Source organism: Bos indicus, chromosome X (assembly GCF_029378745.1).
Source record: "Bos indicus isolate NIAB-ARS_2022 breed Sahiwal x Tharparkar chromosome X, NIAB-ARS_B.indTharparkar_mat_pri_1.0, whole genome shotgun sequence".
Taxonomy (NCBI): Eukaryota; Metazoa; Chordata; class Mammalia; order Artiodactyla; family Bovidae; genus Bos; species Bos indicus.
The window spans coordinates 136,555,326-136,627,414 of record NC_091789.1 but is presented as its reverse complement, the minus strand read 5'-3'; the positions used below and the strand labels follow the sequence as shown (position 1 = coordinate 136,627,414).

The following is a 72,089-nucleotide window of genomic DNA, read 5'->3' as shown; positions in this document are numbered from 1 at the left end:
CCCATTTTTCATTGAGTTGTTTGTTTGTTTTGTTGTTGAGGTATATGAACTATTTGTATATTTTGAAAATTAAGCCCTTGTCTGTCATATCATTTGCAAATATTTTCTCCCATTCTGTAGGTTGTATTTTCATTTTTAAATGGTTTCTTTTGCTGTGAAAAAGGTTGTAAGTTTGATTAGGTTCCATTTGTTTACTTTTGTTTTTATTTCTATTGCCTTAGGAGGTTGACCTAAGAAAACATTGGTCTGATTTATATTAGAGAATGCTTTACCTATGATCTATTCTAGGAGTTTTATGGTATCTTATGTTTAAGTCTTTAACTTAACCATTTGCATTTCTTTTTGTGTATAGTGAGAGGGTGTGTCCTAATTTATTCAATTTATTGGGTTAGCCAAAAAGTTCATTTGAGTTTTTTCATAAAACTTGAACAATTTTTTTTGGCTAACCCAATATATGCAACTGTAATAGAAACTTAATAATACAACATTGGGTACAAAAGTGGACAATTCTTTGGAATGAGAAAAGAAATTATAGCAAAGTAAGATTGTTAAAAAGCTCACAAATGCCAGAAGTTTCACAAAATCTGAAAAAATTGCATAATATGATCGAAAGAACTTCCCACAGATTTGCTTCTGGCTTTATACATTTTAAACCTCATTTCTTGTCCACACCCCACATGCTTCTGATGCCAGGTGCCCTAAGACATGATCATATTGCCATATGCCTTCTGACAGCAGACCATCAGTGTGTTCCTGGGAGCCATTCATATTTAGGGTGGCTATAAATGACCCAACCATTCAAGGAAGTGATTGTAAACCATTGTGAGTATAATTCTCTGAATCCTAGTGAAATATGTACCCAACTCAATTTTCCTTCAGCTGGCCCCCACTGGAGTTCCTTTGACCACTCCAGTGTCACTGAGCCCCATAGGAGGTGTAATAGTCAGGGGTCATCAAAGAAGCAGAACTGCCATGAGTGACATAGAGTGAGGGACTCATAATAGGGTCTGATTATCGTGTGGACTGCTGTCCCTGTGTCTGCTGTTGAGCCCAAAGTTGCTGTAGGTCAGTGGGACTGGCTATGTGGAAGAAGGTTTAGTGGCAGAGTGTTACCTAGTGCCATCTAAGTGGAGATCCGATCAGTGACTTGAGTGCAAGCTGTTACAGTGCCTGGCACCCTGAACTCACCTTTGAAGCTTCAAAAATCTGATCTGGTTCACATCTGCCTCCCACAAAATGTCTCTATGCCTAACCTGGAAGCATGTGGAAAAGAGAATGTGGTTCCAGCTTAGCTAAGCTGATGAAGGAAAAAGCCACTACAGAAAGTGTGAGAGTGGGGGTGCCAGAGTGGAGAGAGATGCTATTTTGAACTAACTGAAGTTTAAGCATTTTACTTTTACAAATTTCAGCATATGGCTGTGTAAATATGTTAGGACGTTTCCTTAAGCTTTATTAGCTTCACGATAAACCCATCCTATTAGAGGCAAGAGCATCAGTTCCAACTTACCTCTCAACATTATCTGTGGACCTTTCCCTTTCTCTCTGTTTCTCTGTTCCTATCTCTGACACACACACACAGACACACTCACACATATTTGGTGAGCTCTTATGTACTAGGCATGTTCTAGACACTGGGGATCCAGAAGTGAGCAAAACTCACAAAAATGCCTATCCTGCCTAAACTCTCTATTCCAGCAGGGGTGAAATAGATAAAACAAAGAAACATGTTTGTAAGTATGTGGTCCTAAGTGCTCTGAAGAAATGTGAAGCAGAGGAGGGAGGCAGGGAGTAGGGGTGAGTGGGCAGTAACTTTGATGGTTCTCAGAGAAGGCCTCACTGACCAGGTTGAGCAGAAATCTGCAGGAGGCATATGGAGATCTGGAACATAATGTGCTGTGCTAGGAAACTAGCATGAAGTCCCTGAGGCCAGATGACTTTGTTCTAGCAGAGCTGCTGAGCTGTAGCGGGAGGTGGGAGATGAGGTCAGAGAGATGAGTGGGGGCAGCTCCTACCCAGCCTGCTAAGCAATTGACCTTTCACTCCCAGAGCAGAGGATTCACATGATGGCCCTTGGAATTTTGAAGGCACAACAGGTATTTCTGTTAGGATGGACTCAAGGGTCCAGCCTGGGGACAGGCGCAGTAAATGGGATCCTTACGCTCTGCTCCTCACACCAGTGGTTTTTCTCAACATCCTGTTTCCCACTTGCTTTGTTTTTGCTGTTTTAACCCCTATCCACCTGGATTCCTTTTCTTATTGAGACTAAATTTGATGCCAGAATTTTATTTCAGTTTTATTTTTCAAATTTGATATCATAACATTAAGTTTGCGGAGTTGTCACCTGAACCCCCCAAGAGATGGCAGAGGAATTGCTTATGTAACAAGGTAGTTTTAAAAGGGACAGTCAGGAAATTCCCTGTCAATCTAGTGCTTAGGACTCCTTGCTTTCACTGCAGAAAAGGGATAATAGATCTTCCTATCAGGGGCTAGACCTGCACTTGCACTCCCTCTTGAGAGTGAGTTTCTCAACATTTTGCGCCCTAAGTGCCTTGCTCACCTCATCTTAATATCTGCCCTGCAGGTCTCTCAAAATGACATTGCAAGGGGAAAATTAGTAATTTGACAGTGGACGAAACTGGCAGACACCAAGTGATCAAAGTTAACCTCACCAGTGATGAAATAAGCCAACTTCATGATGCTCTTACTGTGGTACCTTGACAGTGAGACAGGAGCTCTTATTTGGTATCCTCCTCTAAAACCGTGGAACTCAGGGAGTTTTCTGATGATCTGGTGGTTAGGATTCTGGGCTTTCACTGCATGACCTGAATTCAACCCCTGGTCCAGGAACTGAGATCCCACAAGCCAAACACCATGGCCGACAAACAAGCAAACAAACAAAAGCACAAGACTCAATCTAATCCTGAGAAAACTGGACACAAACCCAGACTGAGGGACCTTCCATAATACAAGTGGCCTGTACTCTTCACAACTGTCAATGGCAAGAAAAGCAAAGAAGGCCATGGAACTATTTCAGATGAAAGGATATGGGAGATACATGAAACTAAAAGTCATGCATAATACTCTTGAATTGGGTCCTGGATCAGAAAAGAGTGCTAGAAAGGACATTATTGTCCCTTTGTTTACAGAACTTACACAGGACTGGGGAAACAGACTCTTGGAAGGCACAAACAAAACCCTGTGCACACCAGGACCCGGGAGAAAGGAGCAGGGACCTGAAAAGAGACTGACCCAGACTTGCCTGTGAGTGTCCAGGAGTCTCCGGTGGAGGCGTGGGTTGGCGGTGTATTGCTGCAGGGTTGAGGCACTGAGTGCGGCAGTGCATGCATGCAAAGGATCTTTTGAAGGAGGTCACCACTATCTTCATTACCTGCACCATAGTTTGGTCTCACGTCAGACAAAAAGGAGGGAACACAGCCCCGCCCATCAACAGAAAATTGGATTAAAGATTTACTGAGCAAGGCCCTTCTATTTCTTTGCATTGATCACTCAGGAAGGCTTTCTTATCTCTCCTTGCTATTCTTTGGAACTCTGCATTCAAATGGGTGTATCTTTCTTTTTCTCCTTTGCTTTTCACGTCTTTTCTTTTTTCAGCTATTTGTAAGGCCTCCTCAGACAACCATTTTGCCTTTTTGCATTTCTTTTTCTTGGGGATGGTCTTGATCACTCCCTCCTGTAAAATGTCATGAACCTCCATCCATAGTTCTTCAGGCACTCTTTCTATCAGATCTAATCCCTTGAATCTATTTGTCACTTCCACTGTATAATCATAAGGGATTTGATTTAGGTCATTCCTGAATGGTCTAGTGGTTTTCCCTATTTTTTTCAATTTAAGTCCGAATTTGGCAATAAGGAGTTCATGATCTGTGCCACAGTCAGCTCCTGGTCTTGTTTTTGCTGACTGTATAGAGCTTCTCCATCTGTGGTAGGAAAGAATATAATCAATATAATTTTGGTATTGACTATCTGGTGATGTCCAAATGTAGAGGGGTCTCTTGTGTTGTTGGAAGAGGGTGTTAGCTATGACCAGTGCGTTCTCTTGACAAAACTCTGTTAGCCTTTGACCTGCTTCATTTTGTACTCCAAGCCAAATTTGCCTGGTACTCCAGGTATCTCTTGACTTCCTAGTTTTGCATTCCAGTCCCCTGTGATGCAAAGGACATCTGTTTTGGGTATTAGTTCTAGAAGGTCTTGTAGGTCTTCATAGAACCATTCAACTTCAGCTTCTTCAGCATTACTGGTTAGGGCATAGACTTGGATTACTGTGATACTGAATGGTTTGCCTTGGAAATGCACAGATATCATTCTGTCATTTTTGAGATTGCACCCAAGTACTGCATTTCAGACTCTTTTGTTGACTATGATGGCTACTCCCATTTCTTCTAAGGGATCTTGCCCATAGTAGTAGATAAAATGGTCATCTGAGTTAAATTCACCCATTCCAGTCCATTTTAAATCACTGATTCCTAAAATGTCAATGTTCACTCTTGCTATCTCCTGTTTGACCACTTCCAATTTGCCTGAATTCACAGACCTAACATTCCAGGTTCCTAAGCAATATTGCTCTTTACAGCATCGGACTTTACTTTCACTACCAGTCACATCCACAACTGGGTATTGTTTTTGCTTTGGCTCCATCTCTTCATTCTTTCTGGAGTTATTTCTCCACTGATCTCCAGTAGCATATTGGGCACCTACTGACCTGGGGAGTTCATCTTTCAGTGTCCTATCTTTTTGCCTTTTCATACAGTTCATGGGGTTCTCAAGGCAAGAATACTGAAGTGGTTTGCCATTCCCTTCTCCAGTGGACCACATTTTGTCAGAACTCTCCACCATGACCTTGGGTGGCCCTACATGGCATGGCTCATAGTTTCATTGAGTTAGAAAAGGCTGCAGTCCATGGGATCAGATGGGTTAATTTTCTGTGATTGTGGTTTTCATTCTGTCTGCCTTCTGATTGAGAAGGATAAGATAAGATAGCAAGGAAAGATAAGAAAGCCTTCCTCAATGATCAATGCAAAGAAATAGAGGAAGACAATAGAATCAGAAAGACTAGAGATCTCTTCAAGAAAATTAGAGATACCAAGGGAACATTTCATGCAAAGATGGGCTCAATAAAGGACAGAAATGGTATGGACCTAACAGAAGCAGAAGCTATTAAGAAGAGGTGGCAAGAATACACAGAAGAACTATACAAAAAAGATCTTAATGACTCAGATAACCATGATGGTGTGATCACTCACCTAGAGACAGATATCCTGGAATGCAAAGTCAAGTGGGCCTTAGGAAGCATCATTATGAATACAGCTAGTGGAGGTGATGGAATTCCAGTTGAGTTATTTAAAATCCTAAAAGATGATGTTGTGAAAGGCTGCACTCAATATGCCAGCAAATTTGGAAAACTCATCAGTGGCCACAGGACTGGAAAAGGTCAGTTTTCATTCCAATCCCAAAGAAAGGCAATGCCAAAGAATGCTCAAACTACCACGCAGCTGCTCTCACTGTCACGCTAGCAAAGTAGTGCTCAAAATTCTCCAAGCCAGGCTTCAACAGTACATAAACCATGAACTTCCAGATGTCCAAGCTGGATTTAGAAAAGGCAGAGGAACCAGAGATCAAATTGCCAACATCTGTTGGATAATCTAAAAAGCAAGAGAGTTCCAGAAAAACATCTACTTCTGCTTTATTGACTATGCCAAAGCCTTTGACTGTGTGGATCACAACAAATTGTGGAAAATTCTTCAAGAGATGGGAATACCAGACCACCTGACCTACATCCTGAGAAATCTGTATGCAGGTCAAGAAGCAACAGTTTGAACTTGACATGGAACAACAGACTGATTCCAAATCGGGAAAGGAGTATGTCAAGGCTGTATATTGTCACTCTGCTTATTTAACTTGAATGCAGAGTACATCATGCGAAATGCCAGGCTGGGTGAAGCACAAGCTGGAATCAAGATTGCCAAGAGAAATATCAAGAACCTCAGATATGCAGATGACACCGTCCTTATGGTAGAAAGCAAAGAACTAAAGAGCGTCTTGATGAAAGTGAAAGAGGAGAGTGGAAAAGTTGGCTTAAAGCTCAACATTCAGAAAACTAAGATCATGGCATCCAGTCCTATCACTTCACAGCAAACAGATGGGGAAACAATGGGAACAGTGAGAACCTTTATTTTGGGGGGCTCCTAAATCACTGAAGATGGTGAGTGCAGCCATGAAATTAAAAGACACTTGCTCCTTGAAAGAAAAGTTATGACCAACTTAACAGCCTATTAAAAAGCAGAGACATTACTTTGCCAACAATGGTCCATCTAGTCAAAGCTATGGTTTTTCCAGTGGTCATGTATGGATGTGAGAGTTGGACCATAAAGAAAGCTGAGCACTGAAGAACTGATGCTTTTGAACTGTGGTGTTGGCAAAGACTCTTGAGAGTCCCTTGGACATCAAGGAGATCAAACCAGTCCATCCTAAAGGAAATCAGTCCTGAATATTCATTGGAAGGACTAATGCTGAAGCTGAAACTCCAATACTTGACCACCTGATGCAAAGAACTGAATCATTGGAGAAGACCCTGATGCTGGGAAAGACTGAAGGCAGGAGGAGAAGATGACAGAGAATGAGATGGTTGGATGGCATCACCAACTTGATGGACATGAGTTTGAGCTAGCTCCAGGAGATGGTGATAGACAGGGAAGCCTGGCATGCTGCAGTCCATAGGGTGGAAATAGTTAGACACAACTGAGCTACTGAACTGAAGGACATGATTGAGACAGTGGGGAAAATTTGATTATAAACTCTAGATTCTCTGATTCTTGTGATTGATTTGTGGTTTGTAAGAGAATGTTTTTATTCTAAGGGTTATTCTAAGGGGAAATACACTCTAAATATTTAGGGGATTAAGGACATGATAATGTTATGATTACTCTTGTAAGCATAAAAACTATCCATCTATATCTCTCTACACATCTAGCTATTATCTATCTATCCATCATATGATAAAGCCAAGGTGGTAGAATGTTAACAATTGATGAAATTGCATGAAGGGCATATATGAGGGGTTTCTTTATACTGTTTTTGCAACTTTTAGGTAAGTTTGAAATTATTTCACAATAAAAAGTTTTAAAGGCAATTGCAGACATAAAAAATAATGAAATATTACCATTTGCAGCACCATGAATGGAACTAAATATTATCAAACTAAGGGAAGTAAGTCTGGCAGAGAAAGACAGACATTACTTGTTACCTCTTATATGTGGAATCTAAAAAAAAAATGATACAAAGGAACTTATTTATAAAACAGAAGACTCAGACATAGAAAACAAACTTATGGTTACCAAAGGGGGAGGGGGAGGGATAAAGTAGGAGTTTGGGATTCACAGATATACATTATATAGAATATATACTCTATATAGAATACTCTATATAGAATAAATAACAAGGACCTACTGTATAGCACAGGAAACCATATTTAATATCCTTTAATAACCTATAATGGAAAATTATCTGAAAAAAATATAACTGGATTACTTTGCTTTACATTTGAAAGTAACACAATATTGTAAGTCAACTATACTTAAATTTTAGAAAAAGGCAGCTACAATTCTAGACTTCTAGATTAAATCTAGAATGGAAATTGGGGTCATTCTTTACAGTAGGCATCTCCTTTGCTTCCAGAATAAACATGAGGGTTATCAAATACTTATCTTTCTGCAACAACAGAAAGGAGGATGGATCATTAACTTTTTCATGACTTTGAACTTGCAGTTCTGATTAGCATCTTAAGTTCACTAGTACTGTTAGAGTGGGCAATTAATAAGGTACAATTAGTTATGAGTTCAAATGGCTAACCCCTTTATCTTTAATTGCTTGAATGGACACAAATGTACAAGGAAAATGACTTGACGTAAGAACAGCATGTTGTAAAAATGTGAAATGCTTCCATATACATACATATATTTAATGGATTTTATGGTACTGTATAAATTTGGCATAGAGTTTTGAATACAGTAGTCATTTGGCAATTTTCAACCTTCACTGCATGTTGGAATTCTCTGGGGAATTTTTTAAAAATGCTGATACTTGAGTCTCTCTTCCCAAATTTGGACATGATTGGTCTGTGGTGCAGCATGAGATCTTTAAAAGTACCCCCAGATGATTCTAATGTGTGGCCAAGAAGACCTGATTTAGAGTCCTTCTTTTTGTTTTTAGATAGTCATAGTAACATATGAAGAGAAGCCACAGAGCAATACCCTAGGAAGGCAAGAGGATCAGTAGAAATCGTCTCTCCCATAGAATTTTCCTTTCATACCACTTAATATTTTTACCTCAAGTTATAGTTATTTATTTGTACTTTCTGCTTGTTAGACTGCAGACTCCTGGAATTCATGGGAAAATTACTGTGTCACGTTAAGATATCTTAACTGTCAAGTTAAGAGAACAGGACCACTACATTGAGCTCTCAGAAGGCCAGAGATTGGCTTTTAGCTCTTTTCCTACTGCTCATTAGCAATGTCAGTGTTCACACTCGTGCTGAAGAAATGCTGAGATATTTGGAATCTAGTACATTTTTATCTGATAAAACTATATGCATAGAAATAAGGCCAGAAGGAAACAAACCAAAATGTCAACAGAGGTTCATACAGTTATGAATGACTTTGACACACACATGCATGCATATACAGGCAAATGATTGGGATGACTTTTTTCTTCTGTATTTTACATGAAGATGTATCAATTTGAAAATATCAAGAATAGAAGCAAAACATATCAAATATTCATCAATCAATAAGCTCATTACAATTACTTGAAAAAAAAAACTGACAAAACTTCATTGGTCATCTTTGGTAAATGTTAGACAATCAAATGATATTTTTTAAGGCTGGTAAATAAAGGGAAAGAACCAATCATTTATCCAGCTTTCTTCAGTGACCTGTACCTCAGAAAACTGCATTTTGTCTCTCCATTCATCAGTTGGTGAACATTTGTTCAATTCAGTTTAGTTGCTCAGTTATGTCCGACTATTTGCCACCCCATGGACTGCAGCATGCCCCGCTTCCCTGTCTATCACCAACTCTTGTAACTTGCTCAAACTCATGTACATCAAGGCAGTGATGCCATACAACCATCTCATCCTCAGTCGTCTCCTTCTCCTCCTGCCTTCAATCTTTCCCAGCATCAGGGTCTTCTCCACTGAGTCAGTTCTTTGCATCAGGTGACCAAGTATTGGAATTTCAGCTTCAGCATCAGTCCTTCCAATGAATATTCAGGACTGATTTCCTTTAGAATGGCTTGGTTTGATCTCCTTGCTGTCCAAGGGACTCTCAAGAGTCTTCTCCAACACTACAGTCCAAAAGCATCAATTCTTCAACGCTCAGCTTCCTTTATGGTCCAACTCTCACATCCCTACATGACTATTGCAAAAACCATAGCTTTAACTAAACCAACATTTGTCGGCAAAGTAATGTTTCTGCTTTTAAATACACTGTCTAGATTGGTCATAGTTTTTCTTCCAAGGAGCAAGCGTCTTTTAATTTCATGGCTGCAGTCACCATCTGCAGTGATTTTGGAGCCCAAGGAAATAAAGTCTCTCACTGTTTCCTTTGTTTCCATATCCATTTGCCAGAAGTGATGAGACCAGATGCCATGATCATAGGTTTTTGAATGTTGAGTTTTAAGCTAGCTTTTTCACTCTCCTCTTTCACCTTCATCAAGAGGCTCTTTAGTTCCTCTTCGGTTTCTGCCATTAGGGCAGTGTCATCTGCATATGTGAGCTTGTTGATATTTCTCCTGGGAATCTTGATCCCAGCTTGTGCTTCATCCAGCCTGGCATTTTGCATGATGTGCTCTGCATTCAAGTTAAATTAGCAGGGTAACAATACTTGACGTACTCCTTTCCCAATTTGGAACTAGTCCATTGTTCCATGTCAAGTTCTAACCGTTGTTTTTTGACCTGCATACAGGTTTCTCAGGAGGCAAGTAAGGTGGTCTGGTAGTCCCATCACTCTAATAATTTTCCAGTTTGTTGTGATTCACACAAAGGCTTTAGCATAGTCAACGAAGCATAAGTAGATGTTTTTCTGAAATTCCCTTGCTTCTTCTGTGATCCAGTGGATGTTGGCAATTTGATCTCTGATTCCTCTGCCTTTTCTAAACTCAGCTTGTACATCTGGAAGTTCTCAGTTCACATACTGTTGAATCCTAGATTGAAGAATTTTGAGCATTACTTTGCTAGCATGTGAAATGAGTGCAATTGTGCAGTAGTTTGAACATTCTTTGGCATTGCCCTTCTTTGGAACTGGAATTAAAACTGAGCTTTTGCATTCCTGTGTCCACTGCTGAGTTTTCCAGATTTGCTGGCATATTGAGTGCAGCACATTAACAGCATCATCCTTCAGGATTTGAAATAGCTCAGCTGGAATTCCATCATCCATTAGCTTTGTTCGTAGTAGTGCTTCCTAAGGCCCACTTGACTTCACACTCTAGGATGTCTGGCTCTAGGTGAGTGATCACACCATTGTGTTTATTTGGATCATTAAGACCTTTTTTTTGTACAGTTGTTCTGTGTATTGTTGCCACCTCTTCTTAATCTCTTCTACTTCTGTCAGGTTCACACTGTTTCTGTCCTTTATTGTGCCCATCTTTGCATGAAATATTTCCTTGGTATCTCTAATCTTCTTGAAGTGATCTCTAGTCCTTCTCATTCTCTTGTTTTCCTCTATTTTTTTTTTTTTTTTTGCATTGTTCACTTAAGAAGGCTTTCTTATATCTCCTTGTTATTCCCTGGTGGCTCAGATGGTGAAGAATCTGCCTGCAATGTGGGAGACCCAGGTTCAACCCCTGGGTTGGGGAGATCCCCTGGAGAAGGAAATGGCAACCCACTCCAGTACTCTTGCCTGGAGAATCCCATGGACAGAGGAACCTAATGTGCTACAGTCCGTAGGGTCGCGAAGAGGCAGACACTGCTAAGCGACTAACGCTTTCTGCATTTAGATGGGTATATCTTTCCTTTTCTCCCTTGCCTTTCACTTTTCTTCCTTTCTCAGCTATTTGTAAGTCCTCCTCAGACAACCATTTTGCCTTTTTGCATTTCTTTTTCTTGGGAATGGTTTTGGTCACTGTCTCCTGTACAATGTAATGAACCTCCGTCCATGGTTCTTCAGGCACTCTGTCTATCAGATCTGATCCCTTTACTGTATTTGTCACTTCCACTATATAATCGTAAGGGATTTAGGTCATACCTGAATGGCCTAGTGGTTTTCCATATGTTCTTCAGTTTCAGTCTGAATTCCCTAATGATGTTGAGCATCTTTTCATGTGCCTGTTGGCCATTCATTTATCTCCTTTGGTGAGGTCTATTCAGATCTTCTGCCCATTTTTAAATTGGGTTATTTGGCTTCTTATTATTGAGCTGTGTTATTTATGTGTTCTAGATACAAATCCCTTATCTGATATCTGATTTGCAAATGTCTTCTTCCAGTCTTGTGGCCTGTTCCTGACTGAGTCTTGCATGTATAGGCTGTGCTCCATCAGAATTTAGTATTAAATGAATGGTTTAGTTATTAGACCTGCTGCTCTTTGTTGATCCATTCTGTGGCTGCAGGCTATGCCTCTAACTGTTTTGTTTCTAAGTTTACTAAAGTCTTATTTAGAATTTAACATCTGTATTCACAAGTGACATTGACTGATAATATTTATCTTTCAGTCCTGTATCAACCGGGGACAGTTAGGAGACAAAAAGCCACTGCTGCTGCTGCTGCTAAGTCACTTCAATCGTGTCCGACTATGTGCGACCCCATAGACGGCAGCCCACCAGGCTCCCCCATCCCTGGGATTCTCCAGGCAAGAACACTGGAGTGGGGTGCCATTGCCTTCTCCACAAAAAGCCACACTAGTTATTAAAACAGAAGACAGATATTTCATGATTTCAATCATGTGGGATGTGGAATAGTAAAAAACATAGAAGGAGAGAGTAAAATGGTGGTTACCAGGGGCAGAGGGAGGGGAAAATGGGAGGTTTTGGTCGAAGGGTACAAAGTTCAGTTATGCAAAATAAATAAGTTCTGGAGGGAAAAGAAAAGTTCACCTGGAAGAGCGTTCTCTCTGTGTATGAAATCCAAATTGAGTTGTATGATATCAATTGAAGAGCTCTCTAGTCTTTCTTCTAGGCAAAGGACAGTTTTTATCCAAAGAATATTCTTGAAAAATTGTAATTATCTCTTTAGCTTTAAGCAGGCCTAGGAAAGTCACTGTTAAAAGGACATCCTGTAACTGTATTCACTGCAAAAATAAAAGGTTATAACAGATTATGAGTTTTTAAAAGAATGTCATATAAAGAATTGTTAACTATTAAAGGATAAAAAGAACTCTGAGGTGTCATGGCTGACCAAAATAAAGAGGTTAAAATTGCTTACACTTAGAAACTGAGAGGAGAGAACTGGGACCCAGACCTCAGGAAAGAGGGGCATTGCCAACTGAGGCTGCTATTCGGGGGTTGAGATGCAGTGATGATGAAACTGGTTCTTCTGCAAATGTTGGAAAAACTGCCAGCTGGGTTCAGATGCTGTAATGTAAAGGAGCTGCTGCTGCCAAGATGTAGAGAACAGATAGCGAGAGGGAGTTTCTTCCTCCTTGTTCATTTACAGTTTCGCTAGCTCCCCCTACTGGTAGAGAAGTGGTTTGCAGAGTTGCAATTCTCTGGCATCATCAGCCAGAATATGTATAGGTCAGGTTTGGAGCTGGGGAAAAATACCCTCTGACATAAGGTCATAGAATAATAAGGTAATCTTCTATCTTTATCATGTTATTATAATTTATACCATAATAAGTCCTACCCTTATTAGCTGTATAGTTTGGATGAGTTAAGTTTTCATTCTTTTGTTTACCCATCTATAAGAGAGCAAAAATCGTGTACCTACATCATAGTGTCATTAGTTGCAAGTTTTAGATAAATAAAATCTCTAAGAAACACAGCCGTTCTGGATACTTTAAGTTTTGCAAAGTTTTATACACATTTCCCTTCGTTATTAATTTGTTGTGTCAGTTTAAGACACATTTGTTTTCATCAAAACCATTTTGGGTTTACCTTATCCAGAGTCAAGAAGACTAAGCCCATCTCCAACTTAACATGTCCAGAACTGAACTTTTAATCCTTTTGTACAACTTTACCTCGTATCTTGTTCAGTTGTCCTTATCTCATTCAAAGCCGATACCAACTTTCCTGGCGGTCCAGTGGTTAAGACTTCGCCTTCCAATATAGGGAGTGTAGGTTCCATCCCTGGTCGGAGAGCTAAGATTCCACATACCCGTGGCAAAAAAAAAAAAAAAAAAATCCCCCCAAAAGCATAAAATGGAATCAATATTGTAAGAAACTCAATAAAGGCTTTAAAAATGGTCTAAAACAAAAACAAAAAAATCTTGAGATGGGTCATGGAGGGAGTATTTACACCAGGGAGATTGATAAACACTACAAATCAGAGCTTGTTCTATTGATGTTCAGACTTTAGAAAATGATGAACAATATGTTAATAAAGCAGATATATTAAAAAAAAACTAAATAAACAGTAAATACCAACCAACTGATTGTTCAACCAGAAACTTTGGCACCATTCTTGATTCTACCTTCTCCATCTACTCCATCAGCAATTTCTTTTTCAAAATGTTTTTAAATGATTAAATAATTTGTGACTCAACAGTCATCCACTTTTAAGTGCCAGAATATAACTTTTTGTTTTTCTATTTCAGGTGAATTAAAACGATGTTTTCCCAAATCTGGTGGCACTTATACATACAAAGGTTCAAATGTTTTTTAAATATCATAATTCATCTAAGTACCTTCAGAAAAACTTAAATCACAAATGGCAACTATAACTTTTCTTTCTAGAAGGTGCATGCTTAGTTGCTCAGTCATGTCCAACTTTGTGACACTTGGAACTGTCACGCGTCAGGCTCCTCTGTCCATGGGGTTTTGCAGGCAAGAATACTGGAGTGGGTTGCCATTTCTTTCTCTAGGGGATCTTCCCGACCCAGGGATCGAACCCACGTCTCCTGTGTCTCCTGCATTGCAGGTGGATACTTTATCTGTCTAGAATACTCTCGCTTTTTTATTTTTGGCTGTGCTGGACTTTGGTTTCTTTGCACAGGCTTTCTCTAGTTGAGCAGAGACTACTTTTCATTGCAGTGCACAGACTTCTCATTGCTGTGACTTCACTTGTTGCGGAGCACAGACTCTAGGCATGTGGGCTTCAGTAGCAGCAGCACACAAGCTCAGTAGTTGTGATTGAGGGCTCTAAAACAAGGGCTCAGTAGTAGTGTTGCGTGGACTTAGTTGCTCTGAGGCATGCGGCATGAGGCATGTCTTCCCTGATCAGGGATCAGACCCATGTCTGCCACACTGGCAGGCAGTTTCTTATCTACTGCACCACCAGGGAAGTCCTAGAATACTCTATTTTTATTTTCAAAAACTTTATTTTATATTGGAGTAGAGCTGGTTAACAATGTTGTGACAGTTTCAGGTGAACAGTGAAGGGACTCAGCCATACATATACATGTACCATTCTCCCCCAAACTCCCCTCCCATTCAGACTGCCACATAACATTGAGCAGAGTTCCATGTGCTATACAGTAGGTCCTTATTGATTATCTTTTTACATATAGCAGTGTGTACACGTCCATCCCAAGGTCCCTGTCTCTTACCCACCCGCAACTGTAAGTTCATTGTCTAAGTCTGAGTCTCTTTCTGTTTTTTTAAAATCCTAGAATACTCTTCGCTGCTGCTGCTGCTAAGTCGCTTCAGTCTTGTCCGACTCTGTGCGACCCCAGAGATGGCAGCCCACCAGGCTCCCCCGCCCCTGGGATTCTCCAGGCAAGAACACTGGAGTGGGTTGCCATTTCCTTCTCCAATGCATGAAAGTGAAAAGGGAAAGTGAAGTCGCTCAGTCGTGTCCGACTCCTAGCGACCCCATGGACTGCAGCCCACCAGGCTCCTCTGTCCATTGGATTTTCCAGGCAAGAGTACTGGAGTGGGTTGCCATTGCCTTCTCCAGAATACTCTTTACTTATATATATATATTGCCATTTGTATCTGAGAATATTTAATTTTTATTAACAAAATAAATGAGTCTATTGCTATTTGAAAAAGGTGGATTTTTTAAAACAGCAATTTTATTTGATTCTTCTTCCACATTATATCTTTAGATCTCTCTAGTTCTTTCCTTCTTCACTGCCACCAGCCCAGTCCCAGCCAGCATTATCTCTCACTTGACCAGAGCCACAGCCTCCTACCTGGTCTTCCACTGTTACCCTTAACCATTCAAATCCATTTCCCACAAACTATTAAGAAATATTTGATTATTTCTCTTCCCTACTTAACTCTTCAGTACCTTCCCATTATATTAATACCTGGAATAAAATCCAGACTCCTTACCATAGTCTGTAAAGTGTGTTAGTCACCCAGCCGTGTCTGGCTCTTTGCAGTCCCATGGACTGCAGCCCACCAGGCTCCTCTGTCCATGGAATTCTCCAGGCAAGAATACTGGAGTGGGTTACTATTCCCTTCTCCAGGGGATCTTCCCAACCCAGGGATCAAACCCACGTCTCTTGCATTGCAGGTGGATTCTTTACAGTCCGAGCCACCTGGGAAGCCACCTCATTGTCTCTAAGGCCTTATCTAATTGGACTCCTGATTCTTTCTCAAGAAATTTCAAGTTCACTGTGCAGCAAGAACATTCTGGTCTTTTTCAGTTTACTGAACTTGCCAGTTGTTTGTTCAGTCTCAGAGCCTTTGAACTTATTAAGTTCTCTTTTTGCCTCTTTACACCCCCAACCTCACCCTCCTTTCGGTCTTAGCTTAAATGTCATTTTCCCAGAGAGACTTTTGCCAACCACCTAATCTAAGTTGGCTCCCTCCCTACTGTTCTCTAATCTAACACCACACGTTCTTCCTAGTGCTTCTCAGGCTGGTGAACTTTCTCTGTATTTATTTATTGACTTGGTTTGTCAGTATCCCAGTATCAAAATACTGGGACCATATGTGTCTGCTTCACTATCCTGTCCCTAGGAAATAGCATGGCACCTCTTCCATAGCAGATACTCAAGATGGGATGAAAACTGAAATGAAGGTTTTTTTCTCCTCCAAGTGGCAGACTGGGAATTGAACAAGGAGAGTGAAGGAGATTATCTAAGGTGGCTGAGACAGTGTCAGGCTACCTTGCCCACCCAGGCATGGGCAAGACCCAGAGTCTACAGGAGGGAAACAGGTCAGCTCAGGTACTTTCAGTTCTTCTTTCCCTTGTGTGCTGGGGGGTGGTGGGGGGGAGGGCAGTGGACCTGGACTAAAGGGTTATGAGAGGAGGCTGACCAAAATTATTTTCTTGTCTACCAAATGAATCAAAGGAGCATGAAGACTGCTAAAATGTTTGGGAGACATGTGGAACATGGACTGTGGAGGAGCTTGGGTGAGGTCGAGGGACTGTGGTCTTTGTGCTGAGTTGCTCTGTAGTTTGGACTAGGGTGGCAGTGGTAGAGATGTGAGAAGTGGTTATATTTGAGACTTACAAGAAAGCTCCTGTAATGACTAATGATGTAGTATCCTTCTTGCTACTTCTTTTGATTTTTGTTCTATGAACTGAGGAATCCCATTCACTGGGCCCTGATATTTCTGTTTTCGGTCTCTGACATTTGTGTATCCATGAGACTCTAGAGCAAGTTGCTTAAAATCTCCAAGGCTCTGAATAATCATCTTTGAATTGGAACAATATTATGTGAATTCCTGTTGATGGTGGTGAAGATCACCACACCAAACTGATGTCAAGCTCCTGAACCTTCTCCTAGGCCCATCTGTGTACTTCCAGTTTTAGCAGAAACCCTGCTTTGTTAATTTAACCTATAGCCTCCGGGCTTCCCTCATGGCTTAGACGGTTAAGAATCTGCCTGCAATGCGGGACACTGGGGTTTGATCCCTGGGTGGGTGGAGAAGATCCCCTAGAGAAGGGAATGGTAACCCACTCCAGTGTTCTTGCCTGGAGAATTCCATGGACAGAGGATCCTGGTGGCTACAGTCCATGGGATCACAAAGAGCTGGACATGACTGACTGACTAACACTTTACTTTCCTCATCCTCCATATCTGGTCCCCTTTGATATCTGACTGGTTCTGCATCCTCTTCTGTCCCTCAGGTAATGTCTGATTACCCAGGCTTGTCTTCAGCAAAGAATCCTGTTAGGTGAGTTTAGCTACAATTTCCCTAACCCCCTTGCTGTTTGTTTTTAGTCATTTTCTATCCACTGGCCCCCAGAATGCTCCTTGGCTATAGATTTCCACTTGCTCATGCTGTATTCAGAATTAACCTCATTCTATACTGAAGTCTCTTTTCTCTATTGTAGTAGCCTTGAATAAAATCTTTTTCCTTTTTATTCTCTTCCTCCTTCTTTTTAATCTCTTTACTGTCCAGCTCTGGTTTTTCCTTGATAACCCTAAGGAGTAGTTTGAGGGATGTTTAGGCCTCCAGCCAGCAATCTTCATGTGAACAATTCTTTGTTGTTGTTTAGTCACTAAGTCCTGTGCACTCTTTGTGACCCCACAGACTGCAGCATGCCAGGCTTCCCTGTCCTTTACTATCTCCCGGAGTTTACTCAAATTTATGTCCATTGAGTCGATGAAGCACAAGCTAGAATCGAGATTGCTGGGAGAAATATCAGTAACCTCAAATATGCAGATGACACCACCCTCATGGCAGAAAGTGAAGAAGAACTAAAGAGCCTCTTGATGAAAGTGAAAGAGGAGAATGAAAAAGTTGGCTTAAAGCTCAACATTCAGAAAACAAAGATCATGGCATCCGGTCCCATCGCTTCATGGCAAATAGATGGGGAAACAGTGGAAACAGTGGCAGACTTTATTTTTTTGGACTCCAAAATCACTGCAGATGGTGACTGCAGCCATGAAATTAAAAGACGCTTACTCCTTGGAAGGAAAGTTATGACCAACCTAGATAGCATATTCAAAAGCAGAGACATTACTTTGCCAACAAAAGTCCATCTAGTCAAGGCTATGGTTTTTCCAGCAGTCATGTATGGATGTGAGAGTTGGACTATAAAGAAAGCTGAGCATCAAAGAATTGATGCTTTTGAACTGTGTTGTAGGAGAAGACTTTTGAGAGTCCCTTAAACTGCAAGGAGATCCAACCAGTCCATTGTAAGGGAAATCAGTCCTGAATGTGCATTGGAGGGACTGATGCTGAAGCTGAAAATCCAATACTTTGGCCACCTGATGCGAAGAGTTGACTCATTGACGAAGACTCTGATGCTGGGAAAGATTGAAGGTGGGAGGAGAAGAGGACGACAGAGGATGAGATGGTTGGATGGCATCATTGACTCAATGGGCATGAGTTTGAGTAAGATCCGGGAGTTGGTGATGGACAGAGGCCTGGCGTGCTGCAGTTCATGGGGTCACAAAGAGTCGGACACGACTGAGCAACTGAACTGAGTCGGTGATGCTATCTAACCATCTCATCCTCTGCTGCCCTATTCTCCTTTTGCCTTCAATCTTTCCCAGAATCGGGGTATTTTCCAATGAGTCAACTCTTTCCATCAGGTGGCCAAAGTACAGGAGCTTCAGTTTCACCATCAGACCGTCCAATGAATATTCAGGGCTGATTTCCTTTAGGGTTGACTGGTTTGATATCCTTGCAGTCCAAGGGACTCTCAAGAGTCTTCAGCATTACAATTCGAAAGCATCAGTTCTTCAATGCTCAGCTTTATGGTCCAACTCTCTCACCCGTACATGACTACTGGAAAAACCATAGCTTTGACTACATACACCTTTGTCAGCAAAGTGATGTCTCTGCTTTTTAATACACTGTCTAGGTTTGTCATAGCTTTCCTTCCAAGGAGCAAGCATATTTTAATTTCATGGCTGCAGTCACTGTCTGCAGTGATTTTGGAGCCCGAGAAAAAAATCTGCCATTGTTTCTACTTTTTCCCCTTCTATTTGCCATGAAATGATGGGATGGATGCCATGATCTTAGTTTTTTGAATGTTGAGTTTTAAGCCAGCTTTTTCACTCTCCTCTTTCACCTTCATCAGAAGGCTCTTTAGTTCCCCTTCACTCTGCCATTAGAGTGATGTCATCTGCATAACTGAGGTTGTTGATATTTCTCCTGGCAATCTTGACCCATTCTTAGATTTGGACAACTGACATCTTAGTATTTGTAAATTGCTGTGCAAACACAGATTCAAACAGATAACTACTTCTAGATACTTCCCTATATAGAATTTGGAAGCAGCCATTGTGTAGATTATATGAAGAAAGTTACTTTAAGAAATCATCTAGCCCTGGGATTTCCCTAGTGGTCCAGTGGCTAGAACTCTGCACTCCCAATGCAAGGGGCCTGGGTTCAACCCCTGTGTAGGAAACTAAGATCCCACAGGCCATGCAGCACAGCTAAAAAAAAAGTTGATAATATGTATTGAGCAAGATATTCTTGCTCTTTGATCCAATTATTTAAAAAGATGGAAAATCAGGAGATAGTGTTGCTGGCCAAAATCTTGGCTTTCTCTGCCCACTTAGCTGAATAAAAAATATGGAGACAGAGTTTGGAGGAAACAGAAAATTGGCTTTAATTCTCAGCCAGTGGAGAGGGGAATGCTGTAGGCTCATGCTTCAAGAACTGTGACCTCCTCCACAAGGAGTCTAGGGGCTTATATAAGATGAAGGCTCACAGTCAGGAGTTGGTGATGAGAAACAAAAGTGTTAGGATCTTGATTTCTTCCTCTTGCATTATTTCAAAGACAGTCATAGGCTGGCATCAGTAACTCAGTAATCTAGTCTGGCAAGTTCAGTGGACTTTTTTTTAACATCTTTCAAGACAACAAAGGTGTACTGTCTTAGAGAAGCCCACCCCACGAATAGAACTGAACAGTCCCTCTTCTGGAACCTGTTTCCCTTTTTGTAGACTCTTAAGATACTCAAATGTGGAGACTATATCTTTCTTTTCTTTTCTTTTTTTTTTTTTGTATTGGGGTATAGTTGATTTATAATGTTGGGTCAGTTTCACGTATATAGCATGGTGATTCAGTTATACATATATATGTGTGTGTGTTTATATATATGTGTATGTTTATATATATGTATATATATATTCTGAATGTGAAGAATCAGAGAAAGAATATATATAATTCTTATAGATTAGTACAAAATATTGAGTACAGTTCCCTGTGCTATACAGTAGCTCTTTGTTGGTTATCTATTTTATAGAGACTGTATCTTTCTTTTTTTAAAAAATTATTTTAATTGGAGGCTAATTACTTTACAATATTGTAGTGGTTTTTGCCATACATTGACATGAATCAGCCATGGGTGTACATGTGTTCCCCATCCTGACCCCCCCCCCACCTCCCTCCCCATCCCATCCCTCAGGGTCATCCCAGTGCACCAGCCCTGAGCACCCTGTCTCATCCATCAAACCTGGGCTGACGCTCTATTTCACATATGATAATATACACGTTTCAGTGCTATTTTCTCAAATCATCCCACCCTCACCTTCTCGCACAGAGTCCAAAAGTCTGTTTTTACCTCTGTGTCTCTTCTGCTGTCTCACATATAGGGTCATCATTACCATCTTTATAAATTCCATATATATGCATTAATATACCATATTGGTGTTTTTCTTTCTGACTTACTTCATTCTGTATAATAGGCTCCAGTTTCATCTACCTCATTAGATCTGATTCAAATGCATTCTTTTTAATAGCTGAGTAATATTCCATTGTGTATATGTACCACAGCTTTCTTATCCATTCATCTGCTGATGGACATCTAGGTTGCTTCCATGTCCTGGCTATTGTAAACAGTGCTGCGATGAACACTGAGGTATGTATGTCTATTTCAATTCTGGTTTCTTTGGTGTGTATGCCCAGCAGTGGGATTGCTGGGTCATATGGCAGTTCTATTTCCAGTTTTTTAAGGAATCTCCACACTGTTCTCCATAGTGGCTGTACTAGTTTGCATTCCCACCAACAGTGTAAGAGGGTTCCTTTCTCTCCACACCCTCTCCAGCATTTATTGTTTGTAGACTTTTGGATAGCAGCCATTCTGACTGGCATGAGATGGTACCTCATTGTGGTTTTGATTTGCATTTCTCTGATAATGAGTGATGTTGAGCATCTTTTCATGTGTTTGTTATCCATCTGTATGTCTTCTTTGGAGAAATGTCTGTTTAGTTCTTTGGCCCATTTTTTGATTGGGTCGCTTATTTTTCTGCAATTGAGCTGCAAGAGTTGCTTGTATATTTTTGAGATTAATTCTTTGTCAGTTGCTTCATTTGCTATTATTTTCTCCCATTCTGAAGGCTGTCTTTTCACCTTGCTTATAGTTTCCTTCGTTGTGCAAAAGCTTTTAAGTTTAATTAGGTCCCATTTGTTTATTTTGACTGTGTCTTTATTTTTATCTCTAGAGTCTCTTAGCTGAGAGTTATTGGATGGTGAAGGTTTAAATTATTTTAATGTACATTTTTAGAAGTCATACAGGTAGATGGAAAGGTGCTCAGCATCATTAATCATCAGGGTAATGCAAACCAAAACCACCATGAGATGTCACCTTGCATCTGTTAGAATGGCTATCAAAAAAAAACAAAAAAACAAGAGAACAAGTGCTGGTGAGGATGTGGAGAAAAGGGAACCCTCATACACTGTTAATGGGAATGTAAATAGGTGCAACCACTATGGAAAACAATATGGCGGTTCCTCATGAAATTTAAAATAGGGGATTCCCAGTGGTTAAGTCTCTGAGCCTCCAATGTATGGGGCCCAGCATCAGTCCCTGATTGAGGAACTAGATCCCACATACCACAACTAAGAGTCCACATACTGCAACTAAAGATCTGTTGGGCCACAACTAAGACCGAACACAGCCAAATAAATAAATGTTAAAAAAAATAAATAAAAAGTAGAACTACCATTTATCCAGCAATCCCAGTCCTGGGTGTATATCCAAAGAAATTGAAAACAGGTCATCAAAGTGATATCTACACTCCCATGTTCATTGCCACATTATTCACAGTAGCCAAGATATGGATACAACCTAAATTTCTGATAATGAGTGAACGAATAAAGAAGATGTGGTATGTATACACAATGGAATAGTATTCAGTCATGAGAAAGAAGAAATTCTGTTATTTGTGACTAAATGGATGAATATTGAGAGCGCTATGCTAATGAAATAAGCAGGACATTGATACACAAATACTGCACAATGTCACATATGTGGATCTAAAAATAAGTCAAACTCATAGAAACAGAGAGTAGACAAGTGGTTGTCAGGGGCTAGAGGGTGGGAGAAATAGAGGTTGGTAAAAAGGTGCAAAAAGAAAAAAAATTAAAATATCTCCTAAAATCAGGCTTTTTTTTTAACATATATATTTACTACTTGCCTATTTTTCTCATGTAATGATTAATTACTAGTAAAATTAAGCATTTTCATGTATATCTATATCTATATATATATCTGCATTTTTCTCATGGGATAGAAGTTTTATTTCAGTGAGTTATTTGAAAATTCTGAAAGTTTTATAGCAAACTTTGTGGGGAAAAATCTGCTATTACTTATATTTAAAGCAGAAATATGCAGCTTTGTAGCCCTAATAAAATTCAGCTTGGTGTGGCATATTAAATGTAAAAATAATTACTTTGGTGGAAAAATTAAAACTTTGTCAATTTCCTTTAGCATGGGTACCCACTAAGAGTCACAACACTTAAATTCAGAAAATCAATCATCTCAAAAGATTTTAACAGCCTGTAATATTTTTCATACTTGTGTCCCTGAAAGAATGGAAATGAGAAGCCCAAGAAACAGGATGATACTATTGCTAGTTATAGTTTTTTATTTTTAATACTCTAAATTGCTTTGTTCTCATTTCTCTTTGCATTTCAGCTTGCAGTTGGCTTTGTAAGGCTAACATTTTCATTGGTGACAGCCATTAAAATAAACTAGAAGATTCAGTAACTAACTTCCCTATCCCAAAGAACATTGAAGAACTTTTTTTAAAAAGTCATTTAAATTGGACTAAGGAGATAAAGTAATGCAATCTTTTGGTAGGAAGTTGTGTTTTGTTATGTTGTTTCTTGGTTTATTTTTAACTTCTAGAACTGCCCTAATGTTTTCCATGATCCCAGACACATGCAGGGTTGTTTTTTTTTTTGGCCACGCAGCTTGCAGGATCCCAGTTACCTAACCAGGGATTGAACCTGGACCACGGGAGTGAAAACACTGAATCCTAATCACTAGACCACCGGGGAACTCCTAAGGTGGACTTTTATAACTGCCTTTTGTAACAGAGAAATTTATTGACACATTAATTAATTAATATTTTATGTTTTATATTGGAGTATAGTTGATTTGAGCCTGACGGGCTACAGTCCATGGGGTTGCAAAGAGTCAGACAAGACTGAGCTTGCACAAAAAGACAGTATAATTGATTTACAATGATGTGTTTGTTTCAGGTGCACAGCTAAGTGGTTCAGTTACACATGTACATATATTTGTTCTTTTTGATAGTCTTTTCCCATATAGTTTGTTACAGAATATTGATGTATTGATACATTATTGTTATTAATATTTTATGTTCTATATTGGAGTATAGTTGATCACTCCTCTACAGCCAGACATCCTGGAATGCGAAGTCAAGTGGGCCTTAGGAAGCATTACTATGAACAAAGCTAGTGGAGGTGATGGAAATCCAGCTGAGCTATTTCAAATCCTAAAAGATGATGCTGTTAAAGTACTGTACTCAATATGCCAGAAAATTTGGAAAACTCAGCAGTGGCCACAGGACTGGAAAAGGTCAGTTTTCATTCCCGTCCCAAAGAAGGGCAATGCCAAAAAATGTTCAAACTAATGTACAATTCCATTCACTTCACATGCTAGCAAAGTAATGATCAAAATCCTTCAAGCTAGACTTCAACAGTATGTGAACTAAGAACTTCCAGATGTACAAGCTGGATTTAGAAAAGGCAGAGGAACCAGAGATCAAGTTGCCAACATCCATTGGATCATAGAAAAAGCTAGAGAATTCCAGAAAAACATCTACTTCTGCTTCATTGACTATGCTAAAGCCTTCACTGTGGAGATCACAACAAACTGGAAAATTCTTCAAGAGACGGGAATACCCGACCACTTTACCTACCTCCTGTGAAACCCATATGCAGGTCAAGGAGTAACATTTAGAACTGGACATGAAACAATGGACCGGTTCCAAATTGGGAAAGGAGTATGTCAAGGCTGTATATTGTCACCCTGCTTATTTAACTTGTATGCAGAGTACATCATGTGAAATGCCAGGCTGGATGAAACACAAGCTGGGATCAAGATTGCCGGGAGAAATATCAACAACCTCAGATATGCAGATGACATCACCCTAATGGCAGAAAGTGAAGGGGAACTAAAAAGCCTCTTGATGAAGGTGAAAGAGGAGAGTGAAAAAGCTAGCTTAAAACTTAACATTAAAAAAACTAAGATCATGGCATCTGGTCCCATCACTTCATGGCAAATAGATGGGGAAACAATGAAAACAGTGACAGATTTTATTTTCTTGGGCTCCAAAATCACTGTGAATGGTGACTGCAGCCTTGAAATTAAAAGACACTTGCTCCTTGGAAGAAAAACTATGACCAACCTAGACAGTGTATTAAAAAGCAGAGACATTTTGTTGCCTACAGAGGTCTGTATAGTCAAAGCAATGGTTTTTCCAGTAGTCATGTATGAATGTGAGAGCTGGACAATAAAAAAGGCTAAGCACCAAAGAATTGATGCTTTCAAACTGTGATGCTGAAGAAGACTCTTGAGAGTCCCTTGGACAGCAGGGACGGAGATCAAATCAGTCAATACTAAAGGAAATCAACCCTGAATATTCATTGGAAGGACAGATGCTGAAGCTGAAGCTCCAGTACTTTGGCTACTTGATGGGAAGAGCTGACTCATTGGAAAAGACCCTAGTGCTGGGAAAGATTGAAGGCAGAAGGAGAAGGGGACAACAGAGGATGAGATGGTTGGATGGCATCACAGACTCAATGAATAGGAGTTTGAGTGGAGTCCGGGAGATGGTGAAGGACCGGGAAGTCTGGTGTGCTACAGTCCATGGGGTTGCAAAGAGTCGGACAGGACTGAGCAACTGAACAGCATAGTACCACATCCTACCATCACATTTATGATTACATTTGGTAATATTAAGTTCCTTACAGCACATTAATCAGTCTTCATTGGTAAATGTTGTTGTTTAGTTGCTAAGTCATGTCCATCTCTTTTGCCACCCCATGGACTGTAGGCCACCAGGTTCCTCCATCCATGGGATTTCCCAGGCAAGAATACTGTAGTGGGTTGCCATTTCCTTCTCCAGGGGATCTTCCTGACCCAGGAGTCAAACCTGCATCTCTTGAGTCAACTGTATTGCATGCAGATTCTTTACCACTGAGCCACCTTGAAGCCCTCATTGGCAAATACAGAATAATTAAACACTCAAACTGATTAGCCCTTAAGATAAATATAATGTTTCTAGTGACATCTAACAGTGACATTAGATGAATTGATGTAAACCTACCTCAGAAATCCAAGTCTTCCATTCTGTTGTTGCAGAAATCATTAATTGAGAAGCCAAGCACCACACTTGGAGAGTTGGAGAACTCAGGTTTATTACACTGGCAGGCCCAGAGGAGTTAACACTGAGCCCTGAACAAAGGGGTTACAGAGTTTTTTATAAAACTACTATAGTGGGCAACACTAGCTGCTGATAGGCTGGTTTAAACTAAGGGTTTTCACGCATGTGGGAACAGCAGTCAAGATGGGGAGGGGGATCTCTGACCTTTACGTGGACAGCACAATTAAGCAGGTTTGCAGGGGCTGGGCAATTGTAAAGAGCAGGACAAAGGCGAGTGAGATAAGCTCCAGTTCCTAGTATTGTAAGTCCCCATTTTCTGAGACTATGTGACCTACATGATCCAGACTTTGCAAGGGGCAAGCTGAGTCACAGAGGCAGAATGAGCAGGAGGTTATGTAAAATTTTAACTTTTCTTATTCACTGTAAGATTTTGATCTTTATTGAAACACTTTATAGTGGGTGAAACTAAAATTTTCTGTTCATCCCTTAATGAAAATCTGTTTATTTCATGCCAACCATTCTAAAGCCTTTTAAAACTCATTGATTTATATATATATAGCCTCAACCTCATTCTGTGGGTATAGAAATCCTTATGATTTGCAGTGTTCCCCTAGCCAGAGTTCATTTAAAAGCAAACAGATAAGTTTTTAAAAACATAATTTATCTATAATAGACCATAGCCTGCAGTTTTCATGCTTGTGGTGAAACTGTTTATTTGGAGTATGTACATAAACCCCAGAGTTGGAAATAAAGTACTAGAGTTGTCATTTGACTTTGGGGAAGTCATACAGGTTTATTATTTGAGCAAGGCTATTTGCTTTTTAACTGTGACATTGCTGCTGCTGCTAAGTCGCTTCAGTCGTGTCCAACTCTGTGCGACCCCATAGATGGCAGCCCACCAGACTCCCCCGTCCCTGGGATTCTCCAGGCAAGAACACTGGAGTGGGCTGCCATTTCCTTCTCCAATGCGTGAAAGTGGAAAGTGAAAGTGAAGTTGCTCAGTCATGTCCGACCCTCATTGACCCCATGGACTGCAGCCTTCCAGGCTCCTCCATCCATGGGATTTTCCAGGCAAGAGTATTGGAGTGGGGTGCCATTGCCTTCTCCGAACTGTGACATTGGACCAGTATAAAAAGCTATATTGGCTAAATCTACTGCTTGAATTGATCTGTTTCATCACAGAACTCTTTCAGGCAGCAAACTGGATAACTGCTTATTATTTAAGGAAAATAAAGCAGGTTGTAAAAATGGCAGGTCAAAGGTATTAAAAACAGACACTTCACAAAAGAAGATGTAGGAAGGTATAACAATCACATGAAAAGGTGCTCAACATCATTAGTCACCACAGAAATGGAATTACGACCCAACTGAGATATCAATAGAGTGTTTAAAATAAAAAAGACTGACTGCATCAACTATTGGGAAGGATGTGGAGCAACTGGAATTTCCTTGAACTGCTGGTGGGAGTGTCCAATGATACGACAACTTTGGAGAACTTTTTGTCAATTCCTTATAAAGTTAAAAATCTATCTACTCAAGAATCCCACTCTAATGTATTTTCTCAAATTTGTACAAAAATGTTCACAGCAAATTTATTTATAGAGCCACAAATTTGAAGCAACTCAAATATCCACCAGCAGTAGAGTAGATTATCAACTAACAGTGTATTTATACAATAGAATACTCTTGAGTAATAAAAAGAAAATAAATTGGACATATGCAACAATATGGATGAATCTCAAAAACATGTTGAATAAGGGGAATTCCCTGGCAGTGCAGTGGTTAGGACTTGGTGCTTTCACTGCCAGCCCAGGATCAATCCCTGGTTAAGGAAATAAGATCCTGAAAGTTGTGCAGCATGGAAAAAAAAAGAAATGTTCAGTAAAATAAATCATTCTGTTGAATTCCACGTAATGAAATTCTAAAACAAGCAAAACTAACCTAGAAGAATAAAAATTAGAAAGTGGTTGGAAGGGATTGGACTGAATGGATGTTGACTAGAAAGAGGCACAAGGAGACTTTCTGGCATGAAGGATATAGTCTATGTCTTGATTTGGGTGGTGGGTGCATGTGTATGTAATTATCAAGACCATTGAACTGTATACTTAAGATTGATATGTTTTATTTTATTTCAGTTATTGTTGTTGTTTAGTTGCTAAGTCATGTTCTGATTCTTTGTGCCCTCATGGACTGCAGCACCCCAGGCTTACCTGTCCTTCTCTATCTCTGAGTTTGCTCAAACTCATGTCCATTGAGTCAGTGATGTTATCCAACCATCTCATTCTCTGTGTCCCCTTCTCCTGCCCTCAATCTTTCCCAGCATCAGAGTCTTTTCCAATGAGTCAGCTTTTCCCATCAGGTGGCCAAAGTATTGGAGCTTCAGCTTCAGCATCAGTCCTTCCAATAAATATTCAGGGTTGATTTCCTTTAGGATTGACTGATTTGATCTCCTTGCTGTCCAAGGGACTCTCAAGAGTCTTCTCCAGCACCATAATTCAAAAATATCAATTTTTTGGTGCTCAGCCTTCTTTATGGTCCAGCTCTCACATCTGTATATGACTACTGGAAAAAGCATAGCTTTGACTATACGCACCTTTGTCAGCAAAGTGATGTCTCTGCTTTTTAATATGCTATCTAGGTTTGTCATAGCTTTTCTTCCAAGGAGCAAGTGTCTTTTAATTTCATGGCTGCAGTCACTGTCCACAGTGATTTTGGAGCCCAAGAAAATAAAATCTGATACTGTTTCCACTTTTCCCCCTTCTGTTTGTCATGAAGTGATCTGTGTGCCATGATCTTAGTTTTTTGAATGTTGTTTTAAGCCAGCCTTTTCACTCTCCTCTGTCACCTTCATCAAGAAGCTCTTTAGTCCTTCTGCTGCTGCTGCTGCTTCGTCGATTCAGTCATGTCCAACTCTGTGCGACCCCATAGACTGCAGCCCACCAGGCTCCCCCGTCCCTGGGATTCTCCAGGCAAGAACACTGGAGTGGGTTGCCATTTCCTTCTCCAATGCATGAAAGTGAAAAGTGAAAGTAAAGTCGCTCAGTCGTGTCTGACTCTAGCGACCCCATGAACTGCAGCCTACCAGGCTCCTCTGTCCATGGGATTTTCTAGGCAAAAGTACTGGAGTGGGGTGCCATTGCCTTCTCCTTAGTCCTTCTATTTCTGCTATTAGGGGTCCCCTGGTATCTCAGATGGTAAAGAGTCCACCTGCAATCAGGAGATGAGGTTTCGATCCCTGGGTCTGGAAGATCCCCTGGAGAAGGAAATGGCTACCCATTCCAGTATTCTTGCCTGGAGAATTCCATAGATAGAGGACTTTGGCAGGTGACAGTCCATGGGGTTGCAAAGAGTTGGACACAACTGAGCGACTAATATCAGCTATACTTCAATTTAAAAAATAAGAGCCACTTTCCCTCCCATATCATCCAAGAAAATGTCTGCTCAAACAACCTACATTGCAAAAGATTCTCCTTCAGGCTAAGTCCTTCTAGGACCACATTGCAGCTGTAACCTGATTCCTCTAAATGGATTGATTACCTATTTGATCCTAATAATCCTGTAGCTTAATTCTAGTCTCACTTTGATATTTCAGTAAAGATTATCCTTCTTGCCTCAACTTTTATTTTTATTTCCTGTCTTAGCTTTTCCTTGATCCTTTGACTACAAGTGCTTGTCGGTAAGGCACAATATATATGAAAAAAAAATTGGTGTCTCTTTTGAGTCTTACTTCTCTAATTTTTTAAAAAATACAGTACAATGGTATGTTTGGCTTTTCTAACTACCAAATTGAAGCAATGTAATTACTTAAATTAGATTACTGTTTAATACTCAAAAATCTCCTGACAAGAGAGCTGGTGAAACAAGCTGAAATCAACCAGTGCTTGTCTTAACTCACCCTTTATGTATTTGGCCTCAGTCACCAAGGCTAAGCTGACAGATGAATGGCTCTTGGGATACATCTAGGTCACAGTTAAGTCTGCATATGGAGCCAAACATGAGTAGCAGCACTTCCAAATCTCTCAACATTACCATATCGCAGGACCAGAGGTAGTGTCCTTAAGAAGTCTCTCTCATTATACAACCCACCTCCAGCTCCAGAGTCCAAAGCCTCTCCAAATGACAGGACTTAAGAAAAAACTTTTAAAATTGAGGTTTAACACATACATGGTTGTGTGATAGCTAGTCTCATGCCCCTTTCTCAGTCAATACCAATCCCAACCCAGAAGTAACCACTCCACTGAGTTCTATAACTATCAGTTAGTTTTGCACATTCTTGAATTTCATTTAAATGGAATTATACTGAAGCAACTTAACACACACACACACACACACACACACACAATGCACTCTCCAGTGTCTGGTATCTTTCACTTATCATATTGTTTGTGAGCTTCATCCATGTGGTTGTGATCTCAGCAAGGCAGCAGTGAATGGTGACATGAAGTGAGATCTTAATTCCCTGCCCAGGAATTGAACCTGGGTAGCCTGGGCTTCCCTGGTGGCTCAGATGGTAAAGAATCTGCCTGCAATGCGGGAGACCTGGATTTGATCCCTGGGTCCTGATGATTACCTGGAGTAGGAAATAGCAACCCACTCTAGTATTCTTGCCTAGAGAATCCCCATGGACAGAGGAGCCTGGTGGAGTACAGTCCATGGGGTTGCAAACAGTTGGATACAACAGAGCGACTTAGCACAGCACAACATAGCCTGGATGAGAACCAGGAATCTTAGCCACCAGAACAGCAAGAGCTAGAGACGAGAAGCTAATTTTCCGTGGATCTTTGCCTTCAGTGAAAAATGCATTTATCACAGAGGCAGAAACTGTAAAGGCAGGTATCAAGTTTGTTATTAAAGACACAGTATAACAACAAGTGGGAGAGCACATAGAGAAATAGTCTGTAGTTAAGCAGGAGCAAGGCAGAGATGCACACCTGGAGAGAAAGGGTGTGGGTGTCCCCGCCTTGTGAGAAGGAGCACAGTAAAGAGGCAGCTAAGTCATTTATATAAGGCAGTTTTTCCAGGTCTTTGTCTTCCTTCAGGTCAATTATCTGGTTTCTTTTTCCACACCTGACCTATCCTGGGACCTTTCCCCTGGGTGCACACACATCCCTCAGTCAAGATGGAAGTGAAGGCTTCCGGAAGGAACAAGACTCATTATGGCCTGGAGTTATCCCTTAACTTTTGACCCACAAGGAGCCTTTCTGTGCGTGTGTAGTGTCTCCCTTGTCCCAAGAGAAGGGGGAGTGGAGATCCCTTAATCCTTTACTCAAACAGGATTTTGCCCCTCTTTGTCCTTGCCGTGAATATTGCCTTGACTATCACCATGACTATTACCTTAAGGTGTTAACAAGAAACAAATACTGACTATTTACCCTGTTTCTGTTGTTTCTTCCATTTTAGAGGTCAAGCAGGAGGCTGACTGTAAATGCCTTAACTGGAGCCCATCTATCTCTTGTCTCAGGAAATGCTAACAGTTGTAAGTATCCAGCCTGAAGCCCACTTCTTTGTGCCCCAAGAAATGCAAATAGGAGGCCAGATGTAAATATCTAACCTAGAGCCTATCTATCTCCTCCATCAGTTGGGGTTAGCAGGAATTTGTTCTTTGTTCTTTTTTTTTTTTGCTGTATAGTTTTCCATTTGTATGAATACACCATACTTTGTTTATCCATTATATTGTTAATGGACATTTGGGTTGTTTCCAATTTTTGGCTATTATGAATAGAGCTGTTTTAAATATCCTTGAATAAGCCTTTCTACAGATGGCTAACAAACACATGAAAAGATGCTCAACATCACTCATTATCAGAGAAATGCAAATCAAAACCATAATGAGGTACCATCTCACGCCCATCAGAATGGCTGCTATCAGAAAGTCTACAAACAATAAATGCTGGAGAGGGTGTGGAGAGAAAGGAACCCTCTTACACTGTTGGTGGGAATGCAAACTAGTACAGCCACTATGGAGAACAGTGTGGAGATTCCTTAAAAAACTGGAGATAGAACTGCCATACGACCCGGCAATCCCACTGCTGGGCATACACACCAAGGAAATCAGAATTGAAATAGTTGCACGTACCCCAGTGTTCATCACAGCACTGTTTACAATAGCCAGGACATGGAAGCAACCTAGATGTCCATCAGCAGATGAATGGATAAGAAAGCTGTGGTACATATACACAATGGAGTATTACTCAGCCATTAAAAAGAATACATTTGAATCAGTTCTAATGAGGTGGAGGAAACTGGAGCCTATTATACAGAGTGAAGTAAGCCAGAAAGAAAAACACCAATACAGTATTTTAACACAATTTAGAAAGATGGTAATGATGACCCTATATGCGAGACAGCAAAAGAGACACAGATGTAAAGAACAGACTTTTAGACTCTGTGGGAGAAGGTGAGGGTGGGATGATTTGAGAGACTAGCATTGAAACATGTATATTATCATATGTGAAATAGATCGCCAGCCCAGGTTTGATGGATGAGACAGGGTGCTCAGGGCTGGTGCACTGGGATGACCCTGAGGGATGGGATGGGGAGGGAAGTGGGGTGGGGGGTTCAGGATGGGGAACACATGTACACCCATGGCTGATTCATGTGAATGTATGGCAAAACCCACTACAATATTGTAAAGTAATTAGCCTCCAATTAACATAAATAAATTAATTTTAAAAATAAATAAAATTTACTAATTTATAAAAAATAAAAAAATAAATATTCTTGTATAAGCCTTTTGGTAGCCCTATGCACCATTTTTCTTGGCTTTATATCTGGCAATGGGATTGTTGAGTCATGGGATGACATATGTTTAACTTTTGTAGATAATGCCAAATAGACTGAATATTATGTGAATAAATTTCTTATTTAGTGTAATGAATGATAAATGGTACATATATCCATCCATCATGTGCTCAGTTGTGTCTGACTCTTTGTGACCTTACAGACTGTAGCCCACCAGTCTCCTCTGTCCATGAGATCTCCGAGGCAAGAATACTGGAGTGGGGTGTCATTTTGTCCTCCAGGGGATCTTCCTGACCCAGGAATCGAATCCATGTCTCCTGTGTCTCCTGCATTGCAGGTGGATTCTTTACCACTTGAGCCATCAGAGAAACCCCCAAATGGTACATCAGGGACATTTAAATAAGAGGCCCCCCTGCTTCCTTGTTTTTCTCCCCGACTTGACTTAAATCTCCATGAGAAGAACATGAATCATGTTTATTGCCTTCATGTAGTATAGTGTCCACTGTAGTAGGAGCATAGTACCTATTTTGGGGGAAAAAAAAAAAAAGAATAAGATGTTACAGTTTAACACTGAGCAACATACCCTTAAGAATGGTTTTTAGGTATTTTGGTGAATCAGTGGAAGAGGAAAAGATTAATTTTTTTTGGAAACTCCCCAAAGAATTCTTTATAATCACTCATCTGTAGCCATGTGGATAGAGATTTCATAAACTTTCTACTAGATTGTCAGTCAAAATGATAAAATTCTTACACTATAGGACTCTTTAATCTGGGGGTTGTGGATGGGTTTTTTGAGGGCCTGAAATTGAATAGAAAAATCTGTGTGCTATTAGATATGTCACTCAGAAGTCTTGGCTACAAGTGAAGCCCAAATAGGACTGACAAATAACAAAGGGGATTTGATGGCAGGGTCTTGGTTTGGCTCATGAAGTTCAAGAAAGACGTGCATAACCATGCTGCAGAAGGGCACAACCAGGGAAGCTCAGAGTCTGGGGCCACAATCCATGCCAGCACAGAGATGCTTCACGTCCTCTGGCTTGAAGGCATCTGACTGGCAGAACCCAAAGCACATCTGAAATTCTAGCTTCAGGTGAATCTAGAAAATGTAGTTTTTAGCTTTCCAGTTTCTACAGACCATTCTAATTCTACAGAATCCTAAAAGAATGTTGTACTAGTTTGTAGGATTTTTTTTTCTTTAAGACCCCAGGCATGGTGTCAAAATCTTTCTCAACCCAGCATTGTGTTCCCAGTGGCACTAACTTAGATCTACAGTTGTCATCCATGTACCATATCATGTTGCTCCCAGACCTCTAATGCAAAGCTCATACTTTTATTAAGGAAAAAAATATGTAAAACTTTGGAATAGGCAAAACAATGGCTGTGTTCCCTTTTAATATATTGAAGCACTGTTTATAGCATGATTTCCTATAATGGATAACATAACTGTGTCCCAGAAAGGCAAACCACAAACTTGCAACAAACCCTGCTTAAACTCAAATTGTTTTAACATCAGCCCATTCAGATCCATGTGTTCCAAGGTTCAGCCACCTGTGTGGTTTACAAATTCTGACGCATGTTCATTCCCTGCCTAAACCAGCCTTAGAACCATCTGAGCCCAGCCCCAAAGCTCTACACTGTATGTTTGTAGCTTCTCTAACTTCCTTCTTTTAAGTCACTACTGAGACTTTGTGAACTTGGGGCACTTGCTTACTCAGCAAGTTTAATAAACCTGCTTTATCTGACCAAGGTGTGGCTCTAGTGGTCTTTGTGGGAGCTTTGACAAATTCTATACACATCATATTGCTGTACAGTGTCAGTGACAAAAATAATAAATTTAGTGACAAGTTTGATGTCCTTTATTTAAGGGAAAATGATCCATGGACTGGGGGAGTACAGCACCTCATAAGCAGTGGAGCACACTTCCCAAGGGATTTAGGCAAGAGCAAATTTTAGATAGCAGTAGAGGCAGCAGTGCAGAAACAGGGGCATTGTTGGCTAGGCACTCAGGGATTTCCTAGTAAGGTTACCACATCCTGTTTTCTAAGGTAAGATGAACTAGCTAAATCTGAGCTGGAGGACTGTGGTTAGTGTATATTAGGTTTCCTAGGCAGTGAAGTGCTTTCCTCAAGTGCAGGCTGACTTAGGTTGAGATTTGTGATGTGAGTTGGGCCATTGGAGCAGCCTCCACTGAGGGAGGAAAGGAACAGGCCAAGCTGACTCCATCTTGAAAAAGAAGGAAATTCCATCTTGCACTTTCAGTGAACTTTGAACTATGTGCCTGGTAGCCATGGGGATAACATACCTACGGCCAAACTGGCCTCCCAGACTGATAAACACCAGATTCCATACCAAGCTTTCCTGTCACCAAAAAGAATGTAATAATCCCCTATGTAGTCAATCACCTTTGTAATCTTTATGGCACCCATGGTGTAGGCTACAGTGTGTAACCGGCTGACCTTCTGATTATGAATCATGGCTGTAACCTGATTGTATCTCCCTTTAACACTTTCCAGGCTAGGTTTAAGGAATCTGGGGATGTGGGCTTGAGCAGTACACTTAAGGTATATAAGGTTTTCACAAAAGTTGTTCGGGGTCCTTGGCTAAGAGGAGACTCTGCCTTGGGCCTGCCAGTGTAATAAACCGTACTCCACTATCTGCATTGTCCTTCTGAGTGAGTTTGTTTCCCGGAACGCATGGCTACAACACCATTACATGGGTCCCAATTCAAATTTCCTTTATCAATAGAAAACGAACAGTGGGAGAAAAAGACAAAACAAGAACATCCCTCAAATACAGCTTGAAGGTTCCAATTAGCATAGACTTTGTAAAAATTAAGCAGAAACCTCAGTTAAATGGAGTCAGGAGGCCAGAAGAGGGAACTCTTATGCACATATCAGTCAATATCAATACAGATCCCAACAGGAAGAGACATATTTAGCATTTCCAGCAAGAAATGACAGTCCTACCAAGTGCAGGGGGAAGAAAGATTTTCTTCTTGCCTGGCAACATCTCAGCCAAAGATAGACTGTAACAGCTCAGCCAATGAAAATCCACTATACTTCAAACTCTCAGTTTCCTTTATTGGACTTTTATTATTATTTTTTAAATAATAGCTCCTCCCAATTTCCCCTTCTCCTTATAAAAGAGTTTTTTCTCCTTTGCTTTACCAGACTTGCCTGTGGTTTACCATATTTATATGTCCCAGACTGCAGTTCTTTCCTGTTCCCAAATAAACCTATCTTGCTAGTAAATAACTGGCTGTTTTATTGTTTTAGGTTAACAACTTCTTGCATTTAGTAATAAATCAACAGGAGTAGCCACCATCCTTAATTTGAGAATAGTCATCTGCTTATATTGGCAGTAGATCCAAATCATGGTTGATTGGTAGAAACTGATACAGAAGGAAAACACTGGGCAAGTATTGAAGGAAGTTCCTCTCCAAACAAACTACCCTGTACCTGCCAGAAAGCATGGGATGATTTTTCTGGTCCTATTTCTCTGCAACGTTTGACAGTATTGATCACGTCCTCCTTAAAATTCCTCTGTAGACTTCCATGACTCTATGCTTTCCTGATCATCTTTCATCCTTTCTGATAATTCTTTCTTAGTTCTAGAGGAACAGGAAGATCAAGCAAGATAAGGACTAAGAAATGGCCACTGAGTAGTAGTTATGATGTCATCCAAAATTTTAAGAAAAGCAGTGGAGTGGAGGAAACAGGACAGATAGCCAAGAGCAAAAGAAACAGAGAGACTCTGGGCCTCCATTTCAAAAAGTGTGGAGGTTTACTGCCTTTGCTTGCTTGCTTGCTTTTTCCTCTTCCTTGTCTACTTTATTAATGCAGTTCTCCAAGCAGTTGGTATACATTTGCCATGCACAGGTGCTATTCCCAGAGCTGCTGAAATGCGGTGATGTCAAGAACTCTCCCAGTCGGCCAGGAGGAGGCATCTAAGATGAGATGCCAAGCACAGCGGGAATCACAGAAACTGTTGAATGCCCCAGGCATCCCCAGGTTACCTGGAGAGATTTGTTTATAAAATTTGAGAGACTTTAACATATTTATGTAGGAAGATAAAAGCTAGAGATATGTACTTTCAAGCTGGTATTTTATAAAATTGAACCTCACCACATTAAGCCAAAGGCATCTATTGTCTAGAAGATCCTAAAGGTTATGACAGCAGGAATGCAAAGACAAACTCTAGCTTCTAATCACCAAAATAGGCTCTGAAACCCAATTCAGAGGTTGTGGTTCAGAATGAAACCCTTATTCCTATACAGTTTACTACCTATATTAACATGCCTTTACTATTTGGATGTCTTTATCAGGATGACTTAACTCTCCCAGGAACTCTTGCCTAGAAAGATAAAAATGTAAATACCTTTATTGTTCTGTTCAGTCAGACTAACCAACATGTCGATAGATAGCATCAAACAGCTCTTTGTTTTCTAAGACTTGATGGAAACACTTCATTGTGTCCTTCTAGCTTAAACTAGGAGAAGGCAATGGCACCCCACTCCAGTACTCTTGCCTGGAAAATCCCATGGGCTGAGGAGCCTGGTGAGCTGCAGTCCATGGGGTCTCAAAGAGTCGGACACGACTGAGCGACTTCACTTTCACTTTTCACTTTCATCCATTGGAGAAGGCAATGGCAACCCACTCCAGTGTTCTTGCCTGGAGAATCCCAGGGACGGGGGAGCCTGGTGGGCTGCTGTCTGTGGGGTCGCACAGAGTCGGACACGACTGAAGTGACTTAGCAGCAGCAGCCTAAACTACACTTATCATATCACACCAAGTTCTGATCCTTAATCCTCATCAAGCCCCCGGAACAAAAGACCAGCCTTAAACCAGAACTGTCAAAACATCTCATAAATATTCCCCAATTTCTCTATGCCCTGTCGACTTAAAAAAATAAAAGAGAGTTGTGAGTTAAGTTTTATTTGAGGCAGCACAGGAGACAGCACCTCAAATTGTTGTTCAGTTGCTCTGTTGTGTCCCAACTCTTTGCAACCCAATAGATTACAGCACATCAGGCTTTCCTGTCCTTTACTGTCTCCTGGAGTTTGCTCAAACCCATGTCCACTCAACTAAAAATATAGTCACAACCTGAAAATAGAGTTATTTTATTTGGTGGGAATGTTTAGGATTCTCAGCCCAGGAGACAGCATCTCAGTAGCTCTGAGAAAACTGCTTTAAGGAGGCAGGAGAGGAAGTTAGGCTATATACAAGTTAGCAACAAAGGGAGCAAACAGTCTGAACATCAAAGATCAGGTATCAAGTTAAGAAATTTAGCATTCTGTGTATGGGAAGATCAAGCCTCTGGGCTCGATGAGTTCATTCCTTTCATAGGCACCTCAGCTATCGGGGCCAATCCTGTCTCTGTTCACCTTGCTTCTTGCACTCCCCCAGCTCCTCAGCAAGCACGATGGGGAATGGCAGCAGCCACTGGATCGCTGTTTAGGGAGCCCTCATTCACATTGGGAGGCCAGAAATTGCTGATGGCTGTGACATTTCTTGTTTGTTAATATGGCAGGAGATATTTTCATTCCACACAATGATGCCATCCAACCATCTCATCCTCTGTTGTCCCCTTCTCCTCATGCCCTCAATCTTTCCTGTCATGGTCTGTGTGCAGGTTGGAAAAGAATTTCCAGACATGAGGCAGCATGAGAGGAGAATAGTTTATTACAGTGGGAGATGCCATTAGAACAGTGGGCTGGCTCAAGAGACAACTGATGTTGAATGGGAATCCTTGCTCCATTTTTATATCCAGGGTACATGGAGCAGGATAGTGGTCTTGTGGGTCATTTGCTGATTGGATGAGGCACGTATACTGGGTGTGGGAAGAGAAAGGCAAATACCTTCTTCCTATGGGGTAAGAGGGGAGACAGGTTATACTGCTCAGGAGGACTTGAAATTCGTTAATAGCTACAACATGGAGGGGGAGTGGGAAGGACAATAAGGGTCTGTTTTTTTCCATTCCTGCATTCCAAGGCCCTCCTTGTTTTTTTTTTTTTTTTTTCCCTGTTCTTTCATCCTTGGGACACCACATTCCTCCCTCTATTTTTAGGGCTGTTGGGAACATCCCCTGGAGAAGGGAAAGGATACCCACTCCAGTATTCTGGCCTGGAGAATTCCATGGACTGTATAGTCCATGGGGTTGCAAAGAGTTAGACACGACTGAGCGACTTTCACTTTTCTTTGGACCCTTTTGATACCCTGCTCATGTCTGACTATCTACCTATTTCCCTTCTCAGGTACTTGGGAACCCAGTCTCAAGGGAAAAGGGGCAATGACCAATCTGGCTTCTTCAGGCTGTACAGGGGCATCGTTGGGCTCGGGGAAACCTTTGTTCCTTTGTCTGCTCTCTGTCAGAGTGCATTTACAGAGGGAGAAAAGAGTCCATGGAATGATAAGGCAGCTTGTTTCAGCATTTTCTGGATGTTGGCCAGAGGATATTCTTGTCATACTACCACTTGGAGATTTGTTGTATTCTAGAAAAAGCAAACTTAACAAGAAACTTAAAGGAATATGGCCCAAAGATTAATAGTAGAAAAGCTGCTGAGGGGCTAGCCAGGAGAATTAGGACCAAACATTGGTTCATGATGTTAGTGTTTCTCTAAGGATGAGAAGATGCAAGAATTTGGACTTATAAAAATCTTTACCTAAAAACATCTGACTATCTGAATGCCTGTTCTTCTGGGTTTTCCCCAGAGCACAGAGTGCCTTATTTCTGATCTCCACCCTTGCACTCCTTTCAGGGGATGTTGAAGATCAGCAGATTGCAATGGTCATTATTTAGTCTTTGTAGAGGCAGCTGACAAATGCCAATTTCCAGTCAGCAGGGCCCCTTCATAGCCACATATTTGACCATACTTTGGGGGCATTTCATGGCCATTGTGACCTGTGGTGCTGGGAAGGCTTATTCCCAGGTCTAGCGAAGATTCCACTGATAGGCCACTCAGTGTGCTGTTACTAGACCAGGCCTTGCGAATAGCAAAAGTCTCTGGACCATACCTATCTTACTAGCCTCTTGCTCCAGGAAAATATTCCCTCTTGTTGCTTCTTCCCATATCTAGAGTTACATTATTACAATCATTGATGTCATATGGAATTGCATATCAGCATTTTATCACAGGCTCAGCTACACATTTGGTAACATAAGAAATAATCTTCTGAAACAAGTGACATAGAAAATAATATAGCTAGCAACTATTAGTAAGATCATAAGTAAGAATTTAGTCAATAAGTATCATTAGGTATAGCCCTCTATACCCCAGATCATCTGACTTAGTTAACCAATTATCATTTCAGTTTAGTTCAGTTGTTCGGTCGAGTCTGATACTTTGCAACCCCATGGACTGCAGCAGGCCAGGCCTCCCTGTCCATCACCAGCTCCTGGAGTCTATACAAACACATGTCTATTGAGTTGGTGATGCCATCCAATCATCTCATCCTCTGTCATCCCCATCTCCTCCCGCCTTCGATCTGTCCCAGCAACAGGGTCTTTTCAAATGAGTCAGTTCTTTTTCAGGTGGTCAAAGTATTGGAGCCTCAGCTTCAGCATCAGTCCTTCCAATGAATATTCAGGACTGATTTCCTTTAGGATGGACTGGTTGGATCTCCTTGCAGTCCAAGGGATTCTCAAGAGTCTTCTCCAACAACAGTTCAAAAGCATCAATTCTTCGGCACTCAGCTTTCATTATAGTCCAACTCTCACATCCATACACGACTATTGGAAAAACTGTAGCTTTGACTAGACGGACCTTTGTTGGCAAAGTAATATCTCTGCCTTTTAATATGTTGTCTAGGTTGGTCATAGATTTTCTTCCAAGGAGCAAGTGTCTTTTAATTTCATGGCTGAAGTCACTGTCCTCAGTGATTTTGGAGCCTGAGAAAGTAAAGTCTGTCACTGTTTCCCCATCTATTTGCCATGAAGTGATGGGACCAAATGCCATGATCTTCGTTTTCTGAATTTTGAGTTTTAAGCCAACTTTTAAAGCTAGTTTTAGAAAAGGCAGAGAAACCAGAGATCAAATTGCCAACATCCATTGGATCATGGAAAAAGCAAGAGAGTTCCAGAAAAACATCTATTTCTGCTTTATTGACTATGCCAAAGCCTTTGACTGTGTGGATCACAATAAACTGTGGAAAATTCTGAAAGAGATGGGAATACCAGACCACCTGACCTGCCTCTTGAGAAACCTATATGCAGGTCAGGAAGCAACAGTTAGAACTGGACATGGAACAACAGACTGGTTCCAAATAGGAAAAGGAGTACGTCAAGGCTGTATATTGTCATCCTGTTTATTTAACTTATATGCAGAGTACATCATGAGAAATGCTGGGCTGGAGAAAGCACAAGCTGGAATCAAGATTGCCAGGAGAAATATCAATAACCTCAGATATGCAGATGACACCACCCTCAAGCAGAAAGTGAAGAAGAACTAAAGAGCCTCTTGATGAAAGTGAAAGAGGAGAGTGAAAAATTTGGCTTAAAGTGCAACATTCAGAAAACAAAGATCATGGCATCCAGTTTATAAAAATTATAGTCTATAGTCCTCTGGGAGATATAGTCAACGAGAATTAGGTGTTTAGGTTTGTAGTTTGGGATGTGCTCCCGCAAAGAAGCCAGACTTCCTCAGCTAGAATCACTTGGGTTGTATTAGATGAAACCACTGACACCATTATCAAGAGACTTCCACTTGTGGGTCTGCAATTGCTGATTACTCAGAGGTGGTATCTGGCAACTTTTGAGGCAATCCTGTGAAAAAATTTTAAGAATATAGAGTTTGCTGTAGGGAAACAAATGTTAAATGTTTTTAAGTAGTTAAAAATCCTAGATATAAGCAGGTCAGAATATGACAGTAGTTGGCTCGTAGTATATGCACTAAAATTCGTATTGACGAATGTTGAATAAACATAAAAAAGGAAAGGTTTCAGAGAAAGTTTAAAACCTGGGGCTTCCACGGTGGCTCAGTGGTAAAGAATCCACCTGCCAATGCAGGAGACAGGTTTGATCCCTGATCCGAGAAGACCCCACATGCTGCGGACCAACTAAGCCCCTGAGCCACAACTACTGAGCCCATGCCCTAGAGCCCATGCTGTGCAACAAGAGGAGCACCACAATGAGGAGTCTGCAACCAGAGAGCTGCACTTCAAGAAAGCCTGCGCAGGGCGCTCTCCGACATAAATCACAGCAAGGTCTTCTATGATCCACCTCCCAGAGTAACGGAAGTAAAAACAAGGTGAACAAATGGGAACTGGCTGAACTTGAAAGCGCTTTGCACAACGAAGGAAACTAAGCAAGTGAGAGAACAGCCCTCAGAATGGGAGGAAACAGTAGCAAACAAAACAACTGACAATCTCCAAAATATACAAGCAGTTCATGCAGCTCAATACCAGAAAAATGAACAACCCAATCAAACAGTGGGCAGAAGACCTAAACAGACATTTCTCCAAGGGAAGACCTACAGATGGCTAATAAACACATGAAGAGATGCTCAACATTGCTCATTATTAGAGAAATGCAACTCAAAGCCAACATGAGGTATCATCTCACATCAGTCAGAATGGCCATCATCAAAAAGTCTACTAACAATGAATGCTGGATAGGGTGTGAAGAAGGGGGAACCCTCTTGCACTGTTGGAGGGAATGCAAACTGATACAACCACTATGGAGAACAGTATGGAGATTCCTTAGAAAACTAGGAATAAAACTACCATACAACCCAGGACCAGATGCCATGATCTTAGTTGTCTGAGTGTTGAGCTTTAAGCCAACTTTTTCACTCTCCTCTTCACTTTCATCAAGAGGCTTTTTAGTTCCTCTTCACTTTCTGCCATAAGGGTGGTGTCGTTTGCATATCTGAGGTTATTGATATTTCTCCCGGCAATCTTGATTCCAGCTTGTGCTTCTGGTCCCATCACTTCATGGCAAATAGATGGGGAAACAGTGGAAATAGTGTCAGACTTTATTTTTTGGGGCTCCAAAATCACTGCAGATGGTGACTGCAGCCATGAAATTAAAAGACGCTTACTCCTTGGAAGGAAAGTTATGACCAACTTGGATAGCATATTAAAAAGCAGAGACATTACTTTGCCAACAAAGGTCCATCTAGTCAAGGCTATGGTTTTCCCAGTAGTCATGTATGGATGTGAGAGTTGGATGGTGAAGAAAGCTGAGCGCCGAAGAATTGATGCTTTTGAACTGTGGTGTTGGAGAAGACTCTTGAGAGTCCCTTGGACTGCAAGGAGATCGAACCAGTCCATCCTAAAGGAGATCAGTCCTGCGTGTTCATTGGAATGACTGATGCTGAAGCTGAAACTTTAATACTTTGGCCACCTCATGCAAAGAGTTGACTCATTGGAAAAGACCCTAATGCTGGGAAGGATTGGGGGCAGGAGGAGAAGGGGACAACAGAGGATGAGATGGTTGGAGGGCATCACCAACTTGATGGACATGAGTTTGGGTAGACTCTGGGAGTTGGTGATGGACAGGGAGGCCTGGTGTGCTGCAATTCATGGGGTTGCAAAGAGTCAGACACGACTGAGTGACTGAACTGAACTGAACAACCCAGGAATCCCACTACTGGGCATATACCCTGAAGAAAACAGAATTGAAAAAGACACATGTACCCCAATGTTCACTGCAGCACTGTTTACAATAGCTAGGACATGGAAGCAACCTACATGTCCATGGGCAGAGGAATGGATAAGGAAGCTGTGGTACATATACACAATGGAATATTACTCATTTATATAAAGGAGCATTTGAGTCAGTTCTAATGAGATGGATGAACTCAGAGCCTATTATACAGAGTGAAGTAGGAAAGAAAGACAAATGCTATATATTAACGTATATATATGGACTCCATGGGAAATAGATGGGGAAACAGAGGAAACAGTGTCAGACTTTATTTTTTGGGGCTCCAAAATCACTGCAGATGGTGATTGCAGCCATGAAATTAAAAGACGCTTACTCCTTCGAAGAAAAGTTATGACCAACCTAGATAGCATATTCAAAAGGAGAGACATTACTTTGCCAACAAAGGTCCATCTAGTCAAGGCTATGGTTTTTCCAGTGGTCATGTATGGATGTGAGAGTTGGACTGTGAAGAAAGCTGAGCACTGAAGAATTGATGCTTTTGAACTGTGGTGTTGGAGAAGACTCTTGAGAGTCCCTTGGACAGCAAGGAGATCCAACCAGTCCATCCTAAAGATCAGTCCTGGGTGTTCACTGGAAGGACTGATGCTAAAGCTGAAACTCCAATACTTTGGCCACCTCATGCGAAGAGTTGACTCATTGGAAAAGACTCTGATGCTGGGGGGGATTGGGGGCAGGAGGAGAAGGGGACGACAGAGGATGAGATGGCTGGATGGCATCACCGACTCGATGGACGTGAGTTTGAGTGAACTCCGGGAGTTGGTGATGGACAGGGAGGCCTGGAGTGCTGCAGTTCATGGGGTTGCAAAGAGTCAGACATGACTGAGCAACTGAACTGAATTGAACTGATGGACTCTAGAAAGATGGTACCTACAATCTGATGTGCAGGGCAGCAAAGGAGCATGCAGGCTAAGTAGCTTCAGTTGTATCCGTCTCTGTGTGACCCTAGGGACAGTAGCCTGCCAGGCTCCTCTGTCCATGGGATTCTCCAGGCAAGAATACTGGAGTGCATTGCCATCCCCTCCTCCAGGGGAGCTTCCTGACCCAGGGATCATACTTGTATCTCCTATGTCTCCTGCCTTGGCAGGCAGATTCTTTACCACTAACACCACCTGGATCCTACATACAGGGCAGCAAACGAGACACAGAAGTAAAGAACAGACTTTTGGACTCAGTGGGAGAAGGAGAGGGTGGAATGATTTGAAAGAACAGCATTGAGACAGATACATTGCCATATGTAAAATAGATAGCCAGTGGGAGTTTGATGTATGAAGAAGGGCATCCAAAGCAGGTGCTCTGGGACAACCTAGGGGGATGGGGGGGAGGGAGGGGTGTTCAGGATTGGGGGGACACATGTATACCTATGGCTCATTCATGTTGATGTATGGCAGAAACCACCACAATATTGTAGAGTAATTATCCTCCAATTAAAACAAATTTTTAAAAACCTGTGCAGCAACAAAGATCCAGTGCAGTCATAAAAAAATAAATAATATCTTAAAAAATTAAAAACCTAAAATGAAAATAGAAATGTTACAGTTGTTGCTATTAGTTTTACATGACAGTCTTAATGCTTAATTGTACGTTACCCTGTTAAAATAAAAGGATAAAATAAGATTTTATATACAGCGTATAAGTACACTAACTGATTGCACCACTGGAGCTCCTATACACAGCATAAAAATACAGTTAGGTTACAGTTTTATGGATCCATCTGTGGGTGAAATGTTCTGCTTTTGTAAATTACACAGGTAACTGAAGTGTTATTCTTTTTTTTTTTTTTTCTTTTTTTGGCTGCACTGTGGGGCTTTCAGGATCTCACTTCCCTGACCAGCGATTGAACTTGGGGCCACAGCAGTGAAAGCCCAGAATCGTAACCACTAGGTCATCAGGGAATTCCCTGAAATATTATTCTTTTAAAGGGCAAAATAATTTTAACCTGTTTGATGGGGAGATTTTCAGTATTTATTACGTGCTTGGGGATCAGCCAACAAGTTATACTGTGCATCAAAATACATGAGCTTCACGAAAAGGAGCTTCATAAGAGGAAACAGAATTAAGGGGTTAGATATGCAGGGTCTCAGGCCGCTCCCCCACCCCAGACCTGCTGGCTCAGCGTCTTGCATGGTACCAAGACCCCTGGGGATTAGAATGGACCTCACGAGCTGAGAGAAGGAACTGGCAACCCACTCCAGTGTTCTTGCCTGGGAAATTCCATGGACAGAGGAGCCTGGTGGGCTATAGTCCGTGGGGTGGCAGAGTAGGATATGACTGAGCGAGCATGCAGGAGTTGACGGCGCTGCACCAATGCACTGATGCGCTCAGGGCTATAGAACTTTCTGGTGCTTTTTACTCTTCCTGTAGCATCCTCAGCTGACACTGACTTTCTAGTTGCAAGTGCCTCCAGTTGTCACCGTTGCCCACTCCCATTGCCACAGGCCCAAATTAAGAGGATCCAACTTCCCAGGGGGACAATGAATAATCCTGCTGAATCAGATATTTCTCACAGCACATTTCAGAGTGTGCACTCTACCAAGCACAGAAGCAAGGCTTTCTGAGAACCACATTTCATGTTCATGAGCTTTCTCTGAGGTTCTTGGGTGGCATCTAAGGGCTGATGTGCCCACCCTGAAGGCTGGATGATGTGTTTATGCAAATAAACCTAAATAACAAAAATCATTTAAAAGGTAAATAGAGCATCAAACCATACTGTCTTTAAAGCCTATTTTAGGTGCACGGAGTCAATATCACACAAGAATTAACAATATCCGTGTATTTTGCGATTACAGCAGTTGATGGCAAGTAAGTCAAGTCCTCAGGGACGGGGGAGCCTGGTGGACTGCCGTCTGTGGGGTCGCACAGAGTTGGACACGACTGAAGTGACTTAGCAGCAGCAGCAAGTCAAGTCCTCAGATGACCTTGCCAATCTCAGGAGGTTGTATGCTGCTACCATGCACTCGTCACAGTGGCAGAATCTCCTATACGCAGAAGTGCTAACTTACACAAAGTGACAAGTCTCAATGTGTCATATCTGAAAATTAAAAAAGCTTATCTTTTAGGAGATAAAGCAGGTATTTGTCCTCATGGTGCTTTCAGATGCCCCGTTATAACCAAGATGGTTTTGCACAATCAAAATAATGTTACAGTGCTAGAAGCTTCAATAGCACATATACTAAAACCTGAATGATACAGAGATTAGCATGGCCCCTCGCAAGGATGACACACAAATTCGGAGAAGTGTTCCATATTTCTTATAGTTTTGAGCATTAAAAAAAAAATAATATTACGAACAGGATTCACAGAATATTTTTAAAGTTTACCGAAAGAAAATTTAAGATTACATGCAACTTACAATTTTTTACTTGCCTTCTTGACTGCTTTAGGTATGTGCTAAAGCACTGCATGTGCTTCTATAGTTATTTGCTAGGTTGCTCTTTCTGGTAGATTTTCCTACCATTTCAAAGTAAAGATACACATCTTTCAACCCTGAACTCAGGTGGATTCAATTTTAATGATTTATTTTTGAGTTTTAAAAAATATGTGGTAGAAATTTTGATATAGTTAATGTAATTAATTATTTTCATTGGAAGAAGACAGACTATTTTAATGAATGATTAGTTCATGAAAGTATCCAACTATGTTGATAAGAAGAAAATAAAACTACAAAATGCATGTTAAAGTGCCCCCAAAGATGCTTGGAAGACTAGTAAGTCATGGCAGATGACATGTATATTCATGAAGCTTTAATTTCATGCAGTTATGCATTTCTCACAAATCACTTTTGTGATGTGTGAAGATTATGTGATCTTCACACTGAGGGATTTGTTTAGATAAAGCCATTTATGATTTCAGTTGTTAAACTACAATATTTTATAGCATTTATTCAGTGTATCCTGATTTCTTTACGGTTTAAATGTTACCATTTTTCCTGAAAACTAAAAATTCTCTTCTGGTATAGAGGACCCTGTCAGCTCCTGTTAGAATTGCAACTGCCCTGAGATAGCCTTGAGTTTTAAGAACACATTTTACTTTCACTGTAGACTTCTCAAATTCAGTAACCTGTCCTTCATTATAAAAGATCACTGCAACCCAGTCACTATTTTTTTGTGTGGGGGGTCACTTCACTCAGCTTGTAGGATCTTAGTCCCCCAGCAGGGACTGAACCTGTTCTCTTGGCAATGAAAGCATGGAACCCTAACCACCAGAGAATTCCCTCCACATGGTCCTTTAAATCTGTTGTAGGATTTCCCCCTCCTCCAGTTGTGATGATATATATTGACCCATCTTGTTCTTTTCTGATAACCATGATGAGCAATGACGATACATTTTGCAGGCTAAAGCTAAAACTCAGCAAGAATAACCAGCCCTTCTAAGAATTAAGCCTGTTCTCAACAACGCCTTGAGAGCGGCTGGGGGTAGGTGGACGGGAGGCTAATATAGTGCATCCGTGTGTGCTCAGTCGTGTCCCACTCCTTGCGACCCCATATAGACATTGGATCAATTCATAATAATGGAGGGTTTTGGTGACTATGCCTCAAGTATCCACATTATAAACACAATAATAGTCATTAAGACCATACTATTCTCCTCCATTACTGCACTCCAGCAATGCAAAAATCCAGATACAGCAAAATGGCCACATCACTGGACAGTTTTCACTCTGTCATGGCGACTTCCTGCAGAGTATAAATGTGATGTGAGGACTGAGCTGAATCCTATGCCTCTGCCAAATGAGTGTGGCATGAAAATACTATGTTAATGCCACTGTGTGCTTCATTACTCAGATTAACAGAAGACATGCTTATGAAATTAAAGCATGAAAATAGACACTATTCAGAATCTAGACAACACACAAAAGTAACTGCATAACAAGGACACGGGACGGATTCCAGTCCAAATATTACCATGCTGTTATAAACCGGCTAAACCAGTGAGCTACTTAGCCAAGAACAGTGACTCTGCACTCCAGAACCACTTAAGAGCTTTAAAAATGCTGATGCCCAATCCCCACGCACAGAGAGAAAAATTTAATTGGCCCAGGGTGGAGTCCTGGGCATAGGATTTTTAGAAACTGTCCGACTCCTTTGGTGGACCGCCACGAATGTAATCAAGAATGAACAAAGAGGCCCCACGGAAGGTCAGACTTCTTTGGGCAAGATATTCCAGTAGGGGGCGCTCAGCTGATTCCATGTTTCTTAAGGTCCATCCGTGTCCCAAGTGTTACCGATTTTCAGAGAGGCCTTTCTAGCATAGATACTACTCTACTTGTTTTCAAAGTTTTAAAACATTTTCTAAAAGTAACGGGAATTCCCTGATGGTGCAGTAGTTGGGACTCCACTGCAGGGGCAGAGGCTCAATCCCTGAATGGGGAACTAAGGTCTCCCAAACCCTGTAGTGCGGCCGAATAATAATAATAATGATAATAAAATCTACAGTATCTTCAGATTTCAGGTTGAATATGGCAGATTAAATATATCCATTTATCTCTACTCTGTCCACAAAACCCCACTAAATGACAGTAAAGGAATCAAAAGAAAAGATACGTTCTTATTGACAAAACAGGAGAACAGGTAACAGCAGCCAAGTGGGGACAAGGACTCTTTAATGCTTCAGAACCCTGGAAAGGCTCAGGAATTCTAAGCTATCTGTGAAGGTTGAGGAAAAATTGATATCCGAGTGGGCATCCAGCCTGTCTGCTACAGTTTAGAACAAAACGAAGAAAGAGCCGTGTAAGCATACTATGAGTTATAGAAGCAAACAGATGAAACTGCTAAGGATTTAAAATGGTTGTTTCTGGGAAGTGGGAACTGGGATGGGGAAAAGAAATCCTGGGTTTTGCTCTTCTGAGAGCCTTGTGTCACTTGGACTTTAAAATTAAATTCTGTAAGCAATTATCCTTCAATTAAAAAGTAAATTTTAAAAATACATAAATTTATTTTTTAAAACAAATGAAAATATTAAGTATATACAAAGCATATATATATATATATATATATATATATATATGTTGTTTTTGAAACGCATTTGGGAGTAAAAGATATGCAAATACTGCAGATAAGAATGTAAAATCGTAAAATCTTTCCAGGTGACAGGTGGGTAATATGGATCAAAAATTTCAACGTGTGGAACATTTAGTCCAGCATTTTCACTCTTGGAATTTGTCTTGAGGAAGTAATTGGACAACCACTGCTTCGAGTATAAAATAGAAAAATTGGAAACTATCTACGTGCCCTACACCAGAATTTTGATTTGAACAAGTGATGGCTCCTCCAAACAGTGAAATTATATGCAAATACTTTAAATGATGGATTGCACACGTCCCAGACGCTCACAAATTCTAAAATCCCGAAAACAACAAGAGTGCTGGGCATGTGAAACAGCGAAATGTTGATACAGTGCCGTTGAGTGCGCACCGGTACAGTCTTTGGAGAAAAAGCAAAAGTTGGCATTACATAAATGAAAAGTTAAATATACACGTTGATCAGCAATTCTCATAGGGAGTCTAAAATGACTCCCATGAACTATACACTGCATGGAATTCTCCAGGCCAGAACACTGGAATGGGTAGCTGTTCTCTTCTCCACGGGATCTTCCCGACCCAGGAATCGAACCCAGGTCTCCTGCAGGGAAGGTGGATTTTTTACGAGCTGAGCTACCAGTAGAGCCTGAGACGTTCTATGGATTTTTACAAATATTACATCCTGGGGTGGGAAGGGTGAGAACAGAATGAACACATCTACCTACATAGGTTTACTAACTACCTCCATAAGTTTGTGAACCAAGAAAACGAACCTATATGAATAATGCAAATATGAAAGTTGACTACCATTAATTCCAGTAGTCACAAAATGGTGGCTCACATGGTAAACAATTTGCCTGCAATTCAGGAGACTCGGGTTCCATCTCTGGGTCAGGAAGAGTCCCTGGAGAAGGGAATGGAAACTCACTGCAGTATTCTGGCCTGGAGAATTCCACGGACAGAGGAGACTGGCAGGTTACAGTCCATAGGTTGGCTAACGGTCCCACAGGACTGAGTGACTGACATTACAGAAAACAAAGCACAGCCCAAAAGACAATTACACCTGCGACAGAAACGTGGGATCGCCTAAAAAGAGTCTTCCTTTTCCCAGGTGGCTCTCTCTGTGAAAGTCACTCAGTCGTGTCTGACCAGAGCCTGTCTGGCTCCTCTGTCCATGGGATTCCCCAGGCAAGAATACTACAGTGGGTAACCATTCCCTTCTCCAGGAGAACCTTCCCCAGGAACTGAGCCTGGGTCTACCATATTGAAAGCAGGCTCTCTAAAGTCATCAGGGTAACTCTAATCAGCAAAAGAAAAAAAAAAAAAAAAAAAAACACCTATCTGCCAATATCCGAGGCCCGGGTTCCATCCACCGGGAGACCTGGGTTCCATCCCTGGGTTGGGAAGACCCTAGCAAAAGGGGAAGGCTAACCACTCCGGTATTCTGGTCTGGAAAATTCCATGGACTGCATAGTACATGGGGTCACAAAAAGTCGGACACGACTAAGCAACTTTCAACTCACCAAAGACCAAACCCGCAATCTAAAATGGTAAACACAGAAAGCTTCAAGAATCTAAAAAGCCGCCCGAAATCACTTATTTTCCAAGTTCTACTTTTCTACACAAGAATATCAGTCTTGTTTAAGCTCATAAGACCTCCTAAAACCATTGGCTAATGTAAAATTTCTTTCTTTCTTGGTCCTACTTGACTTAGTCTGCACGGCAATACTAGACTTGAAGCTCAAGCAACAGCAAGAAATGGAGGACGGATACCGGACTGTGCCTGGGCACGTACTGATGAGGGGAAAAGCGAAAGTGAAAGTGAAGTCACTCAGTCGTGTCCGACTCTTCGACCCCATGGACTGTAGCCAGTTACTAAGCTCCTCCGTGCATGGGATTCTTCAGGCAAGAATACTGGAGTGGGTTGCCATTTCCTTCTCCCAAGGGATCTTCCCAGCCCAGGGATCGAACCCGGGTTTCCCCACATTGGAGGCAGACGCTTTAACTTCTGCACCACGAGGGAAGCCCACGAGGGGAAGCCGGTGAGGGGAAGCTCACACCTAATACACTGAGGATGAGAAGCAAAAAAAGGGTAAGTCCCGGTGAAGAGGTTGTAGCAGATCTCTTCACATTAGTGGACGAAGGCTCATTCTTTGAAATAGTATGTTTAAAGGAAATCTATGATAAATTCAAATAATAAATTGAACATATTGTGTGCAGTGCATTCTGGTTATGCGAATAAACGCTGAGCTCCTACCCCTGAGATTCGCGCCTTTGCCACCCCAGCTCCCGCGAAGCCTGCCTCCAGTCCCTTGATGCCAGGCCCCTGACTCCATGTCTTCTCCTTGACGCTCTGCGTCTGATTTCTTTCGAATAAAGGATTTTCTCGATGGCTTAAGAAAATGATATGGGAGTGCTGAATTTGACACAGAGAAGGTTCACTATAATGTCAAATGAAACAGAGTGCCCTGAGTGCACAGTCGTGCCAAACTACTTGCGACCCCATGGACTGTAGCCCTCCAGGCTCCTCTGTCCATGGACTTCTCCAGGCAAGAATACTGCAGTGGGTAGCCATTCCCTGGTAGCCATACCCAAGTGGGTAGCTTCTCCAGGAGATTCTTCCCCAGGAGCGAGCCTCCATTTCCCACATTGTAAGCAGACTCTCCACTATCTAAGCCACCAGGGTGACTCTAATCACTAAAAAAAAAAAAAAAAAAAAAGCTGTCTACCAATATAGGAGGAACTGGTTCCATCCCTGGGTCGTAAAAATTGTCCAGTTCCTTCACTCAGTCATCTCCACACAGCTCTCCTGGGGCTTGTTCAAACGCATGTCCACCGAGAAAGTGAGTGCCCTATAATGAGTCAACGTCGTCCCTTTCTCCTCCTGTCTTCAATCTTTCCCAGAATGAAAAAACAAAAAATCTCGAGGAAAACCCATTCAGCATTATTAAAATGTTACTGACTAAAAATCAAGAATATGGCTTCCCTAGATAAACACCGGAGAAGGCAATGGCACCCCACTCCAGTACTCTTGCCTGGAAAATCCCACAGACGGAGGAGCCTGATAGGCTGCAGTCCATGAAGTTGCTAAGAGTCGGACACAACTGAGCGACTTCCCTCTGTATTGGAGAAAAAAATGGCAACCCACTCCAGTATTCTTGCCTGGAGAATCCCAGGGACGGCGGTGCCTGGTGGGCTGCCGTCTATGGGGTCGCACAGAGTCAGACACGACTAAAGCGACTTAGCTGCAGTAACAACAGATAAACACACATAAAACTGTTAACTACCACAGCTGTAGGAAAACGGCGTCAGTTTCTAAATTCTATTTTTTCACGCAACTATATTAGCCTTGTGTAATACCACGAGGCCTCCAAAAAAAATCGGCAGAACTCCTGTTATCCTTACTTGGACCTACCCGGTAGAATCCTCAATAAAACCCCAAGAATTCACGCCAGGCAAAAGTAAAGATGAAACTAAACGTGCCACAGAGCCCGTGAACATACTAATTAGGTAACGGTCACTCCTAACACCGTGAGGGTGAGGACCATCAAGGGTAAGTCCGGGTCAAGAGTTTGCAGATCTTTTCACGGAAGTGGACAAAGGCTCATTCTTCGAAATACTATGTTTTAAATAAAATTATGATAATTGAAATAATAAATAGAAACTACATTTCGCGCAGTGCATGCTGGTTATGCAAATGAAGGCTGAGGCCCCACCCCCGAGCTTCACGCCTCTCCCCGCCCCAGCTCCCATGAAGCCAGCTTCCAGTCCCTTTTTCCCAGGTCCCTGACTCCATGTTTTCTCCTCCTGGACACTCTGGGTCTGATTTCGTTTGAATAAGGCTTTTCTTAACGGCTTAAGATAATGATATAGGGGCGCTGGATTTGACACAGAGAAGGTTCACTGTAATGTCGAATGAAATAGAGCGCCGAACGCACTCAGTCGTGCTCAGACTATTTGCGACCCCATGGACTGTAGCCCTCCAGGCTCCTCTGTCCATGGAATTCTCCAGGCAAGAATACTGCAGTGGGTAGCCATTCCCTTCTCCAGGAGATGCTTCCCCAGGAGCGAATCTGGGTCTCCCGCTTTGTAAACGGACTCTTTATATGTCTAGGCCATCAGGGTGACTCGAATCACCATATTAAAAAAAAAAAAAAAGTGACTGCCAAAATAAGAGGGCCCGGATCTGTCGCTGGGTCGTGAAAATTGTCCAGTTCATTTGCGCAGTTCTGTCCGACTGGCTTTCCTATCCGTCACTAACTCCCGGGGTGTGCTCAAACTCATGTCCACCGAGTCGGTGACGCTATCTAATCGTTTCACCCAAAGTCGTCCCTGTCTCCTCCTGTCTTCCATCTTTCCCAGCACCAGAAACATCTCCCAAAAACCCATCCAGGATTATGAGAACCTTACTGACCAAAGACCAATCAATCTTACTGACCAATCAACCTGACGTGCCCCCAGAGAAATCTGTATGTAGGTCAAGAAGCAATGGTTAGAACCGGACATGGAACAACAGACTGGTTCCAAAGCGGGAAAGGAGAACCTCAGGGCTGCGTGTTGTCACCCTGCTTATTTAACTTTTATGCAGACTACATCATGCGAAATGCCATGCTGGATGAAGCACAGGCTGCAATCAAGATTACCGGGAGAAACATCAATAACCTCAGATATGCAGATGACACCACCCTTATGGCAGAAAGCGAAGAACTAAAGAGCCTCTTGATGAAAGTGAAAGAGGAGAGTCAAAAAGTTGGCTTAAGACTCAACATTTGGCTACCTACTTTGGCCACCTGATGCGAAGAACTGACTCAGTGGAGAAGACCCTGATGCTGGGATAGATTGAAGGCTTGAGGAAAAGGGGACAGCAGAGAATGAGATGGTTGGATGGCGTCACCGCCTCGATGTTCATGACTTTGAGCTAGTTCCAGGACTTGGTGATGAACAGGGACCCTGGTGTGCTGCAGTCCATGGGGTCGAAAAAAAAGTCAGACACAACTCAGCGACTGAACTCAACACGGCATGGCTCTTAGTTTCATTGAGTTAGACAAGGATGTGGTCCATGCGATCAGTTTGACAAGCTTTCTGTGACACTGGTTTTCATTATAAGAGGCTTATGGAAGCTTCCTGTTGGGAGAGACTGACTTGGGGGTGGGGGGGAACTGGGTCTTGTTCTGATGGGCGGGACCATGCTCAGGAAATGTTTAATCCAATTTTCTGTTGATGGGCGGGGCTGCCTTTCCTCCCTGTTGTTTGACCTGAGACCCAACTAATGTGGAGGAAATGAAGATAATGGCCACCTCCTTCCAAAGGTCCCAGGCAGGCACTGCTGCACTCAGTGCCCCCGACCGAGCAGCAGTACACTGCCGACCCACGCCTCCTCTGGGGACTCCTAGAGACACCCACGGGCAAGCCTGGGTCCGTCCCTTGTGGGGTCCCTGCTCCTTTCTCCCGGGTCCTGGTGCGCACAAGGTTTTGTTTGTGCCCTCCAAGAGTCTGTTTCCCCAGTCCTGTGTAAGTTCTGTGATCAAATCCCACTGGCCTCCAGAGTCAAATTCCTTGGGGGTTCTCAGTTCCCTTGCCAGATCCCCAGGTTGGTAAATCTGTTGTGGGTCCTAGAACTTTCTTAACAACACGAGAATTTCTTTGGTATGATCGTTCTGCACTTTGTGGTTCGTCTGCTTGGGGGCTCTATGGTTGGGGCTAATGGCGACCTCCTCCAAGAGGGCTTATGCCACAGGCTGGGTGACCAGGGCTCCTGCACCCAGAGTCCCTGCCCCTGCGGCAGGCCACTGCTGACCCCCAGTCCCTCCACAGGAGACACTCACACACGGTTCTGGCTCAGTCTCCGCGGGGTCTCTGCGTCCTGCTGTGCACAAGGCTTTGTTTGGGCCCTCCAAGGGTCACTGATGGGTATGGGATTTGATTCCAAACTAAATTTCGCCCCTCCTACCACCTTGCTGGGGTGTCTCCTTTGCCCTTGGATGTGGGGTATCTTTTCTGGTGGGATCCAACATTCTCCTGTTCTTGGTTGTTCAGCACCGAGTTGTTATTTTGGACTTCTCCCAGGAGAAAATGAGGGCACGTCCTTCTCCTCTGCCATCTTGTATGGGAATATTTGGTCAGAGTCCCATAACACTGAATGGGGTTTTCCAACAGATTTTTTGGTGCCGGGAAAAGATTGAAAGCAGGGGGAGAAAGGGACAACATTGATAAAACCAATTAGATGGCATCACCAACTGAATGGACATGAGTTTGAGCAAGCACGGGTGTTGGTGACAGACAGGAAGGCTGGTCAGATAAGGCTCAGCACAATTTTCACGACCCAGGGATGAAACCGGGTCCTCCTATATTGGCATACAGCTTTTTTTTTTTTTTTTTTTTTTTACTGATTACAGCCACCCTGATGGCTTAGACAGTAAAGAGTCTGCTGACAATAAGGGAGACCCAGGTTCCATCCTTGGGAAGCATCTCCTGGAGAAGGGAATGGCTACCCACTGCAGTATTCTTGCCTGGAGAATTCTATGGACAGAGGAGCCTGGAGGGCTACAGTCCATGGGGTCGCAAATAGTCTGGGCACGACTGAGTAGGTTCGGCACTCTATTTCATTCGACATTATAGTGAACCTTCTCTGTGCCGCATTTGAGCCCATATATCATTAGCTTCTCTTGTGTTGTTGGAAGAGGGTGTTTGTTATGACCAGTGCATTTTCTTGGCAAAACTCTATTAGTCTTTGCCCTGCTTCATTCCGTATTCCAAGGCCAAATTTGCCTGTTACTTCAGGTGTTTCTTGACTTCCTACTTTTGCATTCCAGTCCCCTATAAGGAAAAGGACATCTTTTTGGGGTGTTTGTTCGTTCTAAAAGGTCTTGTAGGTCTTCATAGAACCGTTCAACTTCAGCTTCTTCAGCGTTACTGGTTGGGGCATAGACTTGGATTACTGTGATATTGAATGGCTTGCCTTGGAAACGAACAGAGATCATTCTGTCGTTTTTGAGATTGCATCCAAGTACTGCATTTCGGACTCTTTTGTTGACCATGATGGCTACTCCATTTCTTCTGAGGGATTCCTGCCCGCAGTAGTAGATATAATGGTCATCTGAGTTAAATTCACCCATTCCACTCCATTTCAGTTCGCTGATTCCTAGAATGTCGACATTCACTCTTGCCATTTTTTGTTTGACCACTTCCAATTTGCCTTGATTCATGGACCTGACATTCCAGGTTCCTATGCAGTATTGCTCTTTACAGCATCGGACCTTGCTTCTATCACCAGTCACATCTACAGCTGGGTATTCTTTTTGCTTTGGCTCCATCCCTTCATTCTTTCTGGAGTCATTTCTCCACTGATCTCCAGTAGCATATTGGGCACCTACTGACCTGGGGAGTTTCTCTTTCAGTGTCCTATCATTTTGCCTTTTCATACTGTTCATGGGGTTCTCAAGGCAAGAATACTGAAGTGGTTTGTCATTCCCTTCTCCAGTGGACCACATTGCCAAAGCCTTTGACTGTGTGGATCACAATAAACTGTGGAAAATTCTGAAAGAGATGGGAATACCAGACCACCTGATCTGCCTCTTGAGAAATTTGTATGCAGGTCAGGAAGCAACAGTTAGAACTGGACATGGAACAACAGACTGGTTCCAAATAGGAAAAGGAGTACATCAAGGCTGTATATTGCAGAGTACATCGTGAGAAACGCTGGGCTGGAAGAAGCACAAGCGGGAATCAAGATTGCCGGGAGAAATATCAATAACCTCAGATATGCAGATGACACCACCCTTATGGCAGATAGTGAAGAGGAACTCAAAAGCCTCTTGATGAAAGTGAAAGTGGAGAGTGAAAAGGTTGGCTTAAAGCTCAACATTCAGAAAACGAAGATCATGGCATCCGGTCCCATCACTTCATGGGAAATAGATGGGGAAACAGTGGAAACAGTGTCAGACTTTATTTTTGGGGGCTCCAAAATCACTGCAGATGGTGACCGCAGCCATGAAATTAAAAGACGCTTACTCCTTGGAAGGAAAGTTATGACCAACCTAGATAGCATATTGAAAAGCAGAGACATTACTTTGCCAGCAAAGAGGTCCGTCTAGTCAAGGCTATGGTTTTTCCTGTGGTCATGTATGGATGTGAGAGTTGGACTGTGAAGAAGGCTGAGCGCCGAAGAATTGATGCTTTTGAACTGTGGTGTTGGAGAAGACTGTTGAGAGTCCCTTGGACTGCCAGGAGATCCAACCAGTCCATTCTGAAGGAGATCAGCCCTGGGATTTCTTTGGAAGGAATGATGCTAAAGCTGAAACTCCAGTACTTTGGCCACCTCATGCGAAGAGTTGACTCATTGGAAAAGACTCTGATGCTGGGAGGGATTGGGGGCAGGAGGAGAAGGGGACGACAGAGGATGAGATGGCTGGATGGCATCACTGACTCGATGGACGTGAGTCTGGGTGAACTCCGGGAGTTGGTGATGGACAGGGAGGCCTGGCGTGCTGCGATTCTTGGGGTCGCAAAGAGTCGGACACGACTGAGCGACTGATCTGATCTGATCTGATCTGATCATTAGCTTCAGCCGTCAAGAAAATCGTTATTCAAAAGAAATCAGACTCAGAGTGTCGAGGAGGAGAAAACATGGAGAGAGGGGTCTGGGAACAAGGGAATGGTAGCTGGCTTCAAAGGGAGCTGGGGTGGGGAAAGGCGTGAATCTCGGCGGCGGTTACTCAGCATTCATTTGCATACCCAGCATGCACTGCGCGCAATGTAGTTTCAATTTACTATTACAATTTATTGTAGATTTCTTTAAAACGTAGTATTTCGAAGAATGAGCCTTCATCCACTTCCGTGAAGTGATCTGCTGCAAACTCTTGACCTGGACTTACACTTGATGTAACTCAGCCTCACTGTGTTAGGAGTGAGTGTTCCCTCATCTCTATGGGCACAGGCCCAGTGAGTTAGTCATTCTTCCCGTGGTCCCCCCGAGTCTTTTGTCTTGTACTTGAGACTCGGTTGGTCAGGCCCACGGGAAGAATACGGGCAAGTCAAACCTAATTTTTGGAGGTCTTTTTCAAGACCAACATTGTTGTGTTCAAAAACAGACCTTGAGGAACGAAAGTTTGGAGGCAGGGTTTTTTCTGGGGTTCCTATACGCAAGGGTTTTCTGTGTGTTTATCACGTGCAGTCATGAGGTTAGGCTTTGGAGTACTCGCTTGACTCTCTCAGTCGCGTCCTAGTATTTCGTAACCCCACGGGCTGCAGCAGTTCAGGTTTCCCTGTCTATCACCCATTCTCAGAGCTTCGTCACACTCATGTCCTTCGAATCCACCGTGCTATCTAATCTTTTCATTTCCTGTCGTCTCCTTCCTCCTCTCTCCTTGAGTCCTGCCCACCATCAGGGTCTGTTCTAATAAGTCAGTTCTTTGTGGCAGGTGGCCAAAGTATTGGAGTTTCAGTGGCAACATCAGTTCTTCCGATGAATATTCAGGATTGGTTTCCTTTAGGATGGGCAGCTTGGATTTCCCTGCAGTCCAAGGGACTCTCAAGAGTCTTCTCCAAGACCACAGTCCAAAAGCATCAATGTTTCGGCCGGCAGCTTCCCTTACAGTCCAACTCTCACATCCATACATGACTGCTGGAAAAACGGTATCTTTGACTGGACGGACCTTTGTCGGCAAAGTAATATCTCTGCTTTTTAACATGCTGCCTTGGTTGGTCATAGCTTTTTTTTCCCCAAGTAGCAAGCGTCTTTTCCTTTCATGGCTGAAGTCACCGTCCTCTGTGATTTTGGAGCACAAGAAAGTAAAGCCTGTCACTGTTTCCATTGTTTCCACATCTATTTGCCATGCAGTGATGGGACTGAATGCCATGATCTTCGTTTTCTGAATTTTGAGTTTTAAGTCAAGATTTTCACTCTCATCTTTGACATTCATCAAGAGGCTCTTTAGTTCTTTTTCACTTTCTGTCGTAAGGGTGGTGTCATCTGCATTTCGGAGGTTATTGGTGTTTCACTGGGCAATGTTGATTCCAGCTTGTGTTTCATCCAGCATGGCATTTTGCATGATGTACTCCGTGTATAAGTTAAATAAGCAGGGTGACAATATACAGCCTTGATGTTCTCCTTTACCGCTTTAGAACCAGCCTGGTTTTCAATGTCCAGTTCTAACTGTTGCTTCTTGACCTGCATACAGATTTCTCAGGGGGCAAATAAGGTTGATTGTTCAGTAAGATTGATTGGTCTTTGGTCAGTAAGGTTCTCATAATCCTGAATGGGTTTTCCAGGAGATTTTTCCACCTTCCATGCAGGAGACTTGGGTCGATTCCTGGGTCTGGAAGATCCCCTGGAGAAGTGAACAGCTACCCAATCCAGTATTCTGGCCTGGAGAATTCCATGCACTGCATAGTTCAAGGGAGTCATTTTAGACTCCCTATGAGGATGGCTGATCAAAGTGTATATTTAACTTTTCATTTATGTGATGCCAATTTTTGCTTTTTCTCCAAAGACAGTGTACCGGCGCACACGCAACAGCGCTATATCAACATTTCGTGGTTTCACATGCCCAGCAACTCTTGGTGTTTTCAGGCTTTTAGGATTTTTGATCGTTTGGGAGGTGTGCAATCCATCATTTAAAGTATTTTCATGTAATTTCACCGTATGGAGGAGCCATCACTTGTTCAAATCAAAATTCTGGTGTAGGGCGTGTAGTTTCCAATTTTTTCTGTTTTATACTCAAGGCAGTGGTTGTCCAATTACTTCCTCAGAACAAATTCCAAGAGTGAAAATGCCAGACTAAATGTTCCACACACTGAAATTTTTTATCCATATTGCCCACCTGTCAACATAGAAAGATTTTACAATTTTACATTCTTTTTTTTTTTTTAAATCTCTTTGGCTGGGATATAAATTGTGAGCTTCCTCTTAGGGAACTGTAGGCCATGTAAGCAAATGAAGTGCATGTGGAAGGCTTATCCTGACGCTGGTAGCTCAGAGCACTGGCTGTCCAATTTTACATTCTTATCTACAGTATTTGCATACCTTTACTCCCAAACGTGTTTCAAAAGCATCTTTTTTTCTTAAAAAAATCTGTTTTGTATATACTTAAATTTTTCATTTGTTTTTTTTAAATTTATTTTTTAATTGAAGGATAATTGCTTTCAGAATTTAATTTTAAAGGCCAAATGACACAGGGCTCTCAGAAGAGCAAAACCCAGGACTTCTTTTTTCCATCCCAGTTCCCACTTCCCAGAAAAACCGTTTTAATCCTTAGCAGTTTCATCTACTTCGTTCTATAACTCATAGTATGCTTATATGACTCTTTCTTCGTTTGGTTTTAAAGTGTAGCGGACAGGCTAGATGCCCACTCGGATATCAATTTTTCCTCAACCTTCACAGATAGCTTAGAATTCCTGAGCCTTTCCAGGGTTCTGAAGCATTAAAGAGTCCTTGTCCCCACTTGGCTGCTGTTACCTGTTCTCCCGTTTTGTCAATAAGAACGTATCTTTTCTTTTGATTCCTTTACTGTCATTTAGTGGGGTTTTGTGGACAGAGTAGAGATAAATGGATATATTTAATCTGCCATATTCAACCTGAAATCTGAAGATACTGTAGATTTTATTATCATTATTATTATTATTCGGCCGCACTACAGGGTTTGGGAGACCTTAGTTCCCCATTCAGGGATTGAGCCTCTGCCCCTGCAGTGGAGTCCCAACTACTGCACCGTCAGGGAATTCCCGTTACTTTTAGAAAAATTTTTAAAACTTTGAAAACAAGTAGAGTAGTATCGATGCTAGAAAGGCCTCTCTGAAAATCGGTAACACTTGGGACACGGATGGACCTTAAGAAACATGGAATCAGCTGAGCGCCCCCTACTGGAATATCTTGCCCAAAGAAGTCTGACTTTCCCTGGGGCCTCTTTGTTCAGGGCCCAGTGCTTCACATTCGTGGTGGTCCACCAAAGGAGTTGGGGAGATTCTAAAAATCCTAGACTCCACCCTGGGCCAATTAAATTTTTCTCTGACCAGGACTCCACATCAATTTTATACTCTGCAGGAAGTCGCCATGACAGAGTGAAAACTGTCCAGTGATGTGGCCATTTTGCTGCAGATTAAATATATCCATTTAGCCAAGAACAGTGACTCTGCCCTCCAGAACCACTTAAGAGCTTTAAAAATGCTGATGCCCAATCCCCACACACACAGAGAAAAATGTAATTGGCCCAGGGTGGAGTCCTGGGCATAAGATTTTTAGAAACTGTCCAACTCCTTTGGTGGACCGCCATGATTGTGAAGCGCTGGGCCCTGAACAAAGAGGCCCCAGGGAAAGTCAGACTTCTTTGGGCAAGATATTCCAGTAGGGGGCGCTCAGCTGATTCCATGTTTCTTGACGTCCATCTGTGTCCCAAGAGTTAACCGATTTTCAGAGAGGCCTTTCTAACATAGATACTACTCTGATTGTTTTCAAAGTTTTTAAAAATTTTCTAAAAGTAACGGGAATTCCCTGACAGTCCAGTGGTTGGAACTCCACTGCAGGGGCAGAGGCTCAATCCCTGAACGGGGAACTAAGGTCTCCCAAACCCTATAGCGTGGCCAAATAATAATGATAATAAAATCTACAGGATCTTCGGATTTCAGGTTGAATATGGCAGATTAAATATATCCATTTATCTCCACTCTGTCCACAAAACCCCACTAAATGACAGTAAAGGAATAAAAAGAAAAGATATGTTCTTACTGACAAAATGGGAGAGCAGATAACAGCAGCCAAGTGGGGACAAGGACATTTTAATGCTTCAGAACCCTGGAAAGGTTCAGGAATTCTAAGCTATCTCTGAAGGTTGAGGAAAAATTGATATCAGAGTGGGCATCTAGCCTGTCTGCTACAGTTTAAAACAAAACGAAGAAACAGCAGTATAAGCATACTATGAGTTATAGAAGCAAAGAGATGAAACTGCTAAGGATTTAAAATGGTTGTTTCTGGGAAGTGGGATGGGGAAAAGCATTTCTGAGTTTTGCTCTTCTGAGAGCCTTGTGTCATTTGGCCTTTAAAATTAAATTCTGAGCAATTATACTTCAATTAAAAAAAAAAAAACAAAAAAATGAAAATATTAAGTATATACAAAACTTAGATTTTTTAAAAAAGCTGCTTTTGAAATGCATTTTGGAGTAAAGGTATGCAAATACTGTAGATAAGAATTTAAAATTGTAAAATCTTTCTATGTGACAGGTGGGCAATATGGATCTAAAATTTCAATGTGTGGAACATTTAGTCTGGCATTTTCACTCTTGGAATTTGTCTTGAGGAAGTAATTGGACAACCACTGCTTTGATTATAAAACAGAAAAATTGGAAACTATCTACATGCCCAACACCAGAATTTTGATTTGAACAAGTGATGGCTCTTCCATACAGTGAAATTATATGCAAATACTTTAAATGATGGATTGCACACGTCCCAGACGGTCAAAAATTTTAAAAGCCTGAAAACACCAAGAGTTGGTGGTCATGTGAAACCACGAAATGTTGATATAGCGCTGTTGAGTGTGCACCGGTACACTGTCTTTGGAGAAAAAGCAAAAATTGGCAAAACATAAATGAAAATCATGATGGCGTGATCACTCATCTAGAGCCAGACATCCTGGAGGTGAAGTCAAGTGGGTCTTAGAAAGCATCCCTACAAACAAAGCTAGTGGAGGTGATGGAATTCCAGTTGAGCTATTTCAAATCCTGAAAGATGACATTGTGAAAGTGCTGCACTCAATATGCCAGCAAATTTGGAAAACTCAGCAGTGGCCACAGGACTGGAAAAGGTCAGTTTTCATTCCAATCCCAAAGAAAGGCAATGCCAAAGAATGCTCAAACTACCGCACAATTGCACTCATCTCACACACTAGTAAAGTAACGCTCATAATTCTCCAAGCCAGGCTTCAGGAATACGTGAACCGTGAACTTCCTGATGTTCAAGCTGGTTTTAGAAAAGGCAGAGGAACCAGAGATCAAATTGCCAACATCCACTGGATCATCGAAAAAACAAGAGAGTTCCAGAAAAACATCTATTTCTGCTTTATTGACTATGCCAAAGCCTTTGACTGTATGGATCACAATAAACTGTGGAAAATTCTTCAAGAAATGGCAATACCAGACCACCTGACCTGCCTTTTGAGAAAGGAAGCAACAGTTAGAATGGACATGGAACAACAGACTGGTTCCAAATAAGAAAAGGAATACATCAAGGCTGTATATTGTCACCCTGCTTATTTAACTTCTTTGCAGAGTACATCATGAGAAACACTGGGCTGGAAGAAGCACAAGCTGGAATCAAGTTTGCCGGGAGAAATATCAATAACCTCAGATATGTAGATGACACCACCCTTATGGCAGAAGGCAAAGAGGAACTAAAAAGCCTCTTGATGAAAGTGAAAGAGGAGAGTGAAAAAGTTGGCTTAAAGCTCAACATTCAGAAAACTAAGATCATGGCATCTGGTCCCATCACTTCATGGGAAATAGATGGGGAAACAGTGGAAACGGTGTCAGACTTTATTTTTGGGGGCTCCAAAATCACTGCAGATGGTGATTGCAGCCATGAAATTAAAAGACACTTACTCCTTGGATGGAAAGTTATGCCTAGATAGCATATTCAAAAGCAGAGATATTACTTTGCCAACAAAGGTCCATCTAGTCAAGGCTATGGTTTTTCCAGTGGTCATGTATGGATGTGAGCGTTGGACTGTGAAGAAAGCTGAGCGCCGAAGAATTGATGCTTTTGAACTGTGGTGTTGGAGAAGACTCTTGAGAGTCCCTTGGACTGCAAGGAGATCCAACCAGTCCATCCTAAAGGAGATCAGCCCTGAATATTCATTGGAAGGACTGATGCTGAAGCTGAAACCCCCATACTTTGGCCACCTCATGCAAAGAGTCGATTCATTGGAAAAGACCCTGATGCTGGGAGGGATTGGGGGCAGGAGGAGAAGGGGACGACAGAGGATGAGATGGCTGGATGGCATCACTGACTCGATGGACGCGAGTTTGAGTGAACTCTGGGGTTGGTGATGGACAGGGAGGCCTGGCGTGCTGTAATTCATGGGGTTGCAAAGAGTCGGACACGACTGAGCGACTTAACTGAACTGAAAAGTTAAATATACACTTTGATCAGCAATTCTCATAGGGAGTCTAAAATGACAACCATAAACTATAGAGAGCATGGAAGTCTCCAGACCAGAATACTGGAATGGGTAGTTCTCTTCTCCAGGGGATCTTTGCGACCCAGGACTCGAACCCAGGTCTCCTGCATGGAAGGTTGCTGTTTTACCAGCTGAGCGGTATTCCAGGGAAGCCTGAGACCCTCTACAGACTTTTACAAATATTACATTCTGGGGTGGGAGGGGGGAGAAGTGAACGAACACACCTACCTACATAAGTTTACGACCTACCTCCCTAAGTTTGTGAACAAAGAAAACGAACCTATATGAATAATGCAACTATGAAAGTTGAATACCACTAAATCCAGTAGTAATTAATAACTGTGAACTGCTGCTAAGTCGCTTCAGTCGTGTCTGACTATGTGTGACCCCACAGACGGCGGCCCACCAGGCTCCCCCGTCCCTGGGATTCTCCAGGCAAGGACACTGGAGGAGGTTGCCATTTCCTTCTCCAGTGAATGAAAGTGAAAAGTGAAAGTGAAGTCGCTCAGTCCTGTCCGACTCTTAGAGACCCCATGGACTGCAGCCTACCAGGCTGCTCCGTCCATGGGATTTTCCAGGCAAGAGTACTGGAGTGGGGTGCCATTGCCTTCTAGGACTAAAAAAACAAAAGACAAAACCGTGGCTCACAGAGTAGACAACTTGCCTGCATTGCAGGAGATGCGGGTTCGATCCCTGGGTTGGCAAGATACCAGAAAAGGGGAAAGCTAACCACTCCACTATACTAGCCTGGAAAATTCCACAGACTGCATAGTACATGGGGTCACAAATAAGTCGTACACGACTAACTGACTTCCACGACCGAACCCCGAAATCCGAAATGGTAAACGCAGAAAACTTCAAAGCCTAAAATAATCGGACGAAACCAGTTATTTTCCAAGTTCTACTTTTTGACACCAAAATATTGGTCTTGTTTAGTCTTACAAGACCTCCAAAAATTAGTTGGGAAAGCAACGTTGTCTTTCTTGGTTCTACTTGACTTAGCCTGCACGGTGGTACCGGAGACCAAGCTCAAGGAGGACCAAGAAAGAGAGTGTGGATACCGGACCGGCTCTCGGCACGGACGGTTGGGAGGAAGCGCACTCCTAATACACTGAGGATGAGAAAGAAAAAAAAAAACAGTCCCAGTGAAGAGGTTGTAGCAGATCTTTTCACCTTAATGGACGAAGGCTCATTCTTCGAAATACTATGTTTGAAGGAAATTACGATAAATTCGAATAATAAATTGAACATACTGGGTGCGGTGCGTGTTCGTTATGCAAATGAACGCTGAGGCCCCGCCCCCGAGATTCACGCCTCCCCCCATACCGGCTCCCGTGAAGCCAGCTTCCAGTCCGTTGTTCCCAGGCCCCTGACTCCATGTTTTCTCCTCCTCGACACTCTGGGTCTGATTTCTTTTGAATAAGGCTTTTCTTGATGGCTTAAGATAATGATATATGGGCGCTGCATTTGACAGAGAAGGTTCCCTATAATGTCGAATGAAACAGTGTGCTGAGTGCACAGTCGTGCCAAACTATTTGTGACCCCATGGACTGTAACCCTACAGGCTCCTCTGTCCGTGGAATTCTCCAGGCAAGAATACTGCAGTGGGTAGCCATTCCCTGGTAGCCATACCCAAGTGGGTAGCTTGTCCAGGAGATTCTTCCCAAGGAGTGCACCTGGGTCTCCCATATTTATTGTAAGCGGACTCTTCACTGTCTAAGCCACCAGGGTGACTCTAATCAGTAATTTAAAACAAAATTTGTCTACCAATATAGGAGGAGCCAGTTCCATCCCTGGGTCATAAAAATTGTCCAGTTCCTTTGCTCAGTCATCTCCAAACAGTTCTCCTGGGGCTGGTTCAAACACATGACCACCGAGACAGTGGGTGCTATATAATGAGTCAATGTCCCTTTCATCTCCTCTTTCACTTTCATCAAGAGGCTCTTTAGTTCTTTGCTTTCTGCCATAAGGGTGGTGTTATCTGCATGTCTGAGGTTATTGATGTTTCTCCCAGAAATCTTCATTCCAGCTTGTGCTTCATCCAGCGTGATATTTCACATGATATACTCTGCATATAAGTTAAATAAGCAGGGTGACAATATGCAGACTTGACATTCTCCTTTCCCGATTTGGAACCAGCCAGATTTTCAATGTACAGTTCTGTTGCTTATTGACCTGCATACAGATTTCTCAGGGTCAGGTCAGGTTGATTGGTCAGTAAGATTGATTGGCCTTTGGTTCTCATAATCGTGAGTGGGTTTTCCAGGAGATTTTTCTAGTGCCAGGAAAGATCCAAGACAGGAGGAGAAAGGGACGACATTGGGAAAAACGATTAGATAGCATCACCGACTCGGTGGACATGAGTTTGCGCATGCTCCGGAAGTTAGGGACGGTTAGGAAAGCCGGTCGGAGAAGGCAATGGCACCCCACTCCAGTACTCTTGCCTGGAAAATCCCATGGATGGAGCAGCCCAGAAGGCTGCAGTCCATGGGGTCGCTAGGAGTCGGACATGACTCAGCGACTTCCTTTTCACTTTCATGCATTGGAGAAGGCAATGGCAACCCACTCCAGTGTTCTTGCCTGGAGAATCCCAGGGACGGTGGAGCCTGGTGGGCTTCCGTCTATGGGTTCACACAGAGTCAGACGCGACTGAAGTGACTTAGCGGCAGCAGCAGAAAAGCCGGTCGGACAGAACTGAGCAAATGAAGTGGACAGTTTTCACGACCCTGGGATGGAACCTGGCCCTCCTATTTTGGCAGTCATATTTCTTTCTTTTTTTTTTTTTTTAATATTGTTTGCCGCTGCCGAGTCACTTCAGTCGTGTCCGACTCTGTGCGAACCCATAGACGGCCGCCCACCAGGATGCCCCGTCCCTGGGATTCTCCAGGCAAGAACACTGGAGTGGGGTGCCATCTCCTTCTCCCTTGCATGAAAGTGAAAAGTGAAAGTGAAATCGCTTAGTCGTGTCCGACCCGCAGCGACCCCAGGGACTGCAGCCTTCCGGGCTCCTCCATCCATTGGATTTTCCAGGCAAGAGTACTGGAGTGGTGTGCCATTGCCTCTCCAAATACCGATTAGCATCAAGGTCAAGAGTCCGCTTACAAAGTGGGAGACCCAGATTCGATCTTGGGGAAGCTTCTGAAGATGGGAATGGCTACCCACTGCACTATTGTTCTTGGAGAATTCTACCGACAGAGGTACCTTGGAGGGTTACAGTCCATGGGGTCACAAATAGTTTGGCACGACTGTGCACTCAGCACACTGTTTCATTCGACATTATAGGGAACCTTCTCTGTCAAATGCAGCGCCCATATATCATTATCTTAAGCCATCAAGAAAAGCCTTATTCAAAAGAAATCAGACCCAGAGTGTCGAGGAGGAGAAAACATGGAGTCAGGGGCCTGGGAACAACGGACTGGAAGCTGGCTTCACGGGAGCCGGTATGGGGGGAGGCGTGAATCTCGGGGGCGGGGCCTCAGCGTTCATTTGCATAACGAACACGCACCGCACCCAGTATGTTCAATTTATTATTCGAATTTATCGTAATTTCCTTCAAACATAGTATTTCGAAGAATGAGCCTTCGTCCATTAAGGTGAAAAGATCTGCTACAACCTCTTCACTGGGACTGTTTTTTTTTTTCTTTCTCATCCTCAGTGTATTAGGAGTGCGCTTCCTCCCAACCGTCCGTGCCGAGAGCCGGTCCGGTATCCACACTCTCTTTCTTGGTCCTACTTGAGCTTGGTCTCCGGTACCACCGTGCAGGCTAAGTCAAGTAGAACCAAGAAAGACAACGTTGCTTTCCCAACTAATTTTTGGAGGTCTTGTAAGACTAAACAAGACCAATATTTTGGTGTCAAAAAGTAGAACTTGGAAAATAACTGGTTTCGTCCGATTATTTTAGGCTTTGAAGCTTTCTGCGTTTACCATTTCGGATTTCGGGGTTCGGTCGTGGAAGTCAGTTAGTCGTGTACGACTTATTTGTGACCCCATGTACTATGCAGTCTGTGGAATTTTCCAGGCTAGTATAGTGGAGTGGTTAGCTTTCCCCTTTTCTGGTATCTTGCCAACCCAGGGATCGAACCCGCATCTCCTGCAATGCAGGCAAGTTGTCTACTCTGTGAGCCACGGTTTCGTCTTTTGTTTTTTGTTTTTTTAGTCCTAGAAGGCAATGGCACCCCACTCCAGTACTCTTGCCTGGAAAATCCCATGGACGGAGCAGCCTGGTAGGCTGCAGTCCATGGGGTCTCTAAGAGTCGGACAGGACTGAGCGACTTCACTTTCACTTTTCACTTTCATTCACTGGAGAAGGAAATGGCAACCTCCTCCAGTGTCCTTGCCTGGAGAATCCCAGGGACGGGGGAGCCTGGTGGGCCGCCGTCTGTGGGGTCACACATAGTCAGACACGACTGAAGCGACTTAGCAGCAGTTCACAGTTATTACTACTGGATTTAGTGGTATTCAACTTTCATAGTTGCATTATTCATATAGGTTCGTTTTCTTTGTTCACAAACTTAGGGAGGTAGGTCGTAAACTTATGTAGGTAGGTGTGTTCGTTCACTTCTCCCCCCTCCCACCCCAGAATGTAATATTTGTAAAAGTCTGTAGAGGGTCTCAGGCTTCCCTGGAATACCGCTCAGCTGGTAAAACAGCAACCTTCCATGCAGGAGACCTGGGTTCGAGTCCTGGGTCGCAAAGATCCCCTGGAGAAGAGAACTACCCATTCCAGTATTCTGGTCTGGAGACTTCCATGCTCTCTATAGTTTATGGTTGTCATTTTAGACTCCCTATGAGAATTGCTGATCAAAGTGTATGTTTAACTTTTCAGTTCAGTTAAGTCGCTCAGTCGTGTCCGACTCTTTGCAACCCCATGAATTACAGCACGCCAGGCCTCCCTGTCCATCACCAACCCCAGAGTTCACTCAAACTCGCGTCCATCGAGTCAGTGATGCCATCCAGCCATCTCATCCTCTGTCGTCCCCTTCTCCTCCTGCCCCCAATCCCTCCCAGCATCAGGGTCTTTTCCAATGAATCGACTCTTTGCATGAGGTGGCCAAAGTATGGGGGTTTCAGCTTCAGCATCAGTCCTTCCAATGAATATTCAGGGCTGATCTCCTTTAGGATGGACTGGTTGGATCTCCTTGCAGTCCAAGGGACTCTCAAGAGTCTTCTCCAACACCACAGTTCAAAAGCATCAATTCTTCGGCGCTCAGCTTTCTTCACAGTCCAACGCTCACATCCATACATGACCACTGGAAAAACCATAGCCTTGACTAGATGGACCTTTGTTGGCAAAGTAATATCTCTGCTTTTGAATATGCTATCTAGGCATAACTTTCCATCCAAGGAGTAAGTGTCTTTTAATTTCATGGCTGCAATCACCATCTGCAGTGATTTTTGAGCCCCCCAAAATAAAGTCTGACACCGTTTCCACTGTTTCCCCATCTATTTCCCATGAAGTGATGGGACCAGATGCCATGATCTTAGTTTTCTGAATGTTGAGCTTTAAGCCAACTTTTCCACTCTCCTCTTTCACTTTCATCAAGAGGCTTTTTGGTTCCTCTTTGCTTTCTGCCATAAGGGTGGTGTCATCTACATATCTGAGGTTATTGATATTTCTCCCGGCAAACTTGATTCCAGCTTGTGCTTCTTCCAGCCCAGTGTTTCTCATGATGTACTCTGCAAAGAAGTTAAATAAGCAGGGTGACAATATACAGCCTTGATGTATTCCTTTTCTTATTTGGAACCAGTCTGTTGTTCCATGTCCATTCTAACTGTTGCTTCCTTTCTCAAAAGGCAGGTCAGGTGGTCTGGTATTGCCATTTCTTGAAGAATTTTCCACAGTTTATTGTGATCCATACAGTCAAAGGCTTTGGCATAGTCAATAAAGCAGAAATAGATGTTTTTCTGGAACTCTCTTGTTTTTTCGATGATCCAGTGGATGTTGGCAATTTGATCTCTGGTTCCTCTGCCTTTTCTAAAACCAGCTTGAACATCAGGAAGTTCACGGTTCACGTATTCCTGAAGCCTGGCTTGGAGAATTATGAGCGTTACTTTACTAGTGTGTGAGATGAGTGCAATTGTGCGGTAGTTTGAGCATTCTTTGGCATTGCCTTTCTTTGGGATTGGAATGAAAACTGACCTTTTCCAGTCCTGTGGCCACTGCTGAGTTTTCCAAATTTGCTGGCATATTGAGTGCAGCACTTTCACAATGTCATCTTTCAGGATTTGAAATAGCTCAACTGGAATTCCATCACCTCCACTAGCTTTGTTTGTAGGGATGCTTTCTAAGACCCACTTGACTTCACCTCCAGGATGTCTGGCTCTAGATGAGTGATCACGCCATCATGATTTTCATTTATGTTTTGCCAATTTTTGCTTTTTCTCCAAAGACAGTGTACCGGTGCACACTCAACAGCGCTATATCAACATTTCGCGGTTTCACATGACCACCAACTCTTGGTGTTTTCAGGCTTTTAAAATTTTTGACCGTCTGGGACGTGTGCAATCCATCATTTAAAGTATTTGCATATAATTTCACTGTATGGAAGAGCCATCACTTGTTCAAATCAAAATTCTGGTGTTGGGCATGTAGATAGTTTCCAATTTTTCTGTTTTATAATCAAAGCAGTGGTTGTCCAATTACTTCCTCAAGACAAATTCCAAGAGTGAAAATGCCAGACTAAATGTTCCACACATTGAAATTTTAGATCCATATTGCCCACCTGTCACATAGAAAGATTTTACAATTTTAAATTCTTATCTACAGTATTTGCATACCTTTACTCCAAAATGCATTTCAAAAGCAGCTTTTTTAAAAAATCTAAGTTTTGTATATACTTAATATTTTCATTTTTTTGTTTTTTTTTTAATTGAAGTATAATTGCTCAGAATTTAATTTTAAAGGCCAAATGACACAAGGCTCTCAGAAGAGCAAAACTCAGAAATGCTTTTTCCCATCCCACTTCCCAGAAACAACCATTTTAAATCCTTAGCAGTTTCATCTCTTTGCTTCTATTAACTCATAGTATGCTTATACTGCTGTTTCTTCGTTTTGTTTTAAACTGTAGCAGACAGGCTAGATGCCCACTCTGATATCAATTTTTCCTCAACCTTCAGAGATAGCTTAGAATTCCTGAACCTTTCCAGGGTTCTGAAGCATTAAAATGTCCTTGTCCCCACTTGGCTGCTGTTATCTGCTCTCCCATTTTGTCAGTAAGAACATATCTTTTCTTTTTATTCCTTTACTGTCATTTAGTGGGGTTTTGTGGACAGAGTGGAGATAAATGGATATATTTAATCTGCCATATTCAACCTGAAATCCGAAGATCCTGTAGATTTTATTATCATTATTATTTGGCCACGCTATAGGGTTTGGGAGACCTTAGTTCCCCGTTCAGGGATTGAGCCTCTGCCCCTGCAGTGGAGTTCCAACCACTGGACTGTCAGGGAATTCCCGTTACTTTTAGAAAATTTTTAAAAACTTTGAAAACAATCAGAGTAGTATCTATGTTAGAAAGGCCTCTCTGAAAATCGGTTAACTCTTGGGACACAGATGGACGTCAAGAAACATGGAATCAGCTGAGCGCCCCCTACTGGAATATCTTGCCCAAAGAAGTCTGACTTTCCCTGGGGCCTCTTTGTTCAGGGCCCAGCGCTTCACAATCATGGCGGTCCACCAAAGGAGTTGGACAGTTTCTAAAAATCTTATGCCCAGGACTCCACCCTGGGCCAATTACATTTTTCTCTGTGTGTGTGGGGATTGGGCATCAGCATTTTTAAAGCTCTTAAGTGGTTCTGGAGGGCAGAGTCACTGTTCTTGGCTAAATGGATATATTTAATCTG

General features: G+C 42.2%; 1 long non-coding RNA gene and 1 other non-coding gene across 2 annotated transcripts; both read left to right on the top strand.

Annotated features, from left to right (window-relative positions):
- The first annotated feature begins 31,055 nt into the window (after nucleotides 1-31,055).
- LOC139180987 (uncharacterized) lies at nucleotides 31,056-34,140 on the top strand. The gene is made up of 2 exons (XR_011565153.1): nucleotides 31,056-31,133; nucleotides 32,601-34,140. It is a non-coding gene; the product is annotated as an uncharacterized lncRNA (long non-coding RNA).
- Nucleotides 34,141-46,205: 12,065 nt separating this feature from the next.
- Nucleotides 46,206-46,312, top strand: LOC139181775 (U6 spliceosomal RNA). Its single transcript, XR_011565517.1, has one exon. It is a non-coding gene; the product is annotated as a U6 spliceosomal RNA (small nuclear RNA).
- The last annotated feature ends 25,777 nt before the right edge of the window (nucleotides 46,313-72,089 follow it).